The 72,089-nt window shown below is 30.1% G+C and overlaps 4 protein-coding genes and 1 pseudogene across 9 annotated transcripts in view; 2 read left to right on the top strand and 3 right to left on the bottom strand.

Annotated features, from left to right (window-relative positions):
* The window catches only part of LOC149496624 (disease resistance RPP13-like protein 4), a 4,025-nt gene extending 2,982 nt beyond the window's left edge, over nucleotides 1-1,043 (top strand). The window contains exon 3 of the mRNA XM_089720084.1: nucleotides 1-1,043. This exon is cut by the window's left edge and continues 1,717 nt beyond it. Within this exon, the coding sequence (XP_089576210.1) occupies nucleotides 1-828 (828 nt within the window). The 3' untranslated portion in view covers nucleotides 829-1,043.
* Nucleotides 1,044-10,682: 9,639 nt separating this feature from the next.
* On the top strand, nucleotides 10,683-20,112 carry LOC105647137 (putative LRR receptor-like serine/threonine-protein kinase At1g53420). Of its 5 annotated transcripts, none has more exons than XM_089720503.1 (28): nucleotides 10,685-10,856; nucleotides 11,049-11,114; nucleotides 11,278-11,443; nucleotides 11,576-11,647; nucleotides 11,753-11,824; nucleotides 12,812-12,883; nucleotides 12,992-13,060; nucleotides 13,478-13,549; nucleotides 13,638-13,706; nucleotides 13,786-13,857; nucleotides 14,185-14,256; nucleotides 14,698-14,769; nucleotides 14,896-14,967; nucleotides 15,046-15,117; nucleotides 15,242-15,313; nucleotides 15,834-15,896; nucleotides 15,987-16,079; nucleotides 16,373-16,459; nucleotides 16,583-16,594; nucleotides 16,695-16,735; nucleotides 17,466-17,833; nucleotides 17,920-18,115; nucleotides 18,205-18,324; nucleotides 18,452-18,567; nucleotides 18,694-18,901; nucleotides 18,984-19,215; nucleotides 19,291-19,444; nucleotides 19,640-20,112. In XM_089720503.1, the coding sequence occupies exons 1-28, from the start codon at nucleotides 10,733-10,735 to the stop codon at nucleotides 19,889-19,891; spliced, it is 3,156 nt and encodes a 1,051-aa protein (XP_089576629.1). In that variant the 5' UTR covers nucleotides 10,685-10,732; the 3' UTR covers nucleotides 19,892-20,112. The 5 variants fall into 5 exon arrangements, with proteins under 5 accessions (XP_089576633.1, XP_089576629.1, XP_089576631.1 ...); XM_089720505.1 differs by having other exon boundaries at nucleotides 10,688-10,841; XM_089720504.1 differs by having other exon boundaries at nucleotides 10,688-10,844.
* A 14,353-nt stretch (nucleotides 20,113-34,465) lies between these two features.
* Nucleotides 34,466-36,010, bottom strand: LOC149496623 (uncharacterized; annotated as a pseudogene).
* A 3,809-nt stretch (nucleotides 36,011-39,819) lies between these two features.
* Nucleotides 39,820-41,607, bottom strand: FD (Basic-leucine zipper (bZIP) transcription factor family protein). The gene is made up of 3 exons (XM_089720100.1): nucleotides 40,728-41,607; nucleotides 40,535-40,616; nucleotides 39,820-40,290 (listed from the first exon to the last, which is right to left on the bottom strand). Exons 1-3 carry the CDS (start codon nucleotides 41,339-41,341, stop codon nucleotides 40,219-40,221), a joined length of 768 nt encoding a protein of 255 aa, XP_089576226.1. The 5' UTR covers nucleotides 41,342-41,607; the 3' UTR covers nucleotides 39,820-40,218.
* Nucleotides 41,608-65,027: 23,420 nt separating this feature from the next.
* LOC105647095 (la-related protein 1C) lies at nucleotides 65,028-71,732 on the bottom strand. 2 transcript variants are annotated; one of them, XM_012233087.4, is made up of 6 exons: nucleotides 71,077-71,732; nucleotides 69,928-70,456; nucleotides 69,697-69,856; nucleotides 69,488-69,578; nucleotides 66,600-66,671; nucleotides 65,028-66,320 (listed from the first exon to the last, which is right to left on the bottom strand). In XM_012233087.4, exons 1-6 carry the CDS (start codon nucleotides 71,329-71,331, stop codon nucleotides 65,994-65,996), a joined length of 1,434 nt encoding a protein of 477 aa, XP_012088477.1. In that variant the 5' UTR covers nucleotides 71,332-71,732; the 3' UTR covers nucleotides 65,028-65,993. The 2 variants fall into 2 exon arrangements, with proteins under 2 accessions (XP_012088477.1, XP_012088476.1); XM_012233086.4 differs by having other exon boundaries at nucleotides 70,831-71,728.
* Between the last annotated feature and the right edge of the window lie 357 nt (nucleotides 71,733-72,089).

Raw genomic sequence — 72,089 nt, 5'->3', positions numbered from 1 at the left:
CTAGATGACAAATCTGTGGAGAATCTGTTCAAATGGATCATTTTACTCAAACGCTTGGCACATCTCAATCTAAGCGGGGCTCCTGGTCTCAAAAATGTTCCACGCATTCGAAAACTCCGAAACCTTCAGCTTTTGGTTTTGAGTGGATGCAGTAATTTAGTAAGTCTAAATGATTCATCCATCATTTATTTGAAGAAGCTCTTGATTTTGGACTTGGGATCCTGTGATAGTCTTATGTACTTACCGCAAGGAATCGGAAGGCTAACAAAACTTGAAGAATTGTCTGGATTCAAGTTGCATCAACGAGAAAATTCACAAAGTTGTGGCCTTCTTGAGCTTCAAAACCTAGTCCAACTAAGAGTACTGCGAATTAAGTTAAGTGATGAGAGCGAAATCTTGGACAATGAGTGGGAGGCTTTATCAAGACTTGAGAAACTCCAGGTTTTAGCCATTGATACTGAAAATACTAAAGAACCAACAAATCTGCAAAAGCTAGATCGGCTTAAACCTCCTCCAGGTCTTGAACAAGTTTATCTTAGGCACTATCGTCGTAACCATCTACCAGAATGGATTAACCCCAAAACACTTTCTAAGTTGCAGTATTTGTCCATTGAGTTTGGAGACATAAAACACATTTGCCCAAATCTTGAACTTCGTGAAGAGAAATGGAAACTCGTGGGTTTGTGCTTGAAGTTCCTGCCACTCTTCGAGGATGACTGGAAAAAATTAAAGCAGATTATGCCTTCTTTATGTGATGTTGAGGTTAGCAATTGTCCCAGTTTGAAAAATCCACCGTATGAGGACAAGAGCTGGACTTCGAGAAACTAAAGCATATGAGATGGGTTTCATGTAAGATTATTTAATCTTGTTAAATATTTCATGTGTGTATTAGTTTTTTTACTTGCTTTGTAAGAGGTGTTCTTTTTTTTATGTATAATACTACATTACTATATGTTTGTATTTTATTGACATGCTATATAATATGTATGTATTTTGTTGGCATAATTGTGTAATGTTATACATGTTTGGTGCATTTTGTAAAATTGATATGAAGATTTTGTATGTGACATTCATGATTATGCATACACGATAAATTTATTGAAATTTAGATTTCACTGCTCAATTTAATTAGAATGAAACTCTCATGACATACTATAAATCAGATTTTACATTCTGTTACTAATCTCTTTGTAATCAGTCCCCAAAATGTTACAAGGGGACTTTATCAACGGATCCAAATCAGTTGCTAAAGTTCGTTCTAATTGTTTGCTGTTCCTTTGTAAATTCACTCTCTTTTTTCCATGAAATTTAGCAACTGATTGTAATCTCGGTTGCGAAATTATGTTCAATCTGCTGCTAATTCATGATTTGAAATCTCGTTCTACGTTCTATTGCCAAACCATTGATATTCGTTGCTATTTTAGGCGCCACGATTTATCACATATATTAGCAATGAACTGTGTTTGTTACTAATATTCCAATACTATTCTGTTGTTAATTTATTTCTAAATTCCAAATTTGATTTCTACTTCTATAGTGTTGTTGATCCATTACCATTCAACTATTAATTTCCACTGTTTATTGCAATTTTTTTTATTTACAATTTCACAGACAAGTATTGAAATTCATCGTATGTAAAATCAAATAATTACTAATAAAAATTATTTTTTCAAATTAATATAAATTATATATATAACAAAATTATACCTTTAATAAGCATTTTATATTTTATCAACTACAACTACAGTTATCAAAATTTTACTAAATAGTTATATTCATCAACTAACAGTTTATCGGTTACCAGCCACTAGGTATCCGCTGTCAAATATCAAAGTGGCACAGGTTATTGTTTGATGAGGAAGAATTCACACCAATTGTTGGGTATAACCAGTAATGCACCATTATAATTACAACAAAAATGGAAATAATTTATGCACACTGAGTATAATATAGTGATAAGTGCATATATGACTTGATAATATGTCCGTGTTCAAATCGCGTTGCTAATACTAAAAAAAAAGAAATAATAAATATAAATAAATAAATAAAGATATAATATTTCAGCATCCATCAACGTTATCTTTTTGGCTTCTTGTCCAGCAGTAGTACTAGTTTCGGTTGTTAGGATGGATTAAATAATTCTAAAATGTGTCCTTTTTCCCAACCTAAGTCATAAAGTCACGTCCCATCCTCCACTGTTATGGGATTCTCCATCCTGTTCTGCTATAATAATACAATAGATATTTGTAAAGATTTTGGAGTTATATAAAAAGTGGTCATTGAATTGTAGTACAATTATTGAATAAATTCAGTTCAATTATTGAATTGTTTTTTAAGTTAAATAAATTCAGTTCACATACAATTTGAATTATTCTTTGACCAAAAGCTCATAACAAAAAAAAAAAATTAAATTAACAATATAACATATATGTAATATATAGTTATATTACATGTATATCTACAGGTAAGAAGACCTCTTGATCAAGATAATTCGAACTTGAAATTTTTTGCTCTCCGTACTCGCTCTTTATATTTTTTACAAGATATAAAAAGACCAATCAGATCAAACTTAAAAGTACTATGATTGAGATATGTAATTAAATAAAAAATTTTAAGGAAAATTCTATTAATTTGTGCTCTCGGAACATTTTTTTTCTCGTTTCATTAAATAAAAAGCTGAAAACAAGACGTGAAAAGTTACCTAATATTCAATCTCCACATTTATATATAAATAAATATCACAAAGAGTTAAAAAATTATTTTTTTCAAAAAAAAAAAAAGTAAAAAGAAGAGTAAAAAGAAAACGACTCTTTTTAGAGTTAGATGGCATGATTCATACGCACTTCAAAAGAAAAATAATATAAAACGAAGATTAGACCTTCAGTCTGCTGATTTGATTTATCAAACAATGCGATTGATAAATTTACTAATTTTATAAATTATAGTCTATTATTTTTCAACTAGATAAATAAACTTAGAAATTTATTAAATTCTTAAAATTCTATCAATATAAATAACCACTTATAATTGTTCGGAGCTCAAATAGGTGCTTTCCATAACTTTTTATTTATTTACAAATGTTGATAACTAAATTTTATAAATTTGGTTTTGTTATAAATTTAGAAAACTAATTACTTTCTTCATTCAAAGAGTAATTTGATCAAATTAACTCTCTGATTTTATTATAATTTAAGGAAATAATTGTGTTTTTAAATTTAACATAAAAATTTTAAACTACTTATATTTTGAGACTGATGGAATATAAAGCAAGACTCAAATTACAGTTTATAAAATAGTTCGCTATAAATTGATCAAAATTTTCATTTTCACCGAATACATCTAATCCAATTATCAGGACATGTTCGACAATAATATTTAAGATAGCTTTTAGCGGTTCGACTAGATCAAAACTCTATTTCTATTAGTTAAAGCTGGTGTTCCTCTGTTAAATTTAAAAGGATAAAAAAAAGTAAAGGAAATGTTTTATATCACAAATAAGGCTTGTTAATTTGTAAAAATAATGGAAATAAATATAAAAAGAATTTATCATTATGAAATGCTAAACATCAATGGGTTAACAATTTTTTAAACCTTCCCTAACCTCTAAAACTATTATATAAAAATTATTGTACTATTATAACCAATGAAAATAGTGTTTTAATCAAATAAAAACCCTAATAGCTGTTTTAAAAGTTGTTATCGAATAGGTGCTTAAGATAGAATTTTAGAATATCATCCACTTACGATTAAAGCTCTTGTCATGGATGACGAACATGAAAAAAATTAATTTAAAATTAAAAAAAAAAAAAAGGTAAAGGTCCTCTCTTTGTTTGTTAGCTAAAAATGGATAATATTTTAATATTTTAATTTTGCACGATTAAAGCTTTTTAATTTTTTTTTATAATTCTATATCAAAAAAGGGTAAAAGCTAAGGTATCCAAAGGTGACATATTATCGCCAAGGGCAGGGTATGATAATCGTTAAGGTCTTAAAAAAAAAAATTAATAAATAAGAAGATTCGAGCTCCGACAAGCTTTTTCACAAGCATACAAAATCATAATAATTAATAAAGAATGAATATAGTATTGTTTCCAAAATTATATATTGAGTATTAAAATTATATTAATTTATTATTATTTAAACGATAATAAAAAAAATAATTCTATAAATAAAAGAAATAAAATACAGCGATAAAAAAGAACTCAAGCAAGTAATTGTTGAGAAGAAATCAAGGATTAAAAATTATTAGGGATTATGACTTCATTTAATTTTATCCAATTTATTCTATTTGTTTGATAATCAATTTTAATTGTTCAAGTGGGAAAAATAACTCTAAAATCCGTAACAAGCTCTCTTGATGTATTGTTAACTATTTTAATCCAGTTTAATTATCTATCTTCAAATAGCGCAATCAAACATGAATTAAATCATTAAATTTTATGGTTTGTTTGTGAATTCATAATCTAAGGTCGTTAACTTATGAAAACCTCATGAGTCAAATCAAATAGCTTCCGCATCAAGTTATTGTTTTCATATAATTTATTACTTTCTTCACATCAAAAACCCTTCTCTTGATGGTAATTAATGAAATAAATCAATCTAAGGGAGAAACTTTGCTTGAAAGCATTAAGTTCAATAATAAATTATATCATGAACAAGGAAAAACAAATCTAATATTATAATTTTAAATCAAAATTAAGCTACATTAAATCCCTAATATATGAGAGTTTACTGTGTCCATTATTATGGTCCACAGTAAACTCAACTAATCTTCGTTCACCTTCGGAGGTAAAAGGGTTGGCAGGAGGAGTTTAGTCACAAAGAATTAAACTCATAACTTAAGTCGTGTAATCAACTACACAAGTGCTCTTCAGTACTGATTACTCTCATTCGGATTAAAAAATAAATGATAGTTTCTGATCTTGTAATATTATATTCCCTTTGTCTGATATTTTGTCTCATTTTTCTTTTCATCCATCCTAAATTGTCTTTGTATTTCTTTTTTTTTTAAATAATAATATTTGAAATTTACTATTTTAGTCTTATTTAATATATTTTTATCAACAAATAGAATAATCTAATTACTATATTATCATTTATTAGGGACTAATAAGTTACAAGAATTTCAAAAATTATCAAATAAACGGATATGATAGTTGTCGAAACTCGGTCAAGCTCAAGTCTTCTTACCTTTAATTATCAAAAATTATTAAATCATGCCCTACAACAGGACACTGTTACGTTTGGACATTGGATACCTTTCTATATATATATATATATATATATATATATATATATATATATATATATTAGCTTTAATCAAGATAAGTCTTCAAAATATTAATATATTAAAGAGAGAGTCTTTCCCTTTTTTTTTTGTCCTTTCGTTTAATTTTAAATTAATATTTCTCATGTGTCTCATTCTCGTCATGTGCATCATTCACGATGAGACCACTAGTCGTAAGCATGATGATACTTGGAATTTTAAAAAATGACCAAATACATGAATTTACATGTAAATTTTAATATTTTAATTTTGTAGCACTTTAAATATTATGAACGATCTATTGTATATTTGAATTTGTAAATTTTCAATTCATTCAGGATAAATGAATTATAGTTATAGAATTTATTTGAATTCCAGATAGAATTTATCTGCAAATAAATTTGTCACGTTTGGTATGTTACAATTTGAAATAAAGAATTCAAATAAATTCTATAAAATTATGTTTGGAATAAATTTTTACATGAAAATTCATTTGTCTTTATTTCTTATAACACCCTTGACATAATAATTTAATAAATTAACAACAAACACCAATTATATTTATTATGTACAATACAATAACTTGTCATTTTTATTAAAATATAAGTAATAAATTTCATACAAAAAAGTACACTAATATTCCACACTAATTGATTAATTATATAAGCAGTAATATTTATCATCATAAATATTTTTAATTGATGTAAAAAATTTTGTTGATTTTAAGTAATTAATTTGAAAATTAAAAAAAATATTAAGAATGTTACTATTGTTTTTAATTGCATTGAAAACAATTGTCGATGCTCAGTTTTTTATAATTTGCATAGTATAATAACTAATGTTATTACTAGACTTCAAAAAAAAAACGTCATTACTGATTAGGAATTTTTCAAAAAAAAAAAAATAAAAAGGAAAAAAATATAAAAATATAAATTAAAGTTATTATTGGATTAAAAAACAGACGTTGTTATAGTTTGGAATTTTCCAAAGAAAATAAATAAAAAGGAAAAAAAAAGTAAAAAATAATTGAGTTTATAGTAGAGGGTAATTTTGTCAATAAATATTTTAATGGTCAACTTTGTGGAATTTATTTAAAAATTTTATCAATTTTAGTAGAATTTGACTTAAGCATTCTCAGTTCCATAGAATTCAAATCTTTTTTTTTTTTTATTCCAAACATAATATTTTGGATTTCCAAAATCAATTTCACAAAATTTTGTGGAATTCATTTGTTCCAAACGGATTGCACACCTTTCCATAATAGCAATATTTTTTAGGATTTTTAGCTTTTAAATGCAAAACATGGATTTGATGTGTAGTTGATATAACTTTTGGAACAATAATTTTTACATGTTTAAATTATATAATAAATATTTAATTGATAAATTTGCAAATTAAAGTATTCAATAAACTAATTTTGTAAAGTTGAAATGTTTAATATACATAATTTTATAAATTAAATTGATTAATAAGTCAAAATAATAGTTGAGGGTGTCTGAATTTTAAAGTAATAAAGTTTATGAGTGAATTTTTATATTGTTTATTGATAATGTTATTTTTAATATAATTTTTGTTAAGATTTTTAGTATTTTTAATTACTTTAATAAGTTTTCATTTAGTTTTATTTATGTTTTTCAATAAAGCTTCATTAAATTATATTTCGCTTGATCTTAAAGAATTTTGTAGCATTTTTATAGAAAATCAGCAAAAAATACAGAAAATACTGTATCTATGCAAAAAGGCTGGCATGCCCTAGGCGTATTATCCAGCACCCCTATGCTGTGTTCAAGATAAATTCAACAGAGGTTCAGAATCTGGCACCCCCGAGCCGTGCCAGAGAGCACGCCTGTGCTACAAAAAGTTGTCGATCTCTAAAAGTGCTCATCCAAGCACGACTCATGCTGCAATCACCTTGAGGACTCAGAGCCTAGCACATCCAAGCCGTGCCAGAGAGCACACTCGTGCTGAAGACCAAATTTTGCATTAGGCTAAGAACGTCAGTTCTAGCCATACTGCTTGCATAAACCCGCATGAGATGCTTTTCTAATATGTCAATCAAGTTTAAATCATATTTACATGCTAGAAGAATCTTAATTGGGAAGAAATATAAAGTCTAAATAATTTTTCATCTCTAAAAGATTTCTTACTCAATAGAGGTTCATTTACCTAAACGAACACGATAATATTCTAAAAAATCTATATAAAGAGAGAGACTAGCCATGATCGAGGGAGGAATCCATTCATTATATATTCCATCTCTTGTTTTTATTATTTGCTACATAGTTTTTTTACTTTAAGACTTCAAGCAATCAAATTGGAGATCAAGATTCAAAGAAGTGGTACAAGTCAATTGTTGACTAGTTTTTATTTTTAAACTTTTATTCTTGTTTCTATTTTTCATTATTCATGTTGATTATGAGAATATTTTCAAGTTTAATTGACTTTAGCTAATTACTATGTTGAACTAAATTCATATACTAGGGATTTGATGTAGCTTAATTTCGATTCTAATTTATAATATTATATTTGTTTTTCTTTGTTGATGTTATATTTATTATTGAACTTAATGTTTCCAGGCAGAGGTTTCTCCCATAGATTGATTTATTTCATTAATCACTATCAGGAGAAGGGTTTTTGATATGAAAAAGGTAATAAAATTACATGCGAATAATAAGTGAAGTCATAATCCCTAGTAGTTTTTAATCTTTGATTTCTTCTCAACAATTTCTTGCTTGAGTTATTTTTCATCACTTTATTTATTTCTTTTATTTGTAGAATTATTTTCCTTATTGTCATTTAAATAATAGTAGATTAACACAATTTTGATACTTGGTATACAATACTCGTGGGAACGATACTTTACTCACTCTTTATTACTTGTTTGCGATTTCTTGCACTTGCGAAAAAGTCTGTCATTATTATTATTATTATTATTAGATCTAACAATTGAAATTATTATCTCAATCAACAAATTTCAATAACTACTCTGTTAGGTTAATTTTAACATTTCACTTTTTTTTATATTCCACTTAGATGACACTTTAGAAATTAATGTAGTATTAATTATTTTATTTCAATTTGCTCTTATCTAGATATCTCTATCAAATTTTGTCTCTTAATTACAAAGAACTAATAAAAGAGTAATTTAGTCAATTATTTTTATTTTTATAGAATTGAGGTGGTTCAATTATTTTTTTTTAATTTTTTGTGAAAAGTGAAAAAATGTCAAAAGAAATATATTATACCTATTTTCAATATTAATTAAATATAATTAATCATCCTAATTCTACGAATCATTTTTTTTTCTTTTTCAATAATTTGCAACATATGACGAATACATATGAGTTTCTGTTGCTATACATCAATAGCATCAATTGAGGAACATGCCGCATTACCAGGCTCTATTGATTAAAGATCCACACCTGTAAATCAAAATCTAAAGTCTCCAATCAAATAAATTCAAATATCATAGTTATTTAGTAATAAACCTCACAAAGAAGAGATAAAAAAAAATCTAAATATGGAGACAACTAACAATAATAATAAAAAAAAAAACAGATATGTTACAGAGAAAACATATATGATTTTATTAAAGCAGAGAAAATTAAATTCAAAGAAGATGAAGCGAAAGAGATAATAGAAAGTAGAAGGTAGGAAATTAAAACTAGTGTTAGAAAACTAGAGAAACAAGAGAGCTAGAGAGAACTAAATTTTTTCTCTTTTATTTTTTATTTGATTTGATTAAGATGGTTTTTAGCTTATGAAATGAGTTTAATAAGAGTTATTAAAATAAAAGAATGAATCTTTATTGTAATTGTACGTAGGTTCATAATTAGTTCGGCTTATCTTGTTTTTCTTTTTTTAATAGTGAAGGAATCAACTTTATTAAAGCCATAGAATAACTCATACATAACAGAATAACTCATTGATTAAAGTCATAGAGGCAGAGAAAAGAAAAGCTAACTGAGAGCAACTTGTCTTACCGATGATCTGTGCATTTTCCATGGTGGGGGCTTTGTACTGTAATGGGTTTGTTTTTTACTGTGTTTGTTGGATAAGGGAGGAAATTCCGGTCGTGTTTGGAAATAACGATTTAAATAAGTTTTAGCCTTTAATTAAATACTATTATTGATAGTGTTCAATAATATAATTTTAAATTAACTTTTAGAGAGTTAAAATAAGGTTTTATAAAAAATTAATCCATATAATATTTTTAGTTTTTAAAAATTTATCAAAAATTACTCAAATAGTTAACTACTACTTAAACAGCTAAATGTTACTAAAACGTTAAGAGTCCATGACATCTTTTTTCGGAAGGTGGGATTAGTGTTAGAAGTCCATGACATCTTTTCGGGATGTTTTCTAATAAAATGTTACAGCACAATTTTTTTTTTTTTCAGAGCTAAATAAATTGTTCCTACTTTTCATTTTTCTTGTAGTGAAATTCTTAGATGACATTTTCAGAAAATTTGTATAGTATTAATTATTTCAATTTTATTTTTGTCTAAATATCTCCACCAAATTTTGCTTCTCTTTATTACAAAAAGCTAATTAAAGATTAATTTAATCAGTTTCTATTACTCTCTTTATCTATAAATATAATTCGTTTTAGGGTAGTCTTTTGTTCACAAATATAAATCATTTCAAGAATATTAAAAAATAATTAATGAACTTTTTTTTTATTTTACCTTTATTTATATTAGATATAATAACGAGTTATTCTTGTTTTTCAAATACAAGATAGTTTAGTTAAATTATCATTAATTATTTCCTTGATCTCTATATAAAAACATTAAACCACTTATATTTTGGCAAGTAGAAAATATTAAACACATTAATTATTAATGATGTGAGATAATACGAAATTTAGTCAACTTAATGAATTTTTTATTATAATTTAGAAAAATTAATTATTTTTTAATCACTGTGCAAGAACTTATATTTATAGATGGATATAGTATTATAAAATCGAGCTGGTTTAATAAATTTTTAAATTTTTATAAAAAAGTTAAAAGTGTCAAAATTAACGAAGAGATAGTAATAAGAAATGATTTTAATTGACTAAATTAATTTTTTATCAATTCTTTAAATAATTATTACTCAATAGAGATACCACAAGATGGTAAAATTGAAAAAAGAAAAAAAAAAATGCTTGGTTTTATATTCTAAAGTGACAATTAAGTGGGGAAAAAAAAACCCTTAAAAGACGCTCATAAGAGAATAGAATACTGGTAAAAAAGAGAGAGACCATTCGATTTCTATTTGACAAAGGAGGGATTGAGTATTGATAATGCAAAATCTAAAGGGTTTTTAGTAATTTCCTTAATCTAATCTCTAAGAGTAGACTTGCCATTGACATTGCAAGCAACGCTGTATCAACTATTTAGAAGTTATATAAAGAGCCGACCAAAGAAATTGTGCATTCAGCTTTTTTGAACAGAACTAATAAGCAGCAAAAGTTCAATTATGGCTAAATTTATTCTTATCCTTGTTTTCTTTCTCCACTGGCAACGTGTTTATGGGGCCGTTAATCCTTATACTGGAAACACAAACGGCAGCTCTCCAAGTGCAAACTGTGGTTGTGACGAGTGTAAACTTCTATAAGCAAAATTTTTCAATTTCATTTAACTCTTTTTCTTTTCTTTCAAGAATCAAACCCAGCTTCCATTCTGTACATACTCAATAACCATTTCAGTTTTTTAGTTTGGATTAACTATGTTCCCATTAAAAGGTTTGAATTTCTATTAGAATTAATTAGTACTCTACGATGTGCAATCTACAGATTACATTTATGGAAGATCTGGAAATTCCTACTGCGGCGCAAATCAAACTCTGCCCTGTGACGAATGTAAACTTCTATAAGCGCCGTTTTCAATCCCATTCAGCTTTTTTCTTTTCTTTTCTTTCAAGAATCAATACCCATATATATCCTTACATATTTAAGAGTTTTGTTTGGTTTGATGAAATGCATGATTTTTCTTTTTTTTTTTGAAAAACGTTTGATTTGACAGTGGCTGCTCTTAGAACTGTCATAACCAGCTTTAGGTTGACTCCAACAATGCCCATCTCTGCTTCATACTGTCAAATCAGCAGCAACCTGCAATCTGATGCTGCAATAAGGTGTAATTGTAGTTTCAAGGACGACAAAGGCAACCTCATATGCCACATAATTGAAATGTATGTATGTCCATATTCCGATATATATTGTCAACTATATATATATATATATATATATATATATATATATATATATATATATATATATATATATATATGTTTCTTATTGATATTAAATTCATCCATTGGCAGAAATATGATGGGCAAAACACTAAGTGGTTCTGTCGATAACGCAATAAGTGGGCTTCAATACCTTCAAATGCTGTAAACTCCCATCTGATTCTATATCCGATTGATATGCATAGCTAAAAAATATGACACTGATTCTCTTATATATATATATATGTATTGTGTTTGTTTAAAATTTAGGCGTGTTTCCAGCAATCAATTGATTGGATCAATACCTGAAAGCCTGGGAAATTTAACCAATCTTGAGACGCTGTAAGTATAAATCACTAAAATAAAAATGCAGTTTTAAGTGATTTTCTTGCTCTGGCTAATGGAAGGTGTACAAAAAACAAATTGGGAAATTGTTAGCCACAGCAACAAGCTAAATTATTATTATTTAGTCTTTGAGTTTGGTGGCACTGGGACAATTTTTTATGGGAAACACAGAGGTAACCCGGTTCATTGAACCGTTGGTCTGGTTCCGGTGCAGTTCCAATGAACCGACGGTTTCGATTACGGTTTTTGACGATATATGTTTTTTTTTTTTTTTAAATCGGTTTTAACGCTACATCTTTCTTTTGAAAATATTAATATGAATTTAAAAAATATTGGTAAATTTTATTTTAAATAAATTTTAGAATGCTTATACTCATATAAGAATAAAATTAATTAATTTTATAAAATAATCAAATAAATTATCACTTTATTTTGTTTAAATGTTATTAATTAAATAAATTATAAGAAAATTTTGAAAAATGCTTCAAAAGAATGTAATTTTAAACTTAGTAAACAATCTAAAAGGTAAAAAAATAAAAATAAAAATAATATAAGTTTAGACTAAATTTTTATCTCTTTTTTTACCATTTTAGTTTTAGATTTTTAACTTTTAAAATAAAGTGTATTTTTAAAAGACAAAATCTTAAATAAAGTATATCATGTAGTAAAATATTATTGAGACTTTTAGAGATATATAAATTAGGCTAAGTGATTATTATTATTTTAAAAATAAAAATAGAAAATTTTCAGTTCGAACCAGACCGGAACCATCAATTAACCACCGGTTCAGATTCAAATTTTAATATTCACATGAACCATCAGTTTCGTGTGTGTATATGTATTCTTAAGTTTAACAAGGATAGATTTATACTATATAAAATAAGCTTAGTAATATTTATCGAAAAACTGATAATCAAAGTATTCATGACTATTAAAATAATTTATTAAACTAAATACGTTTTTCTGATTTTATCTAAATTACAGTTATCTAAACGACAACCAACTTGATGGTACTATTCCTAGCAGTTTCCAATATTTAAAGTCGCTCAAGTACTTGTAAGTTTCTCTATCTTAAGATCTCTAATTTTATTTGACTGTGTGATTATATATATATATATATATATTGAATTGAGTTTTGTTTTGTTTTGTTTTGTGCAAAATTAGGGATCTTTCAAACAATTACTTGAATGGTCCAATGACTAGCTTGGGCAATCTGCAAAATTTGGTTTTGCTGTAAGTACTCTCCGAAGTGCAAAATTTGAATAATTAGGAACAAAAAAAAAAAAATTTTACTAATTATGGAAGGCAAAACTAAAATATTCATTTTTTAAGTTTAATCGATTGTCATCTCATCTTACTTTCTAGACAAATTAGTATTCTTATTGTTTTTTTTCAACATTTAACACTTAGCTCTCAACTTTTCACTATATTTTCAATTTTGCCATTGAGCTCTGAAAAAAAAAAAAAAAAAAAAAAAAAAAAAAAAAAAGCAAAAAACCGAAGGGAAGAGAAACACTTACCTATACCCTGTGTCTGGGTCAATCAAAAACAAGAATTTTTCTATTAAATGACCTTTTAAAGTTTGGAGTGATTTTGGCTTGGGATATCTAATTTATTACCTTGTAAGTGCTGAAAATCTCTCTGCAACAGCAATTTGCGCTACAACTTTCTGAATGGGCAAATACCTCCTTCATTTGGTAACCTCTCATCGCTAACTACGTTGTAAGGCCCTTCAAAACGACTCACTAATTGATTTATTACCTGTTTTTGCAATATAATTTTGAATTTTATACACATTGTGGCTTTGCAGGAATCTTTACAGTAACATGTTATCAGGCTCAATTCCTGATCTTGGGAACCTCTCTCAACTTTCCTTTTTGTATGAGGCCATTTATTTAGTTATTTATTATCATCATCATCATGCATATGTTATCTTGACTCTATCCTAAAAATATCAGGGCCTTGGATGACAATGAACTCAATGGTTCACTTCCTCAAGGAATCGGAAAATTGAAAAATCTTAGAAGACTGTAAGTTTTATTTAAGTGTATTTATTTTTTAAATTTTATTGAGACAATTTTTGGATATATCATTCAAATATTATCTTCTGCGATTATAAAATGATACCATATATTGTGCTCCACTCACATGAAAGAACAGAATTGCATCCTTAAAATATTTTTACACATAATAATTTACTTAAAGAATATTTATTATTCAAAAGATAAATTATTTTTCAAAAAAACAAACACAATTCAAAATAGTCAAAGTAATTCCACCATGTAAAATTACCCAAATATATAATTTATAAATTATTTGTATTACTGGTAACTACTCTGAAACTTTTATGGTTACAGCTGGTTGACGTCCAACCATCTTACTGGGGGCATTCCGGAAAGTTATTCTCAACTTACTGCACTTGAAATCTTGTAAGTTTTTCTTTATTTTATTTATTTTTTACAGAAAGACTCACGTAAATAGTTTGTTTGTATTTGATTATTTTATTTATTATTTATTTAAAAATAAATATCAATCATTTAATTTTAAAGCCAAAGTTCAAAAAGAAAAAGACATTCTGCCACTAATTAAATCTCTTATTCTTAAAGTATTTCTCGGTGTCAATTGTAAACGTAGATTCTACTCAACCAAAATTAACTATTTTAATAGTTGTTAACTGTTTGAATAGTTTTTTTTATAAAATATTAAAAGTTAAACATCACGTAGGTTAATTTTGTATAAAACGCTATTTTAATCTCTGAATGCTACTTCAAATTTTATATTACCGAACACTATAAAAATAGCTACTTAAAAAGCTATTGCCGAACTCAACCATATTTTGAGTTCCAAAACCGTGGTTGAATGCAATGCAGTGCAGTAGCTGGAAACGATTTGTCTGGTTCTGTACACAAATACATTGCAGGCTGGAAGAACCTTACTTATCTGTAAGTATATTCAAGGCTATATATTTTTATTAGGATCTGTTTAAATATATGGATTTTTTACTGACTTTATAATTGAATTTAAAATCTGGAGATATAATCATTTGAACCATATTATTAATTTATCAGGATTCTTCTGGGAAATAATTTTGAAGGAAACATACCAGAGGAGATTTTTAACCTTCCGAGTCTTCAGACATTGTATGTGCAGTCAGACAATACCTACTAACTTCATTTTAAGCTATAAAAGCTTTTTAACATGTGCTTCTCTTGTTTCAGGTGGGTTAGTGGGCTAAGGAATCCTGGTTTTACTTTCCCTAAGAAAGCAAACTTGGTGAATATATATTCTTTGTAAGTATTTAATGCGATTCAATTTTAGCTCCACGGCAAAATTAGGGATGGCACGCTCCCTAATTTTAAAATTTTTCAAAAATTATCTATACAAGTTCCTCTATTTCTTCTACCATGTATGCAGGATACTGAGGAATTGCTCAATCAATGGATCAATACCTCCATATATTGCTAAATGGCCTGAATTGACGTCTCTGTGAGTATTATTGCAATGAATGAAAGCTCATTTTGAACCCATAATAAACATTTCTTAATGTGGTTTTTAGAAATAAAATAAGTTTAAAGTTTACAATTAAAAGTTTATGAAGAAGATTCTAATTATAAGAGAATTAAAGAAAAATATTTTAAAAATCTTTGTGAGTTGAATTGTAACAATTCAAATTACAAAAATCACATTTAGAAATTGTTTGGCAAAATTAACTGTTTTAGTATGTGTTAGTTGTTTGAGTAACTTATCTTAAAACACTAAAAATTAAATATATTATCTTAAATTCTAAAAATTAGTTTAAACGCTATGTTACCCAATACTATAAAAAAATAACATTTACTATTTAAAAAGTTATTATTAAACACGATCTTAGTTTACACGCAAGTAAATAATTTTTGAAAAACTTGATTTCTATCTCTTATATTCAAAAGAAAAGAGTCTATACCATTTTAAAAACTTAGATGACCGACGCTAATGTTATTTAACGTTTTATATTTCCTTCCTGCAGCGATTTGAGCTTCAACAACTTGATTGGTGAAATTCCTCGCTTTGGTCCAAATTTAAAAAAGATGTATGTGACGGCCTTTCTCTGGACCATATCTCAAAGTTAAAATGTGTTTGACGGATTCAACGGTTTTTTTCTTTTTTTTTTTTTTTGAAGATTTTTAGCAAGCAATAAGCTTAATGGGACGTTTCCTTCATGGATCACTCATGCGAAATCGGAACCCTCACAGCTTTATGACTCACTAAAAGTGTAAGTATATAAATAAAACAAAAATTTTGAATTTTTATTAAATTTGGCCTAATCATCGACCGCATGTTTTACATTTCTTATTACTTCAATTCTCATATTTATTATTAATTACTATTTAGTTATATTTGATAAAATTAGTTGTTTTAGTAGTATTTAGTTATTTTGATAGTTATTGATTGTTTGTTTTAAGTCCTATTGAGCAATACTTACTGTTCTAGTAGTCGTTAATTGTTAGTTGTTTTAAACCTCAGAATTCATATACGTACTAATATCTCCACGTTGTTGCCTTACAGCGATCTTTCACTCAACAATTTCACAAATGTGCCGGATGTGAACCGGGAAAACGGAACACTTTCACATTTGCCGAATACAATTATTATGTAAGTGGTTTTATTTAAAACATATTTTTATCACTATTTGTTGTTTTGAACACTATAAATTGTTCCAATTCTCACCTTGCTCTTTTTTTGCTTGCTGATCGCATATTGTTGGTGGACATTCAGTGAGCCGAGCAGGTATATTTTACATCTTTAATCTCACACACATACACACACACATACACACAAGTATCTTCAATTATATATATTACTAATTACAAATTTATCTGACTTGCAGTGACTACATATCTCGAAAAGGAAGAGAATGTCCCGCAAAGTGTATGTTTACTTTCCATAAGCTATGAAGTTTAGTTTTTTTTTATTAAGTTAGATTTGTCTAAACCGGATCTATGACATTATCTATAACATTTTTTATTAGTATCAAATCAATGAAAATAAGGATTTTTTTTTTAAATTATTTTTTCTTTCTTTTTTCCCAAGTCGATTGGTTAAGAAGAATACGATCATTTAAACAAAAAATTATTTTTCATTGGTTTGATACATGAGCAGATCCATAAGGTTTTGGCAACTCAATCCCCTTTTTCTTAGAATTAGCACTCACATACGCATATGTTTATAATAATAATAATAATAATAATAATAAAAATAAATTCTGTGACCCAAATAAAAAAAAAAAAAGCTCAATACAAAAATTCACGTCTCACAAAAAAAAAAAAACCTTGTGGTTATTTTTGATTCAATATATAAAATTACATCTATTGAACACTATAATTGACTATTGAATATTTCAATTTATAAAATTATATCAATTAAATATTAATTTGATAGTTGAAAAATATGAAAATTATTATTTTAAAAGTTGAACTAACTTTATATCAAATTAATATTTTATATATAAAAATTAAATATCTTAAAATTTGTTGTTGCTAGCGTGACAAAATGTGAGATTACTATAAAAAATAAAGTTTTGAGGTTGAAAGTACTATAATTTTTTTTTTTTCCGTGTTTTGGACTTAGAAAGACTCACTAATTAATAATGTTATTGCAGATCACTCCTTGTCAATAAACTGTGGTGGCGAGGAGGTGAAGTTTGACAAGCAAAAATATGAAAATGATACTGCATTATCATATTTTTACGAAAGTCCGCAAGCAAATTGGGCTTATAGCTTTTCTGGAGACTATATCTCACCAACCATCAATGCAAGTGGTTACATAAAGAACTTAACGTGTGGAGTTTCTGTTCCTGAGGCACAGTTATATGTCAATGCCCGAGTTGCTCCTGTCTCTCTCACCTATTTTGCCTTCTGCTTGCGCAAAGGAAAATACGAGGTCAAACTTTATTTTGCTGAAACTTTATTTTCTAAAAAGGAAGATCACAGTATTGTGGGGAAACGTCTTTTTGATGTACATATTCAGGTAGTTTTATAGCAAAAGATTAAGATTATTCATTTCCTTAAATGAACTATATCATGCAGTGATTAAAGTATTGATTTTGATTACAGGAAAAGCCTGTATTACAGGATTTCAACATAAAGAAAGAAGCAGAAGGTGCCAATAAAAATATTATGAAAAGTTTCATAGCTACTGTACTTGACCATAAACCGTTGCGAATAGACTTCTTTTGGGTTGGTAAGGGATCTCTATATAACCCGCCTGGTCAAAATGGACCTCTCATTTCAGCTATTTCCATAACTCGTGGTATAGTGTTGAACTTTTTTCCTGTTTATGTTTGACCTCACATATATTTTTTTCACTTCATAACTTCTAAAGCATTTTGGGTTTTGAAGCTCCAAGAAAATTATCAGCTTGGGAAATAGCTGCAATCACAGTAGCTTGTGTTCTTGCTCTTTTCATTTTATTAGCTTTCTTGTGGAGAATGGGATGGATAGGAGACAGAGAGTTGCATAGTAAGACCATATATTCCTCACTAAGATTCATGTTCCCGTGGTCCATGTATATTAATGGCTTTGCTTCTAAAGAATTGTTTTTAATTAATTTAACTTGTTTGATTTGATGTTTGCAATTGAAAAATAGAAACATGCATAAAGATTGGAACCCAGTCTTACACTGTTAAACAGATAATTCATGCAACTCAAAAGTTCAGCCCAAAAACGAAGATTGGAGATGGCCGTCTTGGGATCGTCTACAAGGTCTAGCTCTGTCTTTACACACACACACACACACACACACATATATATATATATATATATATATATATATTGGCATTAAGGAGTTGCTGATCATTTTCTTTTAATATTTTATTCCCTCCATTATAGGCTCAATTGCAGCCAGATTTGACTGTAGCAGTGAAGAAGCTTTTTCCTCAATCAAAGACAGCTTCAGAAACAAGAGCAGAGATCTTTGCATTGTCTGAGTTGGAAAATCAGAATCTTGTTAAACTGCTGGGTTGTTATTCAAATAGAGGCCTTCAGTTGCTAATATATGAGTACATGGATAATGGTTCCCTTGAGAAAGTCTTATTTGGTAATTTTCTTTTATTCCAGGAGCTCAATACTTTTACAAATTCAATTTTATTGTTCGAAAGTTTAATTAGATTTGCATGTAGATCCTGATCGTCCACTGCAACTTAGTTGGGAAACTAGATACAGTATCTGTGAACGAATAGCCCTGGGTTTGGAGTTTCTACATAAAAAAGAGCCACCTGTAATCCACAGAAATATCAAGGCTAGTAATATTCTGCTTAATGAAAATTGTGAGGCTAAAATCTCAGATTTTGGATTGGCAAAGCTTTATGAGGATGATGATCCATTTATATTAGCCAAAGCAGGCATCACACGGTAAGTAGTGAGCCATCAAAAATTTCTTTACTTTCATAAATTGATTAGAAGTAATTTTCTCATTGTTGCTTGCAGTAAATACATGGCACCTGAGTATGTATCTCAAGAAAATATAACAGTGAGAGCTGATGTTTATAGTTTTGGTATTCTGCTTCTTGAAATCGTTAGTGGGACAAGGATTGATAAAAATCTCGGAAACGATGAGGATACTATTTATCTCTTAGAAAAGGTTAATGCATGCATGCTTCTTCTTTTTATTAATCATCAATCTATTTCTAATTTTTTTGGGTAATGTTTTGTTTTTATGCTCCAAAACATCAAGTCTTTTATACCTAATTGTGAGATAAACTGAAAAACAACAGTAAGACTACCACTTTTAACTAAATTTATGTTTGAATCCCTAACTGAGATAACGCATCTGCAGGCTGAGAAATGTCGGAAGCATCAAAATTATGAAGAACTAATCGATAAAACACTGAAAGAACATCCATCAGGCAAAGTATCGTCAGAAACACTTCACCAAGCCATCACCATCATTGACTTGGCAATATTATGTACAGAGCATTGGCCTTCTAATAGGCCTCAAATATCAGATGTGGTAAGTGTTCTTCAGGGTAAAAAAACCGTTGAGGATATTAGGACATTACTTGAAACTAAGGCTTACCAAGTCAGTTAAAACAGAGATGGATCCCTCCCGAGTGTAAGTTAACATTTGTGATTTACTTTAGAGTTTTCTTATATAAACACTGTTTTGTACACTATTATGGTGTTGTTTATTTATTTTCCAGTGTTCCTTTTCTGTTTTGTATTTTGTATTGTGAAGTGTAATGCTTTGTTTTGTCGAAGGGATTGGCCTTTATGTTTTTGCTAATTGCAATGAAGGATTGCTTACTTTTACGAGGCTTCTCCTTGCAGCAAACACCAAAAAAAAAAAAAAAAAAAAAAGCGTTTTAGCGACTGATGACTCGGTTCTTGATTCTTTTTTTTTCTATCACTAAAACGGATACAACGACTGAACAGCAACCAACCAAATCAGTAATAAAAATTCTTATTGCTAACACAATAACGACCAACTGTGACGTCTATTGCTAATTAGCGACCGAGTCATGTCAACTCGGTCGCTGAATCACTTTCTGCCATCAAAGAAATGATCATCACTATTCTGTCACTAAATCTCGGCGTCGCCATCCCGTTGCTAAATCGTGTTGCTAAGCTATCGTTCATCTGTTGCTGTATTTCATTTATAATGTCCTACTTTCCATCACTAATCAGTCACTAAGCAATCGCTTAGGCTGTCGCAAATCGGTCGCTATTTTGTCTCCAATCACATTGCAAATGGTTGTGATCTGTTGCTATTCTGTCACTAATCGATCGTTATTTATTTTTGGAAATAAAAAAATAAAATTTAAATTTTGTACACCAAAAATTTTTCTCCTATAAAAAAGGGCAATATATACCATTTGACACAAACAAAGGCAGCAATGAAAGAAATACTAAATTATGAAAAATAAATTATTATTAATATACGAAGAAAACCATACAAATTGTACTGTAATATATACAAAATAATTATGATAATGAAAAGGAAGCCTAAGTGGTCAGATCTGCAAGATCTCTAATGAGACTCTAAGAAGCAGGCAGAATGGAAGAAGCGAGGGGATCAGAGTGACCTATCGGTGCAGAGGGAGCTGGCAATGCAGTAGGTCGGTCCCGGACATACATATCCATCAGCTTTTGCTGCTGCAATATTAGCTAGGTTTTTTTTGCTGCGCCCAAATCTGAGCCCATAAATCCTGAATCTCCTTGCTACATGCCTCCGGCTCAGCTGGTGTGGCTCTACTCGCTGAAGCCCCATGCGTGAGACAATAAAAAATATCAGAATACGAACAAATATCGTACACTTTTCTCTTTTTCTTGCCTCCTACATCCTCGAGATAAAGCTGCAACTCATTGATCGTAAGCTGCTCACCAATCTGAGCTTGAGATGTAGTGGCTCACTCCTTCCCAGTAGTATAATTATTCGTACAAATATAGAATACAATAGGATAAGAACAATACAAAAATATTCAAATTTAGATAGAAAAGCAAAAAAGTAACGAAAATTTTGTTTGTCAATTACCGTCTTTTCACAATCTTCAACTTCGATCTAGCATCTCCCTCAACTACAGAAAATGAGCATTAATAGAAAATATCAATGTTAATATACTAATATATAAAAATACAAAATAACAATAATCGTGAATTGTATATTATCGGGTGGAGGGGTTGCTGATGATGATGGCGTTGCAGTGGCTAGTGCAAATGGTGCTGCAACATCAGAAGTATGTGCCTGAGTAAAAGGAAAGGTAAGAGGTAGTGGAGACAAGGGGGGTTGTGTGACGGAATGAGTGTCACGTGCTCTAGCACGACCACCTCGTCCTCGAATACCTCGACCTCATCCCCCTTGTGTAGAGTCCTTGACCCCCCTGCTTGTATCCATCTGAAAGCTTGGTATTAGCATTTGCATAAAAACATGACAGTCATGGCTTTTCATCCCAAATAATCTATATTTCTGCATGTCAACACATCGACCCATTTTGATGCATATCCATCTGAAAACCGCAACCCACGGACCCATTCACACAATATTTGCTTTTGCTTATTGTCTAGAGTGAAATAAGCATTTGAAAAAAGTCTCGTCTCTGCTATCAGTTCAGTCTCAGGATGACACCAAATTTCTTTTATATCTGCTCTAGCGTTTGGCATTATCCTTTGTTTTCCCATCAATATTCATCACGGTGTTAAAGATATTTCAAATACATTATTTTCTATGTGTATGACATCAAGGTTACGTTGGATAAGTAATGTACTCTAGTACGGTAAATTCCAAAATATACTTCATTTTTTCCATCCATTCCTGCGACCAATTCTATTGTTTATCTCTTTATGTCTCAAATCAGTCACTTTCATAAGCCCCAACTCTTCAATTTCTAACATTGTGCCTAACTTTATAGGTGGAGGGGGTCGTAAACAACCTTATTCTTTCGAAAATACTGTCGATTTCGTCTCCATGCATGGTCAAATTGAGAGAAATTTTCAGTGATTATCAAACCAACATTGCTTCCACCATTTTTCAAAGTAAAAGCATCTGTATTTTCCATGCAATATGGACAAGCAATTCAAACTGTAGTGCTCCACCCAGATAACATTGAAAGTGCGGGAAAGTCATTAATCGTTCATAGCAAAACAAATTAGAGCATAAAATTTTGAGAATTTGAAATGTCATAAATTTCAGCACCTAATTCCCATAATTGATTCAATTCCGCAATTAAAGGCTGTAAGAAAACATCGATCTTATAAATCGGGTTCGTTGGTCCTGACACAATAATACAAAAGAACATATACTCTTCTTTCATACACATGGATGGGGGCCAATTATATGGTGTCACAATTACAGGCCATGAAGAATATGATTGGCTTGACTGTCCAAATGGTTGAAAACCATCCGTGCATAGTCTTAGTCTGCCATTCTTAATCTCAGAAGCAAATGATGGATGCTAATCGTAGTGTTTCCACGCTTCCGAATCTGACGGATGATGCATAACATCAACTTCACGTTCATATTCAGCATGCCATCGCATCTGTTCAGTTGTAGTATGAGATATATATAGCCTTTGAAATCGTGGAGTCAACGGAAAGTAATATATTTTCTTGAATGCTTTCTCTTTCTGTTGTCTCCCAGTTCCTTGACATCGCCTTCTATATTTAAAAAGGTTGCAAAACGTGCACATCCTTGATTCACTGTCATTACCCTAAAATATCATACAGTTATTATGGCAACAATATATCTTCTCAACCGGCAAGCCTAAGCCCTAAACCAGTTTCTTCATTTAGTAAAAGTTATCAACCATGGAATCATCACCGGGCATCACTTCTTTCATTCATTGCATAAAATCGTCATAACACCTTTCAAAAATGTGGTGCTCTGATTTAATGTGCAACATTCGCGATACTACAGAAAGCAAAGAATGTCTCTGATAATATTACTAAACTTTATGATTGGAGGCACTTAGCGTATCATACAACTTTTGTACAGATGTGTTTGGTGACTCTTCCATATTCTCCCCATAAAAATCATGACTAGCCACATCTCTAACCATATCTTACGATCGCAATATTGGATCTGAATGCAAATCTACGCCCTGACTCTGTGATGCACTGAACTGTCGACTCAAATTATTGTCAATCCAAGTTTCACCATTGTATACTCACTGATATTAGTTTTCTACAAACTCATTTTTGCATAAATGGAGCTTCACTATTTCAACATCATAAAAAGCCTTATTTTTTCACTTTTTAAGATTGCGTGGATACCTTATTTTACCTCCATCCATACAACATGGATTACTAATTGCAAACTGAATAAAGGACTTCAGACACTCCACGAAATCTCCCTTTAATAAACCATTCAACTCGTACCTTTGGTACATCCACATACGATCAGCAGGCATTTTGTCCTGTTTAGTTATCAGAAGCTAATTTGTTATTTTATTACGATGACAGAAGTGTATTATGAGTCATAAATATATGGATGGGAACTTAGCACATTCAAAAATGCAATATAAGTACATAGTACAGATACATACAATAGCTTTCATAAGCATCTAATGAAATTTCAATAGCATCTTCCCCAGTTTTCCAGGTCCACAAAGTGAAATATAACCATTTCACTGTGAATGTGGAGAACATAAAAATGAGAGATACTACTGAAATCCAATAGATGATTAAATATCTATTATGTGTTCGTACATTTTGTATTAAAAGACATTTCTAAACTGTCCAACTTGGATAATTCAATGTCTTCTCTTCCATCCAGATTGAGAAAGACATCAAATGTGCAACTAAGATACTTGTTTTTATGTTAATTAGGTTGATTATGGATAATTCTATGTGTTCGTACATTTTAAGGAAAAATTCGGCAGCATTTCCCTTTAAAATCTAATAAATCAAAATTTCCAAACGCAAAAAAATATTTCTATAAATCAATATCCACATCATTGGCCACTACTAGGCCTCCAATCATCACATTCCATACACAAATAAAATGAAACACTTTATAAATCAACATCCACATCAATTGCCACTACTAGGCCTCCACTTAACATAAGTCGTCGATAAATCCATAAAATCCAATAAATTGCAATCAAATGCATAATAAAAAAATACAAAAAAATATGCTAACTAGGCTTTCAACTCATATGAATATTCAAGTTTATGCTTTTAATTCATATAAATGTTTAAGTTTTATTCTTTCAATTCATATGAATTATGCTTTTAATTCATATGAGTGTTTAAGTTTATGCTTTTAAGAAAGATGTTTTTATGATTATGCTAAGTTTTATGTTTTTCTAATTAAAAGGCTAGAATTAGTATACTACTTACATTATAATAACAATATAGCGTATGATAAAATTCTTTTTTATCACTTTCCTAATTAAATTTATGTTATCATTAAGTTTAATTCTTTAGATTTGCATTATTAAGTTTATGCTTTTCTAATTTATTTCTTATTACTTTCCTAATTAAAACACTTAGTATAAAACTTAGCCTCCTACATAAAGAAGGAAAGAGAAAGAAAATGAGTACCGAAATTGCACTTTTTTAACAAGTGAGATGCTTGAATCTGCAAAAAATTTACAAGAAAAAAGTTTTTTCTTTTAGCTCTAACCAATAATATAAATAACAAAATTGACAAACCAATTAATTAATCACTAACCTAATTAAAAACTAACCTAATTAACAAACTAAACTAATTAACAAATTAACTAATTAAGAAACTAACTATCCTAAAAAGTATTTTTATTAACTAAATAAATTAACAAATTATAACAACAATATTTTTTCTTTTAACTCTAACCAATAATATAAGTAAAATTGACAAACCAATCAATTAAAAACTAATTAACCTAATTAAAAAAACTAACCTAATTAACAAACTAAACTAATTAACAAACTAACTATCCTAAAAACAATTTTCATTAACAAAATCATTTTATTAACAAACTAATATCTAAAAAATAACAAAAAACAAAAACAAAAAAGTAATCCATTATTAGTTCAAAGTCAGAATTTTTACATACAAAAAATAAACAACAAAACAAAAAAAAAAACAATATAAACAAACCATCTTATTAACAAACTAACATCTTGTTGTGGCAGTGCCCACTCAAGTGGGACCCACATATTTGTTATTGGTGTTTTGTTATTGGTGTGGTGTACCCACTCAGTGGAACCCACACACATTTGAAAAAAAAAAAAAAGAAGGGAAACACGTTTTTTTTAATAAAGAAAAGTCAGCAAAGGGAGGAGGAAAGAAAGAAGTCTGGCGACAGCCGTGAAACGTGCAAATTGGAAGTGGTAGCCAATTTGCATTGGTATTATATAGCTCATTCAATACGCGTTTCCTTCTCCTATAAATAGGAGAAGCTTGCAGCTCAAACACACACACAGCAGACAGAAGAAAAAAAATATATAGAGAGAGAGTTATCTAACTAGGGGAGAAAAAAATAGTAAGGAAATTATTATGGATGTTTTTGGAAAACACTTTGAGTGCCACTATTTTTATATTACTCTACTATTTTTTAATAGTGGAAGAATTATTCGGAGTTTGTCCCGTGGACGTAACCCTAAACAGTTGAGGGTGAACTACGTAAATTTCTGTGTGTCCCATTTCTACTTTTCCGCTGCGTCAATTTTCTCTTAATTGGTTGAAAGGGCCCAACAAGTGGTATCAGAGCTGATGTCCAAAAATTGGTATCAGAGCTAATTCCTAACACATCTAACAAACAAGTATCTAAAAAATAATAAAAAAAACAAAAAACTAATACATTATTAGTTCAAAGTCAGAATATTTACAACAAAAAAAAACAACAAAACATAAAAAACAATATAAACAACTAACCAAAATAAACAAACAACAAACAAATTTTTGCAGTGAAATGAATAATTTTATATTTTCCTTTTCCTGTCCATCGTTTTGAATGAGAAGAAACTTTTCCCTCTTAAACCCAGACAATAAAGAAACATTTCTCTATCATTTAGAAACTTTTCTCTCGTTTGCAAAATATTGAGAACTTTGATCTCTGGGAAAGACAAGCATGAACGTGATGATTTCTTTTGTGCCAATTTTACTTAGGGAGAAAGTCCAATTTTCTCCCAAAATTTTTTATTACAGTTTACCTAAAAACTATTTTTTTGTACAATTGTTCTATTAACTTTTGATAAGGATCACATATATTTTTGAATATTTTGTAATTTCCAAGCTGTAAATATCTGTTGTAACTAATTGTACTCCTATATATATATTTAGCAGTATACTAATCATAAGTGAATAGGAATTCCAATTACTCTAAACCTCTTTATGGTATCAGAGCCTTAGGGCACTTCTTTTCTTCATTTCTCACCTGTTTTACGTTTTCTTGTTTTCGTTCCGTTTGACGTTATGGCAACTGAATCGAGTCTTGTTTCAGCATCATCTTCAACCTCTCCTATCTCAAATTCCTCTTTCCAAATACCAAATGTTACTTAGTTTCTTTCTATTAAACTTACTCCATCCAACTATTTATTGTGGGAGGCACAAATAATGCCACTGTTGCATGGTTACAGATTGGCATCGCATATTGACGGGTCTGGTTCAGCTCCACCACGTGTGTTGAGCAGTGGTGATCCAAATCCTGCTTTTGCTGATTAGTTTTCTCAGGATCAGATCGTGAAAAGCTGGATTAACTGCTCAGGTACAGAATCAATTATGCATCAAATTATTAGATGTCAAACAGCCAAAGAAGCTTGGGATAAGCTGGCTACAATCTATTCCACTGGAGCAAAGACGCAGGTTCAGCACTGCGGAAACAACTAAAACATTTGTCTCGAGGTACAGATTCCATTGATGTTTATATGAAGAAAGCTCGGTATATCTCAGATCAATTGAATGCTCTTCAAAGTCCAATTTCTGATGAAACACTTGTGTGTGATGTTTTGGAGGGTTTGGGGGCTGACTATCGCCCTTTTACCCGTGCGATTGAGGCACGAAATATGCCTGTGAGTTTTGATGAATTATATGCCTTGCTATTAAGTGAAGAACAACAGCTTCGTTTAGATAATCTTGCTATTGGAGTTGCACCACCTACTGCCCAGTATGTTAATGTTGGACGTGGTAGCAGTAGTGGACGTTCACGTGGCTGTAGCAACCGAGGGTGTAATGGTGTGGCTGGTCGTGGTTATTTTGCTGGGTCTTTCACTAGTTCATCTTCTGCCATAATTTGTTATAATTGTAATGGCAGTGGACATGTTAGTCGCCAATGTCCTTCACCTAAGCCTATTCCTCAAGCTAATGCCATTCATGCTTGAACTGAACCTGATTTTCACCAATACTGCACAGTTGATTTGGGGGGCTAACTATCATCTTGTTGCTAATCAGGAGACCATTGCTCGTCCTGCTCCTGTGCCTGACAATACAGCCTTCACTATAGCCGATGGTAATACTCTTCCAATTTTGTCTTGTGGTTCTTCTGTTGCTTCGGCTAATGGTCATTCTTTTGTTCTTAATAATGTTCTTTATTCACCTGCTATCAAGAATAATCTATTATCTGTTTCGACTTTTACTTCACAAAATAATGCTTCTATTGAATTTTTCCCTAACAATTATTTTGTGAAGGATATCCCCACGAGGCAGGTACTCTACTAAGGCCAGTGTAAGGATGGACTATATCTCTTTCCGATGCAATCCGTTCGTTCGTTTTCACCTAAAGCATTTCCCGCAACGATCTCACTTTGGCATGAACGTCTTGGCCATGCTAATCTGCATGTTGTTAAGAGTGTTCTTAGGAATAATAACATTTCTTTTACTTCGAATAAAGACTTTGAATTTTGTCATGGTTGTAGTGTGAGCAAATCTCACAAATTACCTTTTTCTGATTCTTTGTTTCGTGCTACTCAACCATTAGAGTTGGTTTGTTCTGATGTATGGGGGCCTTCTCCTATAACTTCTGAGGATGGTTTTCGATATTATGTTCTTTTTTATGATCATTTTAGCAAGTATAGTTGGTTATATTTTCTTAAGCAAAAATCTGATGTGTTTTCTGTGTTCATTCAATTTTGATTATTGGTTGAAAAAGTTTTCAATTCTTTGGAGTACCAATTAAAAGTTTTCAATCAGATTGGGGTGGTGAGTTTCGGTCTTTGACTTCATATCTTCATGCTAATGGTATTGTTCAACGTGTATCCTGTCCTCATACTCCTGAACAAAATGGTTGTGCTGAATGAAAACATAGGCACATTTTTGAATTGGGTCGAGCATTGTTACATAATGCCTCTGTTCCTTATAAATATTGGACTTATGCTTTTGATACTGCGGTTTATACAATTAATCGATTGTCGTCCTCTAATAATCATGTTCAATCTCCTTTTGAGCTCTTATTTCATGCCAAACCTAATTTTGATGAATTAAGAGTTTTTGGTTCCTTATGTTATCCATGGCTCAAACCGTATGCTTCCCATAAATTAGCTCCCAGATCTTCAAAATGTGCTTTTCTTGGTTATAGCAAATTTCATAAAGGTTATGTGTGTCTTGCGCTTTCTTCTTGTCGAAAAATAATCTCACGTCATGTCTTATTTTATGAGCAGGTGTTCCCTTTTCGGAAGCTTGATGATAGTGGCACCCGAACACCTGAGCCGCCGACTTCAGTTCCCTTGCCATCGGTACCAATTTTTCAACATAATTATTCTGGTATCCTTGGACCCATACCACAATGCTCAACACCTGCCTCTTGCCCTGCACATCACGACAGCAACATTTCCCATTCCGTGAACGACAGCCCAAGCCCACAGTTTCCTACTCCAATCCGCACCGTTCCATTAAATGCCAACTCCACTTCCTCTGATTCACCCGACGTGATCAGACCTGCATCTCCAACTTCGCCTGAATCACACCGGTCAGACCAACTTCCTTTTTCATTACAATCAAGACACATCGGGTCAGACTCAAACACATCTCTTTCAGCTTCTTCTTCAACAGATACTACTACTTTACAAACAGAGAGTACCTCCTTACCTCTTGTTCCTGCTGAGATTCCACCGTCCAAAGTACACCATATGGTCACTAGACAACAAACTGGAAGTCTTAGGCCGAAGCTTCCTTGGTCCCCTCACTCAAATACAGCCATTATCCAATCCTTCACACCCACTTGTTACACTCAAGCCATTAAAATTCCTCATTGGCGAGAGGCTATGGTGGATGAGTTGAATGCTTTGATCCAAACTCGCACTTGGGAATTAGTTCCGCGAGACCAGGCTCAAAATGTTGTTGAATGTAAATGGGTTTTCCGAATCAAACATAAGGCGGATGGTAGTGTTGATCGTTATAAAGCAAGGCTTGTGGCCAAGGGGTTTCATCAACGTCCTGGAATCGATTATGTTGAAACCTTCTCTCCAGTGGTTAAACCCACCACTATTCGCATAGTTTTATCTCTGGCAATCTCTAAACAATGGTGTATAAAGCAGCTTGATGTCTCCAATCCCTTCTTACATGGGGACTTAGAAGATAAGGTGTTTATGGAGCAACCACTTGGTTTTCAAGACAAGTCTAAACCGAACTTTGTGTGTCGTTTGCATAGGTCTCTTTATGGTCTTCGTCAAGCACCACGACAGTGGTATAAACGGTTGCTCACTGCTTTATTGAACCATGGTTTTCATACTTCACCTGCTGATTCGTCTCTATTTCTCTATGTACGTAATAATGTTGTCATTTTTCTCTTGGTTTATGTTGATGACATCATTGTCACTGGGTCTGATATTAAAGTTGTGGAGACTATAATCACATCCTTGAAGTCTGAGTTTATGTTGAAAGACTTGGGACGGCTTGATTATTTCTTAGGAATGGAGGCACACTGGATAAATGATGGACTTTTGCTTTCACAGCAAAAGTATATTCTTGATTTGCTTTCCAAAGCGCGTATGGTGGATTGCAAAGGAATTTCAACTCCAGCGAGTTCCAAAGAAAAGATGACAGCCGTATCAGGTTCTTTGTTTTCTGATCCTACTCTATATAGAAGCATTGTGGGTGGTTGTAGTATTTGAGTCTTACTCGTCCTGAGGTCTGTTACTTTATTCATAAAGTTTCTCAATTTATGCATGCTCCAACAATTGAGAATTGGATGTATGTAAAACGGATATTGCGATATTTGAAAGCCACTGCAAACTATGGTCTTTTTATCTCTGCATCATCAAACACTAATTTGAATGTATACTCTGACGCCGATTGGGCAAGTGATATTGATGATCGGAAATCAACAACCGGGTTTGCTATTTTTATGGGTAAAAATCTGATCTCTTGGAACTCCAAGAAGCAGCAAACGGTTGCAAAATCTTCAACTGAGGCAGAATATAGGGCTATTGGGTTGGCAGTCGCTGAACTTACTTGGATACAGTCACTTTTACGTGACATTGAGTTTGTCTCCAACCAAATCCCTAACTTGTGGTGTGATAATGTTGGAGCCACCTACTTATTTGTTAATCCAATTTTTCATGCTCGGTCCAAGCATCTAGAAGTTGATTATCATTTTGTTCGTGATAAGGTTCAAAAGAAGGAGGTGCAAGTTCGTTTTATTTGTTCCAAAGATCAAATTGCAGACATTTTGACTAAGCCACTTTCCAAGTCAAGATATCGAACACTTATGCATCACTTATCAATTCGAGCTTCATCTACGGATGCTCGAATTGAGGGGGCCTAATAAGGATCACATATATTTTTGAATATTTTGTAATTTCCAAGCTGTAAATATCTGTTGTAACTAATTGTACTCCTATATATATATTTAGCAGTATACTAATCATAAGTGAATAGGAATTCCAATTACTCTAAACCTCTTTAACTTTGAACTAAACATTAACTTTATCATAGATATGTGTTAGATGAATGATTCGATACTCTTTCCTCATAAGTGAGGCCGAGAGTTGGATACGGATGGAGCAAATTATTCGCTCGAAGCATTTTTGCCGTAGTATCATTTATTAAAACCAGATAATGGTATTATTAAAATTATAAGCTAACTATTTTGCTCTTTAATTCTAACACTGGTGTCTTTCCTCTTGTCTTAGCATTTTGTGTAAAACACATATATAATTATTTTTATTTAAGCCATCATGTGTTTAAGATGCAACCCATCAAAGAACACACTTGCAAGTTCCATGGCCAAACTTTGCATAAATAACTACCACCCAAGACTCCAAAATCTATATTCTAACTCTACGTATCAATCAAAGTATTATTCACAATTAACAAACAAATTAAAATGAAACTCACCAATTAAAACTCACCCGTGGAGGCAAAGGGGTTGGCCCAAGAGGATTTTGTGTTGCTGAGGATTAAACCCATGACCCAAACCACAGTGATCAACTCCATAAGTGTTCTTTACCACTGAGCTACCCCCATTCAAGTTAAAATTATACACACTTTAATTATAGGTTCTAGAGGATTAAAAAAACTAGCATAATAAGATCATAATTGAATAAGGAGCTGAATGACAAACTCCTTCTCATCATCTTTGTTTGCTGCGGATGGTTTACATATATACAGGATAAAAATAGTTATAACAGACCTATTCTAAAGGAGTCCTATTCTAAGGGTTTGTTACAGTTTGTTACAAGATATATATCCTTTAAACCCCCCCCCCCCTCAAGCTGGTGTTGGGAAGAAACCAACCAACCCAAGCTTGGATACAAATGTGAGATAAGAATGAGAAGGCAAAGGCTTAGTAAACATGTCGGCGAGCTGCATAGAGGATGATAGATATGGAGTGCTAATAAGACCAGCCTGCAATTGATTTCGAACCACATGACAATCAATGTCAATGTGCTTAGTGCACTCGTGAAAAATAGGATTAGCCACAATATGTATGGCAGCCTTATTATCATAATGGAGGGGAATAGGTCGATCAATATGAATGTGAAAATCCAAGAAAAGAGAAGTTAACCACTGAAGTTCACACACAGTGGAAGCCATTGCTCAACATTCAGACTCTGTTGAGGATCGACTAACTGTCGGTTGTTTCTTAGTCTTCCATGAAACCAATGAAGTTCCCAAAAAAAATACAAAAACCAGTAATGGACCGTCGAGAATCAACACAGGACGCCCGATCAGCGTCAGAGAAAGCCCATAGCTTTAAATCATTTGAGGCTGGTAAAAACAAGCATGTGAAACTGGTACCCTTCAAGTATTTTACAATGGTAAGAGCGGCCTTAAGGTGGGAATGATGCGGAACCGGCATAAATTGACTGAGTTGTTGAACAGTATAATTAATATCAAGTCGAGTCATGGACAAATAAAGTAAGCGACCAATGAGGCGTCTGTAACTTCCAGCATCCTGTAACGGTTGCCCCATATCTGTGCCTAGCTTCATGCCTTGAATATAAGGACTGTCTGCATTCTTTGCATCTTGTAAACCAGTGTCTTGAATAATATCAGTGATAAACTTATGTTGGGTCAATAACATTCCAGTATCAGTACGCGCCACTTCAATCCCCAAAAAATATTTCACGTCCCCAAGGTCTTTGATGGTAAACTTCTTGTCTAAATAAGTCTTCAAATCGGAAATTAATGCTGCAGATGGACTAGTGATCAAACAATCATCAACATAAACCAAGAGAGCAATAAAAGAGCCATCATGGCCTTTAGTGAACAAGCAATGATCAAAGGAAGACTGTTTGAACCCCTGGCTCAATAAAGAAGCGGTCAATTCCTTATTCCACAGTCTACCGGCTTGCTTTAACCCATAAAGTGATCTCTGCAACTTGCAAACCTGTCCTTTTTCGACTTTGTCATAACCACGAGGAACCTGCATGTAAATATCTTCATCAATGGCACCATGTAAATAAGCGTTATTGATGTCTAGTTGCTGAACATTCCAAGAATAGATGGCTGCTATAGTCAAGAAAACACGAACAGTAACCAATTTTGCAACAGGTGAAAAGGTGTGATGATAATCCAAGCCAAGCAACTGGTTGTAACCCTTGGCGACAAGCCGCGCCTTATAGCAATCGATGCTACCATCGGCATTGTATTTAATCCTGTACACCCACTTACAACCAACCGGTTTAGTATTAGGAGCCAAATCAGTCAATATCCATGTATTATTTTGTTCTAAAGAAGTCAATTCTTTATGCATGGCATTCACCCAATTCATATTTTGTTTAGCATCATTATAATTGCAAGGTTCTTTAATCTTAGATAATTGCGCAATAAATGACATGTGAGAAGATGTAAAATATGTTTGTGAAGTGAATGAGGCAATGGTGTCATTGTCATTAAACCAAGCAGGAGTACGTCTAGTCCTTGTGCTACGGCGAACCTCTGGTGAAGGCACTGGAACTATCGATGTCACTGCTTCATCTACCCCAAGTACACCAGCATCAACACTAGAAGGGGAAACAGGTAAATTATGAGAAGATGGTGGAAGGTCAACTTCGGGTAGAGGAGATTCGGTGGAAGAATCTGGTTCGGGAATGATTGAAAGTTGTGAATCTGGAGATGTATAGTTAGTGTCAACGGCACAAGTTGGTAAAACAAATGTAGTCACATCGGTCGGGTGTGTGTGATGAAAGGGAAAAACATTCTCCATAAAAACAACATCTCGTGAATGAAGGATGGTCTTCGTAGTTAAACAATAAAGTTTATAAGCCTTTTGATTTTGAGCATATCCCAATAAAACACAAGGAAAAGCCCGTGGATCAAATTTCTGTTTATGCGGTTTAGTGTTAGTAGCATAACAAAGACATCCAATGGTTCGAAAATAAGTATAATTTACCTGTTTCCCATACAGCCTTTCATAAGGAGTTTTCTAATGCAAATTTTCAGAAGGTAAACGGTTTGTGATATGAGTGGCGGCCAACAATAATTCGGACCAAAAATTAGGAGGAAGTTTGGATTGGAAAAGCAGGGTACGTGCTATGTTCAAAAGTGTTCAATGCTTCCGTTCGACGACTCCGTTCTATTGAGGAGTATAAACATAGGTTCATTGATGTAGAGTTCCATGTTGCTGTAAAAAAGAGCTACATGCAGAATTGAAAAATTATGTCCCACTATCTGTTCGAATAACCTTGATTCGTTTGTCAAAATGTGTAAGCACATAATTGAAAAAGGATTTTAAAGCAAGCAACACCTGTTCTTTGGTTTTCAACATATAAGTCCAACAAAATCGACTGTAATCATCAACAATTGTTAAATATAAACGGCATTGGTAATTGACTTCAACTTATATGGTCCCCACAAATCAACATGAACCAAATCAAACACATGCTCAGAAGAAATTGTACTAGTAGGAAAAGACAATATTGTTTGCTTTGCAACAGGACAAATAGGACACATTAATTCAGTGTAATCACATTTGGCAACTCTATCCACATGTCTCAAACGCTTAAAGGAAACGTGTCCTAGTCTAGCATGCCAAAGCATGGCCAAGTGTTTATTATGTTCAGAACAGCGAGAAACAGAATTACAACTGTTTTGCTTATGGAAAGAATCTTTTGTCAAATAATAAAAATATCCGAACATTGTCCCCTTTGCCAAAACTTCGTTAGTCAGTAAATCCTGGAATGAAGAATATTCAGGAAATGAGTGCACAGATAATCCACAGGTCCTTGTAAGCAGACTGACTGATAACAGATTACAATTGAACGACGGAACATACAGAACATTGTATAACACAATTCTGGCATTCAACTTGATATTACCAATATGAGTGACCAATCTGGTTGAATTGTCAGGTAGTCTGATAGTCTTGGGTGGATTTAGTTTAACAACATGATCATAAAAATTGAGATGAGGTGTGATATGATCAGTGGCGCCAGTGTCAATTATCTAATTATCCTTGCAATTAAAATTAATGCTAGTAAAAACAGAATTGAGTAAAGTACCTGCGAAGTTCACATTTCTGACATCTCCATCATTGTGTTCATTACTACTGCTTCTGGCTTTGAGGAACTTCTAAAATTCTTGTTGCAAGTAATCTGTCATTCCCGTATTCAGTGAATCAACTCCCTTCTGCTGTGGCATTACTGATTTCAATGGTGTTTCGTCTGTTGCAACGCGAACAACATTGTTTACGCTGTAATATTTGCAGACGTCCACTCCTTTCTTTCGTTGCAGTTCAATAAACCAGTCCGGATAACCGTGGATAATAAAACAATCATCAATGGTGTGTCCGGCAGTTTTACACTTAGAGCAATACTGCTTCCGTCGATCTTCCTTTCATGATGAAGAAGAGTTTTTGGTATGCCCATTCCCAACACTGCTTCGATTACCCGGAGATCCCCTTTGAGCAAGCATGACGGCGGTGGTTTCAGAAGGAGCAGTACTATCAGTTTGCAGCTCTCGCTGTTTCTCAATGCTCATGATCATAGAGTAAGCCTTATTGATTGAAGGTAACGGATCTTGAAGGAGAATCTGATTCTTTACGTTATCGTATTCATCACCTAACCCCATCAAAAATTGCATTAACCGCCGATTATTGTCATAATCTGTAATTGCAGTACCAGAATCGCAATAAACAGGTAACGGAGCTAAGCAAATTAATTCATCCCATTTTCATTTCAAATTCGTGTAATATTCTGTGACAGAACTGCTACCTTGCTTGTATCCCGCAATGTCCCATTCAATTTGATAGATCATCGGCCCATTACTCTCTCTGTAACGCTGCTTTAATTCGTCCCAAAGGGCTTTTGCATTCTTACAGAATACAAACGCATCAAAGATGTCTTTAGACATGGCATTTAACAACCAAGAAACCACCATGCTATCTGCCGTCAGCCACTTGTCATAATCATCAGAATCTGGCGCTGGCGCTTTAATTTTCCCATTAATAAACCCTAATTTTTTCTTAGCTCGAAGAGCTATTTGAACAGATCGAGTCCAAAAGAGGTAGTTTGGTCCCTTCAAGGAGGTGTTAACAAGACTAAATCCAGGAGCATCAGAATTACTAATATGATACGGATCATCCGCATTATTCCTTGTGTTGATAACAGTGAGAATCTTCGCTAAATCATCCGGAGACATCATTCTAAGAAACTGAACTGGAGTCAATATCTAGAAATTGCAGAGAAAAAAAACTCTATTTTGGCTCTGATACCATCTAGAGGATTAAGGAAACCAACATAATAAGATCATAATTGAATAAGGAGCTAAATGACAAACTCCTTCTCATCATCTTTGTTTGCTGCGGATGGTTTACATATATACAGGATAAAAATAGTTATAACAGACCTATTCTAAAGGAGTCCTATTCTAAGGGTTTGTTATAGTTTGTTACAACATATATATCCTTTACATAGGTAATTAATTTAATTAATTAAAAGAGAGACATCATAATATAATTTTTTAATTAAATAAAGGGAAAAATAGTCCGTTTAGAATTTTAATATTCCTATTGCCCCGGTTTTAATAAATAATACTTAGATTGTTCATACAATAAAAGTTCAGTCCCAAACCTTGGTACCACGTTAAATTTGGACCCTAAATTAATCAAATTCATTAACAATCTATTTGTTATTTGGGCTTACAACGAGTTAAGCTTACATTTAATACAAAATGACTACCTATTTCATTTTGATTAGTTAAACTTTCTTGTCATATACCATTTGATCTTCTACATATTTCCAATGTGGAATTAACCCACACTCTTCTACATTCCCCCCTCAAATAAACTTGACAAGTATACAATGGCTAAACAGGAATCCATCATGGTACAACTCATTCCGAAACTTCCTCATGCGATACAAGTTCAGATCTCAGGCTCTTACCGTTTTAAATCTAGGCCCTAATAGCAACTAATCAAATTCGTTGACAATTTATTTATTAATTTAACTAACGATGTGTTGATCTTAACTTTAACACAAAATGACCTAAATCATTTTATGTAGGTTTGGACATATTTGATTCAACTATTCATATTAGTTGATAACTGATAGTAGTTGCTGATAGTTGATGACAGTTAGTTGATGAACGTCTTGCTAGCAATTACTATTAAAATATAAAATGACTATTAAAAGTATAATTATTTTTATGTATTATGATATTTAGAGTATATATTTTTTATTGTTATAGGAAATATATTATTTTTATTTTAATGTATTATATTAATTCAAAAATTAAATAATTATAGATAAAATGATAAAAAAATTAATTTTATTAGTAATTTTTTTATAAGATTAATAAAATCTAAATATAATTGAAAACCAATTAACAACCTAACGGTTGAATACAAATTAACTATCAGTTACGTCAATCAACTTAACCAAACACCACATTAACTTTCTTATATATTTCCAATGTTGGATTAACTCACACACTTCTATAGATATGCTTGAAAATAGCCAAGTGAATACAACTTTTCTTTTTTGTGCACCCGGCCCTTCTGTCCTTGACGCAGAACGAAAATGTAAACGGGTAAACGATTATACTCCGTCAGATGTTTTGATGAATATCGTTTGATCTGACGGCGAATGGATAGACGATTATACTCCGTCAAGAGTTTCGATCAATATCGTTTGGTCCGACGAATAGAAAAAACTAAACTTTCAAAGAAGTTTATTGAATATGAATAATGATCAAAAAGTAATATCTGCTCATAATAACAAAGAAACTTATTTATAGGTTTAGGCTAAAACAGAAAACCCTAAAATAAAACACAAAAATCATAATTGGGCATGTCAAAGACAACGTTGATAAGGGCGGCAGCACGGGCATGCTGGCATGGACACAGACGTGTCCTGGACTTTCAGAGACAAGCACGGGAATGCTAGCATGGACACGGGCGTGCCCCTGCTTCTTAGTCTTGAGTGTGACTTGTGTCCGAGACTTCCAAAGCCGAACACGGGCGTGCTGTTAGTGGCATAGGCATGTCTCTTCTTTTTAGGCTTACAGCGGTCCAAATCTCCGTATACTGAATTGCAAGTCGCTCCGCATCCATCCTTGTCTAGCTTTCAATTGATAATTGTATGAACTAGCGAGGAACTTGTACATGTAAGTAGCACTTCATTGCAAACAACTGCCACTTATACATGTAATGGCGGAATAAGGGGTGGTCAGCAGGGGCTATGGCCCCTCACTCTAAGAATTTATGTGATATAAATGTTTGAGAAAATGTTCAATATGTAATGCAGCTTGGTGGAAAATCTCTTTATTGTAGTACCTTATAACCAAGGCTTAAATCTTAGTTACAAGCATAATTAATATTTTTATTTGCTTTTTAATACCTTTTATTTTTAAAAAATTTAATTGTACGGAACTTTTCATTACTCATCGATAATATTTAACTCAGTTTGTTCGAAACTTTTCATTACTCATAGATAATATTTAGAATTTGAAATCAAATTAAAAGTCTCATTTAATTCAATGATTTGACATTTTTACTAAAAATATTTATTAGAGTTGATTTGACCTTGAACTATAGTATAAACCAACTTATAAAACATTTACGGGAGTTGTTTTTTTTCATTAAACAATTAATAAGTTCCGTAAACAATTCATTCAGAAAATTTTAACTTCAATTTCCTTAAAAATGCATTTAACAATAAGTATCGATTAAATGATTAAGGTATACATATTATTTATTTCCTCCCATTCTTCATCTCTTCATTTTCAGCCACATTGCATGCAGTTTTTAGGTTTTATGCCTCCTTTATTGCTGCATCAATTGCGTTTAAATATTTTATTTTAAATGTGACGCATTTTCGTTATTCGGGTACATATTCCTCATATCATATTATCATATTTCAACAAGATAAAAAGAAATGCATGTCTATTGTAATATACATTCCATTAATTAAGAATAGAAAAGTTATTATGCTTCCAATCTGACATTGTATGAGCATATTTTATCACAAATTACTTGTGTTTAAAAAAATGAGCATGTCTTGTATAGGTCGGGCATTAAAAATTTTGCTGCAAAAAATTGCAAAATACTTTCTTTATGAAATGGGCACATTTTTAATTGAATGATAATTGTTCATTTGATTGTTGAGTGCAATTTTATTGTAATCCGTCCTTTAATTATGGATGTAAGTCATTAATGCATTTATCAAAATAAGCTGGCATGAGATGCTTAAATTTCTCTACGGACACTCAATTAACGCAATGTTAGTTGTATGAAGTTAGTTAGAGTTTTTTAATTTCTGTGTAAAATTAGTTGTATCCATACAAAGAATCCAAGGGATTATTTTTTCAATATTTATAATTTCATATTTCACTTGTATATACTTTCGTTCTTTTAAGCTTAAATCTTGGGTTCTGTACACATGATACAAAATAGCTAATATATGTCGTATATTGGAAAGTTTTATTGGACAAGTTGAAAATCCCTGTCCCTTGTATTCTCGTTGAAATGAGTCTCAAATATTTACGAACAGATATAAAACTTGTTTCCACATGTTAAATATACTGTTCCATTCTTACTTACTAGGCGCTATTGTAATAAAGAGATAAGAGGAAAGGTGTTATGCATCATTCCAGCTATTCTAGCTACTTAGGATTTAGGAATAGAGACCTTTGATAACCAAAAAAAAAAAAAAGATAAGAGATAAGGAAATTGTTGGACAGTGATGTCCAGATTTACAAGAACAAAATGTCCCATCTTTCCTTTTCACTGTGCAACTTCTTGGAATTACCCTTTCTTTCTTTTTCACCCAATTTTGCCCTTCCCCATCAAAGAAAAAGATTACATAAAAAAAAAAAAAAAAAAAAAAAACCAAAGCCAACCAAAATGTTCCTTGTTAGTACCTACAATACACACGTCCTCGCAAGAAACAATTACAATAACATGACCCAAAAAATATAAGAACATGACCCAATAAATACAATCCTTTCTTTTTGTTTTTTTTACTCTCTTTCAACCTCTAAATGGAAGACCTGTTCTTATGGTAAAAGAAAGAAAGAGAAGGATTTGGGTAAATTGAAAGGTAAACAGTCATGTACACTACTTAAAATGGAGCCGTTGACGTTCGATGAAGCATGTGCTTTTTGGGAAGTTGAGCAGCTGCAGCTAAATATAACTGCACAAAAACAAAAGAAACACAACATCAACATCTAACTGGGGGTATATATATATATATATATATATATCTTCAAACTAACATATTAGCTGCAAACTGGGTATTCTGATATTGTTAAATATAAGAAAACTAATTTTGCTGAATTAGAAAAATGCAAAATCTCAAAAGCAAACAAATGTTTTTGTGGGTTCATTTCATTTTCTTTATTTATTAATTTGCCTAACTTTCTTTATTAATTCAGTACCTCCTCCAGTTGACTTCTAAGTCTTGCATTTTCTTGCTCTAATTCTTTAACTGTATTCTCTAACTGCTGAGTATAAGCCTGCAAATAACAATAAAATAAAAGAATAATCATAAATAGCTTCAACAAAATGAAACTAACAACAACATGAAAAGAAAATCAGGAAATTTTTCAGAAAAGTCAGATAATTTCCTGTTTTCTTGCTCTAGAACGAGCAGCAGACTCTCTGTTCTTAATCATTCGTTTATGGCGACGATCACAAGAACTGCTATCAGATTCTTGAACCCTTTTTTTCCCAAAACAAGGCAAACCAGAAGAGGAATCGAAACACCCAAAAAGATCACTATTATTATTGTTATTGTTATTAAAAGAAGAAACAATAGTTGAAAACTGAAGACGATGATGATGTGGCAGGCGCGAACTAACAGGTCTAATAATAAGTGGATCAGAATTTTCAAGGAAATCAAAACCTACTGGAATAGAGTTTAAACTCAAAACAGTAGCAGGAGCTGCGGCTGTTACTGCAGCATTTTTAGTAGTAGTAGAAACTAGTCTTTTCGGTGGATCTTTGTTAAAAGGTCTAGCAAAGAAATCTTGAAGAATAAAATTAGGGTTAGGATCAGAAGAATGATTATCATGAAGAGAAGCAAGATTAATATCTTTCCATACTTCTTCCATGGTTTTTGCTTTCTGGGTATTATGACAAAATGGAGATGGAGAAGATGAAGAAGAAGTAGAAGACGAAGAAGATGAAGACAGTCTGTTTAGACGATTGCGAGTACTCTCTCGATCAGCAGTAGATGACAACATTTAGGAAAATAAAATAGTTTACCTTAAAATAAGAGAAGGAGAACAAGAAGAAAGAAGCTTATAGCTCTATTTTGAGCTCCTTTTTGTCCATTGAGAGCGACTGTTGAGCATTATAGAGAGAGAGAGAGAGAGAGAGAGAGAGAGAGACTTGGTGGTATTGGATTTGACGTTAATATATCATTTGAGTAAGAATGAATTGGAAATATACACTGGGAGTGGAATTGAATGCTTAATATTATTATCTGTCTAATGTTCTATCTATCTATCTATCTATCGATGTATCGTTTCCAAAATGTAAGGGTTGGAAAAACAAATGATACAAAAGAAAAATCCAAAGTCGACTATAAGCAATTCCTGCTTAACTTGACTCGAATTCGTACTAAGCTTTAAAGATGCATAATTTGGGAAGTTCATTTATTTTTAATACTTTTGGAAGGGTATTTTTAATATCATTCTCAGTGTTATTTCTCAACTTAAGTAATGCTAGTGTTTCAGAATTAATTTTGTTTTACACGTAGTTGATTAACTTTGATTTATATGTAGCTTTAGTTGGATATATATTTAGGTCAATTTACAGACTATTTTGTACTATTCATGTTCCATAATACTCGTTACATCTAAAAAAATCATGAAATTATCTAAGTTATAATAAATTATTAAATAAATTGATTATATTACCATAATTTAATATATCCAAACACCAAATTAAATTTTAGATTCTTTAATTCTCACGTTTTGCCCAACCATAGTGGTAGAGAGATTTTGGGAACACAAGAAAGTAGCAGTAAATAAAAAAAGAGAAATTTTTTGAAGAATTGAAGCAATAATTATTGATCATATACAAAAGGTAAACATGAAAAAAAAAATTTATTACTCCTTCAAACCACAAATGTGACAAGTATTTTGTAACAATTATTTTTTTTTAAATGTGACAAGTCTTATAGAATGGAGTTAATATTTCTTTTCACTAAGATAATTTGAACGGATTTTTTATATAATATATCCATATTAGATTTGGGTGTAAAAAGGTGTCTATGGCTTGAGTTAGTACTTTGATACATTAAGTTTTTCCTGAATAGTATACGAATAAAACAAAATTATCTTTGTTTAAAAAAAAGTATTATCAGATAATTGTTGGCCGAATATATGAATTTATCCTCTGAACTTTATAATTTTAACAATATGACATTCTGAAATTTGTAGATGATCTATCGTGCACTTGAACTTGTAAATTTTGATAATATTACGCACATTTCAATACAAATATCAATAATTTTAGGTTTTCAGTTTTTATCTATAAAAAATTGGTATGATGTGTAGTTAGCATGATTTTTAAAGCAGTAATATTTCAACATTTTAATGTGTGTTTAATTTATTTAGTTTTGTAAGTTGAAGTGTGCAATAAAATAATTTTGAAAATTTGAAGTGTTTAATGTGTAGTTCAATAAGTTGAAGTGTTTGATGAATCAAAGTAAAAATTGAGAATACTACAAAGTTAAATAACAAGGTTTAGAGGTGAATTTATATATTCAGTACAAAATTAATTTATGCATATTGAAATTAAATTTTGATCTTAAGAAATGTATTTGGAGAATATATTGTTTTTGAATTGTGTTGATATTATCAATTTCTAATTGATAAGCACAAAAAGTTAATCATTATTAACTTCACTTATACTATTTGATATAGTTTTTTTGTTTTTTTTTTTTTTTACTACTGGAGCCGGATGAATTAGAATGCATTTATGGTCCCGTTGGACAACAGCTTTTAAGGTGAATTTTAGAGTTTTTATTTGAATCAAAACACAATTTTTATTAATTATAGTATTTGATAAGGTAATTAAACATAATATTCCATCCGTCCTAAAAAATATAGTTTATCTTTCTTTTCTGATTTGTCCCAAAATATAGTTCACTTCTTTTCTTCATTATAGTTCATCCTTAAATTGTCTAATATATCTTTCTTAAATTTATCTTATTTTCAATAACCGTTATCAATTATTATTTATTATTTCAATATAATAATTGCTCATATATTATTTAAAATGAACATAACAGAAAAGTTTTATGAATAAAATTGTCTTTAATCATAATAATTTTTTTTTCTTAATCTGTGTAAAAATAAAAAGTGGACTATCTTTTTGAGATGGAGGGGGTAACTTTTAAAGGTTAAGTGAGCATTTAATGAAATATTATCTTACTTAACATTAATGAATAATTTTTTTGACATTTTATACCCATTACTTTTTTACAAATTAACAGGAAATATAAAATTGTTCCCTCTATTTTTTTTATCATTTTAAATTTAACAGTTAATCAAATAGTTATTTTTATCGAACATTTTCACTTTTAAATCATTAATTAAACAACTAACAGTTAATACTTACCCGCCAACAACTAGTATAACAGCTAGCATTGTCGAACAGATTCTATATCTAAATTATTTTGTGCAATCAAAATTAATTGGCTAAGCAGTGTTTCGTTACTTTTGTAATTTACTTCAACTTGTTCATTAATAAATTAATCCGCTAATTAAGTAAGTATAGAGAAATTCCTTGTGTAATGCAATCTCGGCAAAAACACTTCTATATCCTTTATGCTGAGATTAAAGATGACATATGGCAAAGATAAAAAAACTTCGATTTTAAGGGTCTACACCTAAATACTACTCCCTCTATTTTATTTAAATAGAGAAAATTAACTTTTCATACATATCAAGAAGTTAATTTAACTGTAATTTTTATCCATTTTTTTCCTTATTTGTCCTCAAATCAGTATTAACTCCCTCTCAACTTTCTATGCATGGTCACACATGCAGAGATTAAATATTAGTGTTTTGACAGTAATTAAGCAAAAAACATTCCCACATTGGAAATTTAGGAAATTTAGGAAATAGTGAGTCCTTTGCCTATAAAAGGAGCTTACCTCCTTAAGTTTTAATCATCTCAACTTGTCTTCCAATATCTTGTGGGTTAGACAAGTTTCTCTCCTCTCTCAATTTGTATATTTCTTTAGTGAAATATAAATTTGGTAGTGTCTGAGGACGTAGGCAAAATTAGCCGAACCTCGTTAAAATTCTGGTGTTCTCTCTTATTTATTGCTTTTGTCTTTATTTATTTAATAGCTATTGTCGGGCAAAATATTTTTGGTGGTTATTATTTGATTAATTGCATGTCTAGGTAAATTCTGTCTAGGCAAGTGGATTTTAAGTAAGACCGTTTGTGACTCCTCCACTTATCTGGGAATTTACCTGGTATAGTTACTCAGTACAGTAATTCACAAATTGTTTTTAATTTGGTGGAAAAAGCCCAATTTCCACAACAAATGTGTCCATATTCAGAAACTTATCCATAGATCTGTCCATATAAAGTGCACATGAATTGCAAAATATATTGTCGTATGAAAATCTTATCCCACTTAAATCAGTCTGCGTCTTAAAAAGTTATATACGTTTTAATAATATGATAGAATTTGCATTCAATACAGGTTATTTTCAATACTTTAAATGTATTAAATAAGTATATAATTTATTGTATGCCACTACCTAGAAATTCTCCCACATTTAGATCCAAATAAAAACAATACAAGGATAACCTGGATTATTCATTTTGGTTAGTTTCTCAAAGTTATCAAATGAGGTAGAATTCTATATCTAAATGATAAAAAAAAAGGTCAAAAAATGAAACTTTCTCGATCTAACTAGAATTGATGGAATAATATAATTACATTTATTTTCTCAACTTAATAGCATTTTAGGGGTGCTTAATGATCATAAATGTTATACTATTGTTTCTTTTAGCTGACTTAAGAAATATTCCTTTTTTTATTCACTCAAGCTGCGGTAACCTTCAAGATTCAAGCACGAGACCTTTACTTTTTATACTAGTGAGAAATCAACCAGACTATATTTAGTTAGCGAAATATTCTGGTCTTATATTTGCTTGATGTGGTTTTAAATTATTTATTATATTCATTCTCAAATATAAGTCATTTTAGAATGATTGTTTTATCACAAATATATATATATATATATATATATATATATATATATATATATATATATATACCGTTTTGAGTATTTTAAGTAGTAATAAATAACATTTTTCTAATGTACATTTATTTATATTAGATACAATAATTATTTTCACAAGTTATCCTTGGTTTTGAGATAAAGGGTAAATTACCCTTGATTTTATTATAATTTTAAAAAATTAATTGTTTCTTTAATCTCGTACAAAAGCCTTCAACCACTTATATTTTGGAAATATTAACAAGTTAATGGTTGAGGCTTTAATGAGATCTGAATTGCTTTAAGCGGATCAGTTTAAATCAAGTTACAAACTTGCAATAAAAAAGCATATAACTATTTAAATGTATTTTGTGCTAAATTTGTAAAAAACTTTTGTGGCATCTTAAATTCGACGGGAATCCATTTTGCTATCAAAGTTATAAATCTTGATAATATTTCACATCTTTCTACGTACAACAATAGTTTATAGCAATTTTGGCTTTTATATGTAAAATACTAATTTTATATGCGATTAACATAAGTTTTAAAATAATAATTTTTTATTTTTTAATTATCTATTATATATTTAATTGGTTTAATTTTATAAGTTATAATATTTGAAAAAATAATTTTTATAAATCAAAATATTCGGTACGTGCAATTTTATAAATTCAAATGTTTAATAAATTAAATTAAAAAATTAATTGTAATATGAGATCTTTCGTGAAAAATACAAAAGTATATATACATTATATATATAGCCATAAAATAGCTAATAAGTCTTTCCTACGTCTCTGTCAAAGGACATGTAAATAGAGTTTGGATTTTTTTTTTCAAAAGAAAATTACTTAAATAGATTGAATTTTTAAAATATTATTTTTCATGAATTGGATGCATAAGACAATTGTTTATATTTAATGTAGGCAATAAATTGATAATTATCACATCATAGATTAGGGTTTCACTCAAATATAAACTCGGTAAAGTATTTAGTTCAGTTATTCATATAGTTGATAATTGATTCATATTCAATAGCGAGGTTTTTTTCTATCAGCAACAAAAAAATATATATATATATATTATTAGAATTAGAAATGCCAAGAAAAGTTTAGCATTTTTAAAAGCATATCTCGAGCCAATAGGCTTTCCTAATACACCCACAACTAGCCTAAATATGTTAAACAAAAAACCTGACAAAAACAATAAAGATGGATCACGAAAACCTCTCATTCTCTTGGGCTAAGAAAAAGAGACGCAAAATATTCCAAAAAAACTCACTACAATCAAGCAACATTAAAAATAATTATAACCAGGCTAAAAAGTCCACTACAGGGTTGAAAGAAATATGTGTACAGAACAAGGCTGTCGGTGTTTTTGAATATTCGAATCCAACAAAGGGTGTTGATTAATTGATAACTGATAAAAGTATAAAAAAGTTTTTGATTCCATCGACTACATTTTGAAACTTTTTCATGTCAGGTGCTAACTATTTTTTAATATTATTTTATTTGAACTCTACCAACCTTCGAAAAATAACTACTAATAAAATTTTAAAATTTAATATTTTTATGATTATTTTATTTATATTTATTTAAAATAGTACAAATTTTAATATATATATATATATATATATATACACACACTAGTGTTAGAACCCGTGCGATACGCGGAGTAATAATTAAGAATGAAAAAATTTTTTATAATTTCGACACAAACACAACACGAAAATTAAACGGTTGACACGAGTACGACACATTTAACCCACTTAATATCATAAACAGGTTAAGTAGGTCATGTTGACCCATATACAACTAGTATAACCAGCTTAATATCATAAACAGATTAAGTGACTTATATACTCCTAGGATGTATTGACTTATGTACGACCTACTTAATCTGATTATAGTATTTTTAACTTTTAATCTATTTAACTTTAATCATATTTAAAAATAACTTTTCACACGTAAAATACATAAATTCTTGTAAATTTATAATTAAAATAAAGTAATACAATAATAAAATTTGAATAGGTTTTAATTGGAGTATTATATCTAATATTAAAATTACCTCTTTACTCTTAAATAAACGGATCACTCACCTAATCTGCGTGTCAATCCACGACACAATAGGTTTATATTCGTGTCATTATAAATGGATGACTCATTTATAACATGAATTCATTTAACCTCAACCCTAACCATTATTTTGCGTGTTAGGCGAATCGTGACCCATTTTGACACCTCTGACCTGCATCAAAAAATGCACACACACTGTTAATATACTTTTCAATAGTGATAATAATTTGGAGAATTTAACTAACTATATTGAAATAAAAAAATTAAGTATTTTTTATTTTATGTTTATGATTTATTATAAATGATTATTTATTTATTTGAAATATTAATGTATTATAGTTATTTAGAGTAATGTGTTCTAAGCGTGTGTATCTCCTACTTTTTAAAAAATTATCGTATTGCGTACATTCTCGTATTGCGTGATGAAACTTTTTTTATTTATTTTTATATTTTTTTATTAATGAATAATAAAAAAAGAAGGGGCTAAATCTTTTTCAGAAAAACGTTTGTTACTCATTTTTTGGATATAAAAGAAAAATAAAATTAATTTTTCTCTAAAAATTAATTTTTATAGTTTTTTATTTTTCTTCTAATTTGAAGAGAAAATTATTGGAATAATTTCCCTTATATTCCTTTATTATTTCCAAATAAAATAGTTTTTGTGCATTAATATTAATTTAGTTTTTTTTCCTCTTATGTGATATTATCTAAAAATATAATTATTTTTTCTTATAATTCGATGCACATGGTAATATTAAATGATGAAATAGTATATTATAACATCATTCAAAAATAGTAAAATTAAATAATAAAATGATAAATTGTATCTTATTAAGATATGCTGAAAAGTTGCGATGCTAAGATATGTTTTTTTAAGTATCATGCAAAACTTTTTCATAAGATATCCAATAGCAAAAGTCACTACATAAAAAAATGCATAGACACTATTAATATATTTTTCAATAGTAATAATAAGTTTGAGAATTCAACTATTGTAATAAGAATTTAAGTATATTTTATTTTATATTTATGATTTATTATAAATGATTACTTATTTATTTAAAATATTAATGTATTACTTATTTAGTGTAGTGTGTCATAAGCATATGAATGTCCTACTTTTTAAAATTTTTCGTATCCATACGTTCTCATATCTCGTGTCTTATCTCCGTGCAACCTAACTTCTAGTATATGAGACTACTCCTTACACCAAGCTAATCAACCAAGATTTTTTTTTTTTTATTACCCATAAAAAATGAAGTTTTTTTAATTTGTTTTTGTGTCATTGAAATAAAAAATTAAAATTTTTATTTTGCATTTATAATTTATTATAAATAATTGTTTATTTATTTAAAATGTTAATGTATTACTTATTTAGTGTAGTATATTTTAAGCGAGTGAATGTCCTACCTTTTTTAAAAATTATCGTATAATATACGTTCATGTATATAATATCTTGTATCTGCGCAACCTAACTTCTGGTATATAAGACTACCCCATACATAAAGGTAATCATTAAAATAAGAAATTAAATATTTTTTATTTTATAGTTTGGGTTATATATATTTTGATTTAATTTTAATGTAAACTAATCATATTAAAATAAAAAATTAATCATTTTTATTTTTTATTTTTATTTATTATAAATGATTGTTTATTTATTATCATATATCTTGTATGTTCCATATCTCGTGTCTTGTTTCAGTGCAACCTAGCTTCTAGTATAAATTAAGTAGATTCTTATTTTATGACTTGGGTTATTTGTATTTTAATTAAATTTTAATTTAATTTAATGCATTATCCTAATTGGACATAACTAATACATATTATCATAATAAAGACATTATCTAAAAATATAAAACAACTTATATTCTTATAATTACTGTCATTACACCTTATTTTTTTATAATCATGCTAAATAATTATTGTCTTCCTTGGTAATTTCAGAGGTTTACACTTAACTTATATATAACCCAAACTACTCTACTTTTATATATATAAGGATTAGAATAAAAAATAATATATTCACTTAGAAAATAAATAGAATATATTATATTATATATCATAATATATAAAAAAAATTATATCATTAACGATTATTTTATATTTTAACGGCTATCAAAATTTTACCAAATACCAACAGCTAACCAGTGTCATGGTTGTTGTATGGTGTTATTGGGGTTTTTCACTCTAGATTATGCATGTCATTCTTCAGCTTTTGCTCTCCATTTTTACAAAAAAAAAAAAAAAAAAAAAAAAAATTACAATCCAAATATAACAATATTAACAAGGATTGGCTTGATTGCTAAACTAAAAGCCCTAATATTGATAGTTTGGCAAAAGACGGCTTAAAGATAGTACAAGGTTTAAGAAATTGGGTAAATTAATATCTAGTCCTTACTATTTGATGAAATTGACTATTCAATGCATATTTTTTGAAAATACATTATTTAATCCACATGGTTTGCGATTATTAGACTAAGAAGTATTTCGGTCTAAACTTTATTTTTTTCCCTTAAATGGCAAGTGAAAAGATAAAAGTACTTTTATTTCTAAATCAAACTTTTGTTATACATTTTGTTTAATGATAAAGTTTTTTTTTTGGTTTATGATTTTTTTTTTTTTTTTTTTTGGAAGATATGGTTTGTGAGTTTTTTGAATATAGGTTTGTTGTAGTATTTTGAGATTAATTTTTCTAATTTTCATATGAGGGAGAGGATAAAGAAATACACGTTATAAATAAAATGAGTTATACATAAATTTAACTCTGAATATTAGTCGATTATCATTGTGGTCCCTGAATTTTGCGGGAATTCAATCATGACTTTGGACTTTTACATTTCAAGAACTATACTCTGCCAAAATGAAATAAGTTTGCATTGGTATAATCATGACCTTACACTTTCACATTTCATTTTTTTCGAATGATATAATTATTATTGAAATATGAAAGTGTATGAGCATTATTGAACCCTACAAACTTCAAGGGGCCTTAAGGAGAATTGATCGAAATTAAATCAAATTTATGTATGGGCCAAATAAAATGTGTATTTATCTTTCCATAGGCATTAAATGGAAAAACATTAGTATTCCCTTTGTTTTTTTATATAGAGAATTTTGTCTAATTTGGTAACTTTGATATTCATATCAATATGAAAAGTCTATCTTACACTTGTCTTAATATTTTTAGTGTGGGAAATTCTCTAGGTAGTGGCAAACAAAAATATGTACGGACATTTAATGTGAAAAAATTTTGGAAAAAACGTATAGTTTTTACATAAATTTCCATAAAAAAAAAAAAATACTTGTGTGGGTGATATAAGCACAGTTTGAATAAGAAAATGTTACAAAAGGTCCACTACGTTAAGTGGAATCATAACGGACTTTGCTTGCATATTTAAAATATTTTTTCAATAATCAAACACGGATGAAGGTTAAATCAACACAAGATTTCATATTTTACACAACTTTTTCGAGCAAGGACAAAAAGATTCTTCCAAAGATAAAAGCATAATGTTCATTTTTTTATATCTATTTATATTCCCTTTATACCAACAAAGCATTTAAAGTCATATTTAAGATTAAAACATAATTTAAGACAAACATGAATATTAGAGGAGGAATTAAAGAGATATTATGGGTAGATTAGAAAAGAAAAAATAAAAAAAAATTGGTTAAACCACTTTCTAAAGCTTGGTAAAACTTTGGTTGTTTCTATATATATATATATATATATAAACAGAGGGAGTATACTTTTTAGACCAATGGAGTCATTAGTTTAACAATTAAAATCACAAAGGCTAAATACTTCCTTTGTTCTCTTGCGTAAAAGAAATTAAAAAAAGCTATGGGATTAAGAAAGTATTTACACAGAAAATTTTGCCCATTTTTTGCCTATAATATTAGCCAAAAAATTTGAGAATTGCAAGAGTCTATTCAATTTTAAATTGGAATATTTGCGTAGATTTATATCGATTTCAAAAATAAGACACTTTGTTTTCAAAAGTAGAGCATTAGTAATAAGAAAACTGGCCTCAGACATCACTGGATATGTGAACATAAAATCAAAATTTATGCACATATTAATAAGAGTTAATATTCCTATAAAAGCAATTTTTTAAAAGTAGGGTATAAAAATATAAATGTGTGACTATTTTGTGGTCACCTCCCAAAAAAAAAAAAAAAAAAAAAACTTGTACTCAGTTATATTTGTGCTTCATGCGTAAATTAGCGCACACTTCTTGGAAACTAAGTACGAACTTAGTTAACAATGTGTTACAATTAAGTTTGTTGGAAAAAAATTTAAATTTGTGCCCAAATTAGAAAAAATTTAAATTTGTGCCCAAATTAAAAGTACAATATGAACATGAAGGTTTTTTTATAAGTAGAGTATAAAAGTTAAAATGTGTGACTATATTATGAAATCTGACTAGTGTATTTACTCTTATTTGTGCACATTTCTACTAAACCGCTTATAAATGTAGTACATCTTATGATCTTATTCATGAGATCATTAATTGTTCAATTGACTTTTGTCTGCCACTGTGCTTGTTAATTGAGCTAAAAAAAAGTTAGTAACAGAGATTACTTAAAGACATTTTAGACTTTTTTTTTTTGACATTCTTCTTAAAATACCTATTTAAAGTAAAATTCTTTACATAAAACAAATATCCTAAATGGAAATTTTCTCTAAAGTAAGAGAATAGAGGAATAATTTATTTTTTACAAAACAGGACTTAGGTGGTAAATTTACCAAATTATAGAGACTAAATAGTCATTTTCCCTAGGAAATTTTCCAGCAATTGAGTATTGACACTTGATGGATGGCCACTTGCTCTTAATTAACTTCTCTTTCCTTCTCAGGGTGTTACATAAATATTTCTTTACAAAAAGATTTACTTACAATAATTCATTTTACTAATAAATTTAATAAGTAATTTTGAGATAAAAAAATGTTACACTTTTTCACCAAAAAATATAATATTCCCTCTCTTTCACTTTAAGAGATACTTAATAATTTAAGGGTATATTAATAATTTTTTTTCATATTTCATAGGTATATTAGTTGAGAGTTTTTAATTTTAAAAAGGAGGAATTTAGTCATTTTAACCTGTATTTTATAAAATCAAAAATTTTAATATTTTTTTAATTCTAGTGCAAAACTTAGATATAACTCTTAAAATGTAAGGGAATGAGTAATAATAATAATAACTATGCTTTTTCTTATTTTAGTGAAACCAACTATTGACTGAGCATATGATGAATAAATATACATTTAGTATATACAAATTTTTTTTAATTTTTCTTCACATATATATTTTTCAATTTAAAATAATTTTTTTCTTTTGAATTTTTCCCCCCATCATCAACTAGAGAGAATTTGATGTAGAATTCAATTAAGTTTCAAATTAAATTTTTTTATTAAAATCTTGCATTTTTTTAATTATCATAATAGTTATTATTTTCTCTTATTTTTCAATAGAAGCACTAACATATCTCTTCTTTCAATTTCTTATACAAAATATGAGATTAGTTACAAAATTTTGAGGATAAACCTCTTATGTTTTCATGAGATGTATTAATTTATTATAATTACATAACAGGACAATTGTTTTATTTAATTTGTGTTTAATTTTTAAAAGCAATCAAATTACAAATTTTGTCAAGAGGAAATCAAATATGGAATACAAATCAATAAGTTCTTACATTTTTATATAAGAAGTCCACTAATAATCTATTTATATAAATAATAAAAAAAAGACAATCTCTATTGAAATATCCGATTGAGTTGATCGAGTATAATCCATGTGTTATAGGTTATTCACAGTCATTGTACAACTATATGGTTTGTCTATAAATCTGATTTAATCACCTTCAAATTTATTCTTTTTATCGTATAAAAAAACTGCACTTCTTTTTACATAATTATCTAAATAACAAACTACCATCAATAAGATCACCATTAACTACGATAAACAAATCAAAAAACTGTCAATTAAACTATTAGAATAGAGAGCAAAATTTCAAAATATGAGTAGTAATAACACATATATCTGTGTCAGAAAGATGCAAATCTAAAAATTATTCTAAAGAAACCCAAAAATTATTCTAAAATTATTCCACAAATTTCTATCATATATAATAATGCTTTATATATTTTATTGGTTTCTTCAGAACACTCTAGCCATACTCATTGTCTCATTCCCAAACTACAATTTCTCTATTTCATACTTGTAACTGTCAATTTTCATGATGCCTATCTCTCTTTCACAATAAATTTCATAATATTTTAATAAATATTTGTCCTTATAAAATAAATTACAAATAAAACATGAAACTCTAACCATCTACCATACTATTTTGTATATAAATTTCAAATAAAGGAAACATTCTTACATTTTCTTTTCATATTATCTATGTTAATCATAATATAATATGAATAATTTCAAGAAGTTATATATTTGGTCTATATATTATATACGAGGTCACTAGTTTTTAGGAGTTCAAATTTTTTTTTTTTTAATAAATTTCTATAGTAATTGTAGACCAAAAGGAAAAAAAAGAACTCTACAATGCAAAATGAAAGTATGGATTTATTTGTTGAATAATATTTTTTTTCCTCATAAAAGCAATGTCTTAAAACAATGTACCACAGTACCACTATTATATACCAGTGATTTGTGTACTTGATCATAGACAGGCATCATGAGGCATTGCCATTATCAAGAGCAGAACCAACCCTACGACCAATGTCCTTCTAATACCTCTATAATTGGGGCTACGAGAGAATGTCGTATGCCTTTTATATATTCAAGGTTCGTATTTAAATACTTTTGGACCTAATTTCATTATTTTCATTAGATTATTCTTATTTTGGAGAGTGATCCAACCATTGAATTTTAGATTCAAATAATAAAGTGCAAGATATATAAATTTATCTATATATTTTTCTTAAAATTGTGATATTTTTCAATTTCGGCTCCAATTCACTCAATATTTCAATTTATAAATTTACATTTATTAAATATTTCAATTTATAAAATCATTTTGTTATGAATTCTACGATTTATAATTTTAGATCAATTAAATACTTTTTAATAGTTGAAAATATAAAAAATATTATTCCAAAAGTTGTACTAATCATGCATTAAATTAATATATTATATATAAAAAGCCCAAAATCTTGAAAACTATTATTATTAATGTAAAAAAATGTGCAATTATATAAAATTTATAATTTTAAATACATAATGAACTCCTTCCAAAATTTGGAGTTCCACAAAATTTTTTTATAAAAAATTAAAGGAACTTGAAATTCTAAATCTGATTACAGCAAATTTAATGATTTTCTCAAAAAACGTAAAATTTTAAACATGACAAGTATTATGGAACAGAAATAGTAGAAAATATTCGGGATTTATACTTTATATCAACTCTAAGAAAAGAATTTGTCTTATAAGGTCTTAACAACTTTTCCCATTAAATTTCATTATATTATCTCCGAGTGGTGAGATAGAATGATAGCGGTCCTTTCTATCTTAATTAGAGATATCGAATTCAAACTTTGGATACGAAGTCCCTTTAAACATTCGAGAATGAGCGATTTGCTCCTCTTCGTGAGCCTTATTAACGCAAATGATAGAAAAAAAAAATTCTAAAACATACTATAACAATTATTAGTTGCATGAATCAACTAAACTAAACGCTCTCTTAACTACAAACCTTCAATCCTCTTATAATTGAGGTGATGAAAGAACGCAGTACATCCTTTTAATATTCAAAACTCATATTTGAAAACCTTCAACTCTAATTTCACTGTTTCCTATAAGTAATTTATTTTGGTAAAAGGATAGACACATAATGAAATAAAAGTCCATATTATTTCTTTAAAACTTTGGTCAAAACTAGAGAAATTGACCCCCACGAGTCTCTTGAACAAGGAGTACTACACATGAGCATGCAAATGTCCTATAAGCAGGTACTATCAAAAAAAAAAACAAAAAGAAAATGTCCTACAAGCAGGGTTTATGTTCGTTCGATTTTTGACCTTTCCCAGACCTTGGGAGAGTGTGAGATAAATGAACTTTCGGACAAAGATATAAAAAGTGGGCATTGGTCCACCTGTTTCAATGTTCGATAGCCACACTGAATAATAATATTTCAATTCTTACAGATTATAATTTATGTGGTAGAATGAAACGTTGAATCCTTGAGTCATATTCAGAGTTTGAATCCTATTATTTCATAATTTGTGTCCTGATTTAATTTGTAATGGATTAAGATAATTTAGTTAATATAATTAAATTATAATTTTACTTATTTTTTTAATACACCCTTATATTAATATCTATAAAAATTAAATTATTTATATTAAATTGTTCATGAAATTAATCAAACATTTGATTGAATAGAGTTTTACTGGAAGATTAAATGTTAATATAATAATTTTATTTATATTAAAATTAATTATAATATTGCAGTTTGATTAATAATAATATTGTAGTTTGATTATTATTTTTGTTGACAAATAAATATATTAAATAATGATAAAATAGTAAATTTCAAATATTATTCACTCCTAAAAATAAAACAAGTAACAATTTGGGACGGATGGAAAATGAAAGTAAAACAAAAATTATGGGTTAAAGAGAATATCTTATTAGTCATTAAATTTAAAATTATAAGAAATAATTACAGTATTAATTATATATTTATATTGAAATAGCCATAATTTTTAACCTAATAGTTATAAGTTGATCTTATATGGTAAGCCAATCTTGCAAAAAATGTTAAGGAATTAATTAGCGGTGTTTGAACTTTTGTTTGAACGAGACGCTAGAATTAATAATTTTAGTAATTAGTGCATTTAGCTTAAAATCCTTATCAAAAGATCAAAATGAACTACTTTACTCAATTGTTTTGCTTTATTTATTTCTCTAGATTATTATTTTTGTTTGTTTCTCTTTTTTTTATCTTATTTTAAAATTGAAAGAAATTCTGTAAAAATATTTTAAGAGAAAAGAGATACATAAAAATTTTTTAAAAAATGAAGAAAGATAAATAATATATCATATCATCTATTAAGTAAAATGGTCCAATTTTAATTTTTCTACGAAATATTTGATTATAATTTTTTTAATAATTGAAACATTCAATTATAGATTTTTTTATTGAGACATTAAAATATAAAAAATTAAAATATTTAAACACTAAATATAATTCAATCTAATGGTATTTAAACATGCATTTATGTATATATATATAGAGAGAGAGAGAGAGAGAGAGAGAGAGAGAGAGAGAGAGAGTGCATTGCCGGCACAAAAGAAAACATCAATGGTCGGTTTCTGATAGATTCTGTAAAGTTAGTGTGCGATTTGAACACCTGATATTATTCATAGGATACAATGCTAAAACGGGTCCTCTCTCTCTCTCTCTCTCTCTCTCTCTCCACTAACTTACTTTTCTTGGAGAAAACCATCACCTTCTGTTGTTTCTACAATCATTTTCTTGCAACGTGGCGTCTTCCTGTCTAACTCCCACCATTTCAATAATGTCCATTTCTATCTTCATGCATGTACTTCATCTTTGAACTTCTAATTACATGTTCGTTCAACTTTCAAAACAAATAAACTCCAATTTGCTTACTCTTTTCACGCATATTTTACAGAAGCAGCACAGAGTCGGACAACTCGACTTAGACTATTTTCTACTGTAAAAATTATTATTAATTTGATTAATGTTATTTATAAAAGAAAGTTATTTTTATTATATAATTTATATATTTTCTTGGTCCATTAAATCTCCTAAAAATTTACTTTCATACTTATTATTTTAAAAAAAAGTTACAGTTGACTTTCTTTTTAATTTACCTGATAAACTTGTAATTGATGACGTCTAATTATCCCAAAAATCTCTAAATGTTCTCATGTGATTTAATTAAGTTCTCATAAAATTTTATATATTTTAGAATAAATTACACTTGAATTATAAATTCGGGATGTAATTTAAATTAAAAAGTCAATTTTATAAAATTTTTTTTCCTGAATAATAAGCTCAGGCCTAGGGGAAATCAGATTTGATTTCATTTTCAATTACATAATACTTTTCTCTATTATATTTTAAGGATTTTTAGTCAGTATTTTCTGTATAGTGTCTAATAATTCAGAGAACATTGCTGAATAGATCATACACCAATAAATACTTTATTTTTTATGCTTTTTTTAATAAAATAAAAATAAAACTCGAGGGTAGTACAACCTAGGTAACTAGATGCAGCAACAGCACCACACTTCCATTTTCAACTGCTATTTAAACAGTAAAAATTAAAATTTAACGGTTATTAAAACAGTTAAATTTACCAAACAACTACATTGATATTTCTATTTTTATTCACTATTTAAATAGCTAAAAATTAACCGTTAAAAACTTATTAGTAGCTATTAAATCAGTTAAATTTAAATGTAAAGGCCCAAAAGAGTCTTCCCTGTAAACATTATTTTCTCTTTTGTTTCTAACTTTTTTATGTTAATAAGAGTGTCAAGTCCCATCTGCGGCCATATTTTGAGTCTTGTCTGGAGAACATAAGTAGTGAGTTGGTGACTTTCTCCTGTCCACCCACATGTCTGTTTGACTCTTTCACCCTTCCCCTAATCCCCAAATCTATAATTATATGGATTTTTTGTTATTATTATTATTATTTTTGACTTATTTCTAATTCCAGATTTCTATTAGTATATTTTAATAAAATACATTATGTTCTAATATTGCTGAACAAATTGGAAGGTTTTATATAATAAATAAATCTCTTATTGACATCAAAATTTTACAATAAAATTCTTTTTCTTTTTTTATTTTAATTCAAAATTTTTATTTTTAGGTCAATTCAAAGGTAATCCAAAATTTAAAATGTCATTAATCAAATAACTATTTGTTAAGCTAAAATTGTCTGCCAGATTTCAAAATCAAATTAATTATTATTTCACATTTTTCCTCTCCTTAAATTATTATCTTCTATGTGACTCTTGGAATCTGCCTTCACTAATTGCCACTTCCTACCACTATTGCAATTGCGCTATCATGTCAACCATTAATATAAACCATGTCCTCATTTACACTGAGAAGAAAAAACAAATATAAAGACTACTGCTATAAGTGATCGGATGGCTAGAAATGAATCGTATTCTAAATTTTATTTATAAAGTCAAGCATTTAAAATTTGATATCGTCTTTCTAAAAAGGGATTTATCTAGATATTGTTTTTGGTACCAGCGTAAAAACATGTATGCTGCAAAAAAAAATATCAAGAGGACTATTTAATTTCATTTCAATTTCAAATATTATACACTAATAATGCGTTTGGATAATAATTTAGAAAGGAAAGAAAATATGGAAGGAAAATAAAGAGGGAAAATATAAAAGAAATTTCCTCTTAATGTTTGGAGATTTGAGAAGAAAATAAAAAGGCAAAATAATTTTATGAACAGTAGAATTGTGAATTTAACCTTCAATTTTTTTTCCGATAAAGTACAATAAATAGTGATAAAATTATAATTTTAATCATTTTCTTTTAACTTTCCTCTCAAATTGGAGAGAAAATGAAATATAGGTTCCATGATTTATTTTTCCTCTATATTTTCTTTCCTCCCTTATTTTCTTCATTCCCAAACAAGTGAAGGAAAGAAAATTGGTACTATTTTCTTTTTTAAATTTCTTCTCCTATTTTCCACTAATCCAAACATAGTGTAAATAATACGGAACCAATGGATGTAAAGAGATCTCCAATTATTTCCTTCTATGTTTTAAAGTGAACCCAGAACCATGGCAAAACACAGAACTATCAAATCACAGCAGAAGGGCAGAGTCCTCTCAACCACTAATCTCTTTCTTTTCTTTTCTTTTCTTTTCTTTTTTGTTCTTGGAGAGAAATTGTTGAGTAATTTTTCAGGTAGACAGCTGTCAACTCTGCAGAACTCTATCTTTCTTTCACTATTAAACCCTAATTTATACACCTTTCTTTTTTCTTGACAGAGACCCCCACTACCAAAACTGTGAAGACATCATCCATAAGTACGTGAAAACAACCCTCTACTGACACCTATCCCTCTTTTAATGACTAATCGAAGAAAGAAAATCAAAACCCTGCCTTTGAAGTTACAGCACATGCACCTCCTTTATATACACCATGTACTGCCTTTGCTGGTACCTTTTCTGTGTCTTTTTAAGGGTTTTTCTTTCCTTTTAATTCATTTGATTTCAAGAACTAACCCATTATTTGCAATGCAAGATCAAGAACTACAAAATAGGATAACTTTTTTGTACTGTGAGATAATGTTATGTTAAATTTACATTAGTAAAATAATTATTATTAGTGAAAAGAAATCAAAGATGGCACTTCCTATGACACTGCTGGAGAGGGAGAATTCCGAATAAAAGATTCAGATTCTTTCTTTAGACTGAGCTTTTTGGTGACTTTCTCTGTTTGTGCCCTTTCCAAGACGAAGAAGCCATTGGATAATATAGTGTTACAAGTAGTAATGGCCATTGGATATTTAAAATGGAACTCAGCTACACAAAATCCAAGAAAAATCAATGGTAGCTGTAGAGCTGGTGTAAATCAATAATTATGAAATAGTACTGGAGAGGACAGTAAAGAAGAAGAGAAAAGATTGAAGAAATGAAACCAATGGCTATTTGCTTTTCTTGGTATAGTTTTAAAGTTTTTCAGTTCAAATTCTACTAATCCAATTCCATGCTAACCGTTTAAATTCATTCTTCTGTGTGTTTGTGCATAGCACAAACTGGGAAAGAAATAGCCTGAAGATGTGAACTTTTAGAAGGTTTATGACAGGAGTTTAAAATCTCTCCTTATTTAGAAATTGGTAGCATTGTAGGGTAGATATGTATATTAAGGAATTTAAGATATATGGTATATTGTACAAAATTAGCTTAGCTTTGCTTGCTACTATATTTGCATGGATTCGCTGGAGATATAAATAGGAATTTAGTACTCAAATCTCACCTTATATAAATACGGTTTTCAAAGAATTTTCTCAATTGCCAAATTGCCAACTAGATGTAGTCTGATCAGTCTTCTCATTTATACGAGGATGAAAGGTTTTAATTTCGAATTCTCTCCATCCTAAGAGTTCTTATCAATTTGGTGAGTTGATAAAATGAATATTCATGTTCTGTATATACTTCAGCCCATTGTGCCTCCCAATACATCAAAAAGAACTTTCTCATATATTTTTAAAGAAATCTTTTTTTTTTTTTTTTGATTCATTAGAGTAATTCAAATTTTAGTTTTGCTATTAATTCTAATCAATCTTTAAATCAGCAACTTAATTTTGTCATCTCTTATAATTGGCTAGCAAATTTTTATTTACAAATTGATAATTTTTTATTTTAAAAAATGACTAAAATTGAAAATGAGAGTAAAAAAGTATTACATTTTTTCCCTCATAGTTTAGGATTTCAGTAAATGTTTAAACCGCTAAATTATGCCTAAAAAATTAAAATTAATTTAGTCTCTCTAATTTGATGAAATTAACAGCGTATTCCCTATCTTTTTAAAAAATAAATTAATGCATCTCTGTAGTTTGCTTTCATTGGATTAATAAGTTCTTACATCTAAAATTTTTAATTTTCGCAGTTCATTTTGAATTAAAAGACCAAAACTACTCTTTATTCTATTTATGTTGTACTTCTTTATGAAAAAAATTTTTATAATATGAAAAATTCATATTATCAAAACAATATGCTAAAAGAAAAAATACATGAATTATACCATTAAAATTAATTTTTTCTTTTAACACAAAAGTATCATAAAAATAGTATAAAGGGTACTTAGTCTTCTGTACGTACTTAACATTTTATATTTATGGTACAATAAAACCATTAATTTTGACGAAAAGACTAATTCGTCCAACGGTTGCAAACTATAGGAACTGAATAATATTTTTTTGAAAAAGATTAAATGTTTAATTTCACCAAATTACAAGAATTAAATAGTAATTATCTCTTAAAATTATAAAATTCAATACTAATTGATAGATTTCTTTATTTCTTATAAGAATATAAAAACAAGAGGTATCAAATTGAATTTTTATGGACCATTAGGATTATATTTTTAATAATTTAAAAGAATTATTAAGTATGAGGACTTTTTATTCTCTATTTAACCCTAATTTTTGTTTATGGTCGTCTCTGTTAATCAACTATATGCCCCTACTTTTCTTTTTTTTTTTTTTTCCTCACTCCTAATCTTTTATTCATTTTTAATAAATTCAGATCTATTTTCTTCTAATAGATATGTTTTTTCTTTGTTTTTTGTTATTATTGTTATTATTGCTTTGTCTTCGTATTTGGAGTTTTTTTCTCCCTTCTTTTGTGAGGATTTAATTTCTTCTTTTGTGAAGGTTTGTTATTACAATGTATGATATTTGATTTTATTTAGTTGGAGAATTTAGATTTTGTTTCACTGATGTATATCTTTGATCAATGGAGCCTTGTAGTGCGACTTGTTCTCCATTAATTTCTGCTATTAGTGCATAATAATATGAACTCATCCATGTACGTCATATGTAATAAGTTTTTGGAAAAATCAATCCAAGTATAGAAGATCTGAATAAGTTATTTTGTCATCCAAATCAATTAAAGGATTAGCTGCTACTTTGAAGATTTATATCAGTCAAGATTTGTCGGGATTGTAAATGATCCCGAGTGGAGCCCGCGGAAAAATGCCGGTCGTAGAAGTACAATAAAATTACCGATGATAAAAGTTAATAGCGCTGATAAAGATTTAAATTACTATTACCACATTTACCTCTAATAATTATGTATTGGATATTGAGGATCGAATTCACCAGAAATAATAATCACGGTAAAAATTAAATAATTACCGTAAATGCTAGATGAAAAATAGGGACATCGAGATTTACGTAGTTCACCCTTCAACTGTTATGGGCTACGTCCACGGGACAAACTCCCGAATAATTCTTCCACTATAAAATAATAGGTACAAAAGAGATTACAAAAATAGTGGCACTCCAAGTGTTTCCCAAAAACACCCCAAAAATTATAATCCTCACTATTTTCTTTCTTTCCCAATTTTAGAAACCCTTTCCTAATATTCTCTACACTTAGCTGTGTAGAATTCTTCTTTTGTTTGTGCATATTGTTGAGGAAAAAACTTCTCCTGTTTATAGGAGAAGAGGATGCGTAATTGTGCGTTGATCGACTGACGCGCAATTAACACATCCATTTTTAATTTGTTGGCGTAGCCATTTTTGAATTTTCTTTGAAAAAAAAAAAAACATGTTTTCCCTTTTTTTTCTTTTCAAAAATGTGTGGGTCTCACATATCGAAGTGTAGAATTCTTCTTTTGTTTGTGCATATTGTTGAGGAAAAAACTTCTCCTGTTTATAGGAGAAGAGGATGCGTAATTGTGCGTTGATCGACTGACGCGCAATTAACACATCCATTTTTAATTTGTTGGCGTAGCCATTTTTGAATTTTCTTTGAAAAAAAAAAAAAACATGTTTTCCCTTTTTTTTTCTTTTCAAAAGTGTGTGGGTCTCACATATCGAAGTGACTCCACAACAAAATTATCTTCAAACAGAAAAATCCAACAAGATCATCATCAAAACGTGTTCCTTCTTTACTATGCATTATTATATTAACATATTAACATATTAATATTAATCATATTAATCATACCATGCATTATTATCATGAGGCCCTCTATTGCTATGTAAATTTTGGCATATTTTATTTTCTCTAATATCTTGATATCTTTTTCTATACCGAATATTTATAAATATCGACACTTATGCAAGAAGTCTGAACCATTTCTAATAATGGTTATTGTGTGCTGAAAAAGATCAAATGAGTATATTGGCATCTATACATGTGTATGAAACATTTATTACATGAAGCATTTATCTATTAAAATCATCAGAAGATTTGTATGTTTTAGTGAAAAAATCATTTGATTATTTTAAATATTTTTATATTGAAATATTCTCAGCAAAATACTAATATTTTGCGTAATTTTCATTGACTAGTGATCAAATTTCATATTTGTATCAAAACAACTAAATAAATTATATGTTTCAATGGAAAAACCATTTCATTATTTAGATATTTTTTTTATTGAAAACATTATTTCATTATTGGATTATTCATAAAATAAAAATTATTGTTTATTTTTAAAAAATTTTGAACAGTAGGGGCACCCGATTTTTTTTGCACTAAAATCACTAATTGATAAATCAAGCTGAGTTATGGGTGTTGTGGTATTCCATTCCTGATTGAGTTATTGGGTGTTGTCTCCTGCCAAACAAATTGAGTTGGTTTCATGCATGAGTTCGGCTCATCTTTATTGCATTGAAAGGCCTCTCTCACTGGCTCCCACTCAAAAATGATGGATCCAGTGATATTGAATAATAATAATAATAATTTTAATTTTTCATTGTTCAATCATTTTTAAAAAATCATTTTTCAATCAATGATGTTTGTTATTAGACCACATTAATGAAAATTTTCAGGTTCTAAAAATTGAAATAGCTCCAATTAAAATATAAAGATTTAATTGAATTTTTTCATTAGAATTTCTGAGATAATTTAGGAATCGTCTGTTTCTTTTTTGTCATTCGATTTTTTTATTAAAGATGAATAAACCCGCATTTATTTAAAATTATTTACTTTTTTTTTTCTAATTTTTTGAAGAAGCATTTAAAATAAAATAAAAAAAAAAATACATTTCTTATTATGTTTTTTAAATCTTATTTTATGTTTGCATTTCATATTCCATATTCCTTTCTTTTAAGATATATCTCATTTTCTTTCAGGAATTATTTTACCTTGCTATTAGATTTATCATGCTAACTCTGTCTTGTTTTTTTATTATCTTTTCACTATCTATAAAAATATAGTATAATTTATTTATTTAAATTACAACAATATTAATCTCATCTCCATTAAAAATTCTCTACTCGTTTTTATTTTTATTCTTTTATATTATTTATAATGATTATTTATTCAAATCACTCACACATAAAGTGGATATTACATAAATTTATAAATTTTAAAAAAGCAAGTAAAAAAACTATTAATATTTAGTTTTAGAATAACAAGTGTGTGAAAAGAAAAACTCTAATTTTACAATCAAGCAAAGAATAACAAACCACAACAAAAGAATAGTTGGATGTTACTATCTTAAGCAAATACCAAATATTTATATACCAGAAATTTTACACCAAAAGTTCATTAACTTTTCAATTAACCAGATTTCGACTATTGAATTTATATATATATAATTCTATGAATTCAAATGTTTTAATGAAACTTGCATATTTTTATGAATTAAATTAAAAAATTCCCATATTTTTAAAAAAGATTTTTATCAAAAAAGGTTTGAGAAATTCCATATTTACACACACATATGAGAGTAATACGTAACAGGTTATAACAAAAAGACTCAAAAATAAAAAATAATAAAAAATAATTTGAATATAATTTCAATTCCATCTAAGTCAAAGAACACCATGACCTGAAATAATAAATAAAAATAAAATAAAAGCATAAAGAGCGCAAAAAAAATCTAGAGCCTGATTAGCATCCAACACTTTATTGATCAGTCACCAAACTAATAAATAATATAATCAAATAATTTGGTCAAAAAGGCCAAATTGCACAATCTCCAAGTCTTAAAATTAACATAATAATTATAAATATAAATGGCAACCACATCTCAGTACTAAAACTGGATGTTCCAATGGTTTCTCTGTATGAGGACCATTTTTATGTAGTGAAATCTTCAAAAGGTTTGAAGAAGGTATACATATAAATGCAATTCTAGATATAATAATGTGATAAAGAGAAACCCTAAACAGAGCCAGTGATTATGTGACCAAAAATAGAGCAGTAGAGAATGTAGCATGAGCAGCAGCATCCCATGAGACACCCACCTCTCTTTCCCTCATTATATGGCAGTTTCGACACCAGTTAACCGTAAGCTTTGTACCATCTCAGAGAAAACATAATAATTCTGACCCCAAAGATTTTTAAAAACCAGCTGAGGGGCAGTGAGGGGAAAGTAAAACCAAAATTCCCCTATTAATAAACTCCAAACCAGCCACCACAAATATTTATGGGATGAAAGTGCAACCCCGCCCCCCCCCCCCCCCCCCCCAACCCAAAAAAAAAAAAAAAAAAAAAGACCATACATACAACCCAATAAACTCATGCTACTAGCTCTAGTCATAATCTTTTCTTTTTTTTTCATTTCTTTTCTTTTCTCTTCCTTTTTTTTTTTTTTTTTTTTTTTTTTTTTTGATCTTTTCCGTTTTAGTTTTTTTTTTTTTTGTTTTTTTCTGTCTTTAAAAGTTGTTTTCTTTTGTTTTCCTTCTAATTGTCTTCCTAATTGCCCCACACGAGAAACATGTTTCATCGTGCCAAGGCAAGACCATATCATCAAGAAAATGTGAGACATCCACCAGTGTAATCAAAAAGCTCTCACCCCCCACTTTCCACCAAAAGTTCCAGTAAAATGTGCATTAGCACACATTTTACTTACTCGAAGTTCTTGCTAGTGTAGATGCACCCGAACCTCCTTGTACACTGACCCAGCCAGATCCTTCAGCACTGGATATATGCAACTGGCTATTCACATCGGATAATGATCTACCAAGAAATGCCTCATTATGAAAATCTGCTTGACTCCTTCCACTGCTGTGGCTAGAGGCAGTCTCCTCCAATGAAATACTATGGACATGAGCTGCCAGCATGTCATGACTGGACCTCCCAGGTGAAGCAGGAACTGAGACATTTGGAAACTGGACAGAAGGGGGCATAATCCATCTCATCCAATCATTTCGCCTCCTTACTTTATCTCCCTAAAATACAATAAAAGAAATTTAAATAGAGAAGACACAGACAACAAATAAATATGGCATGTAGAGAAAATTATCTATCGAGAACATTTAAAAGGTGGGAAGGGAGAGGAGAGGAGGTGGGTAGGACAGCGATGGCACACAATAACCATACCTAAATTGGGACTCATACCTAAATTTTTAACCCTCATCTCATTTGTATAACTCAAGGATTCCAATGGAAAACATAATTTCCCAAATAATGACCAATAATGGACCTTAAGAAGGTACAGAAAAAGATACCTGGACTTCCACAACAGTTGAATTTCTTATAGCATCCAATATAAGCTGGACATTGTCAGTCAAGTGTGAAACCTGAAACATAAACCAAAGGAAGATACGCATTAATTGCTTGAAAAAATTACACTTGCAGAGGCTGAATGCCAGGACTTAAGGCAGCCACCGCATTTTGATTAGCTAGAATTGGAGTGTAGAGCCTTAAAACCGACATAAGTTGATCAGGAGAAATTGTAGAACTCGACTCCAGGTTTCTTGAGAATTTAATAGAACTGCTCCTGTGCAAGTTCTGCTAGCAATTAAATAAACCCAGCTTGCAGACACATGGTGCATATCAACAAAAGGAACATAAACCCCTATAATGTGTTGCTTAAAGCACCCAAACCAATCTTCTTCTGGCCATTCAATTAATCATAAGTAAATGGACACTGATTGCAGACAAAATATTCAGATTCTGACCTCAATCATGGTCTCACCCTAACTTTTTTTAGAATAAAGCTCCAAATATCGTATAAATAGTTTATAAATTCACAAAGAATAATTTGTTAATAAAATTATTAGATTGGCCCACATACTGCAAATACATAGAGAAATCAACAATGTATACATTAAGTTTGAAATGAACAAAAAAAACTTATCCAGCAATATAAGGAACACTTTATGCAAAGAACAAACATAACATTAAGGGGAAGAAAAAGAAAATGGAATTGACGCAAACCCAATAACCAACTCAATTGCTCACAACCATTTAAACAAACAACAAGTATATGACTCAGCCTCAAAGTATACTGCCATCCACACTATCCTTCCAATAACATGGAAAGTACAATTATTATATTATTTTTAAAAAATCATCTATATGAATCTTTTGGCTAACAAATCACTATTCTTGAAAACAAATAACTGATAAAAATAGAATAGACATTAAATAGACAAAGGATTCATATACCCGACACCAAATAGTTTGTAACTAAGTGGTGGTTCTTATTTGCTGTTGTAGACATTAAAAAGGGCAATATTTTAGTATCATTTCTGCACAATTGGAAAATATTCTTCTTTCTTTGTATATATGGATATATAATTGTATAACCATGTGACTACTGCAAGGATGATGCAATAAAAGCAAATATATATATTGTGCTTAGTCACCATACTTCAAAGTCAAGCAATACTGAGGGCTTGAGAATAAATCATGCAGGTAAGTCATGCACCATACACATTTGATGCGTCTCACAACCTCAGTAGGACAAGTTACTCCAGCACTGACCATTACTCTGACAAACACTAATACATTCAGGAGAACCCAATCAACTGCCTCAAACGAACCACATAGCATAGTTCAGATGCAACTAACGCCATAGTTGTTTAGTAGATAAGATATTGCAGTTTATGGTTTCATAGTATTAGATATGCAAGCATGCATCTGAAGATGCAAAAACAGTAATCAACACGCAGCACATGCGAAAAAGAAGAGCATTAGGGCAACAAGCTTAGCAGAATTTTACATTTAAAGATGTACATAACCACAAATGAACAAGTGACAACCAAAAGTGCACAACAATATCTACTAGTGTTGACCCAAATCTCTTCAAGCTTCAAAAGTTTCAGGGGCTCCCTAAATGTCGATGATATTCAAGTATAATTCACTCCATAGTGGTTGATAGCTGTTTATCTATTTAGGTGTCCTTATGTATGTCCAAACCAGGCAACTAATCAGGAGAATAATCTCTCATTTAGTAAGCATTACAAATTAGCATTTTCTATAACACAAATACAGAATATCAGATTAAGCACAATGTTGAAACCTGTCAGTTGTTTTCATCAGGCACCAACTCAACACAGAACCTAAGCTGAGCAACAAACAATTACTTAACCAGAAATAAACCACATTAAAATTCAATAACCGCAAATGCAGATTTAAAAGACATGAAAACAAGAGGTATATAACCAAAATGTTTAAAAAGGTTCTCTTATTTGGAAGTGTTCGTGTCTCATGGAAGATTGGTAAAATGCAATTTTTTGCACTATCATTGTACATAATGCAGAATAATGTACATCCATGCATTGATCATATCACAAATAAGAGATCAAATTAATACCTCAGCAAGCAACAAATCAGTAACATAATTATAGAAATTCCACTTTCAAGGTCTTTACAATTGTCCATGCAATTTGTTGTCACCCCCTACATAATCTTCAAGGCATGCAAAGACAAACAAGCAAGTGTGCACATGTACAAACACACAGTATGTACATATATATATATATATATATATATATATATATGTACATATGTATATATATATATGATTAAATGAAAAATTAACCAAATGCCCTAAAATGTGAATAAATAACAGACCTGAAGTTTATATTAACAAAAAACTAATGGAGCTTTCATTGGAGGTGCATTTCCATTTCTCCATGAAATGATTCCAACTGTGTCAACTATCATATATGTGCATATATCTGGTTATGAAACATTTTATCAAAGGTAATGTACAAATGAAGGCATTTTATAAACACACACAAATAACAAACTTCAATAGTAAAATGTCTGGCAGGAAACTGAAACATAAATGATAACCAAAACAATAAATGAAGGAGCAGCTAATTCAGTTACATCCTATCCTTTTACATGCAGAAAAAAAAAATTATGAAGAAAAGGATAATAAACAGTCTAAACTACATTAATACATGAAAGTATATTATTCAGTTTAAAAACAGCTAAAACGAAAACAAATAAACAGTTTAATTTGGATATAGCTATGTGATTTAAGCTAGGTATGTATCTATATTTCAAACAATCAAGACGCACTGAGCACGAGTAAGTCATGTAGAGATAGAAATATGAAAACATCAAATAAAAAAAGTCAAGTACCCCCAAAAAAACTCACTTTGTTGAAGCCCGCTATTAATTTAATAGGTACCCAGCCCTGGTCATCCATGTTCTGCCGCAAGAATGTATCTTTAATTAAATTTTCATTACTGCAATAAAGACATTTGAGATGCAACAGATGTTAACTTCCCAATAAGCTTGAAATAAAATGCATTCGTAGCAGATAGATATTGGAACAACAAACAAAAATACGAGTAAAAAGAATACCTGAAATAATAATCAATCTGATTCACTATCTTAGAATGCAACTGAAGGTCTGGAGCAGGGAAATACATTGCATGAGGAGGTAATGGGGCCGCAACAAAAGGGACACCTCTTAGAGGGTCTGGAGGTGGACCAGCAACATAGTACACAGGAGATCCCAATTCTACAAATGATGCGGAAATCAGAGCAGTTTCACTTATAAGCAACAACAGAACTAACACAAATGTAACTTACCATGGAACCCAATGGGACTCCCAAAGCCCCGCACTGGTGGGGGTCCAATAAAAGGGGCTGTAGTAGGTGGCGGCGGTGGAGGTGGTGGATGCCTCATAAACCTTGGCACAACTCTCTGTTGCTGCATATGAGGATCTCTACCATTGAAATTTCTATGACTGCTCCAATCCTGATTTGAGCGATCTTGATCGCGCCTACCCCCATAATTGTGATGGTGAGAACCATCTCCACGAGAATGTGGCCCACCATTGCGCCTGAAAGAATTGCGCTGCTGCTGTGGGTGATCATTAGCACTACGGGACTGTGAATTCCTTTGTGAATGATCTCTAGGAGAGGGGTTATTTGAATGAACTTCTCCTATCAGAGGCTGTGATCCTGGTGGCTGGGAAGTGCCACCATTAGAAGACGTGTTAGCACTATTACGCTTCATTGACCTTTGCCGCGCTGGCACTGTGTGGTTTGGAGTTGAATTAGGATTTGCATTATTGCTAACTTGTTTCTGTGAAGATGAGGATGGACTAGCAGGTCCCTGTATTACATAAATACCAAAAAATTAATAGCACAATATTGAGGAGAAACAAAATTTAAGAAAGTACGGGCAAAAGAAATTAATTCTCTAGATATCCATGATCATAATTAGAAAGCCAATAAGCGGGCGACGGGTGTCTTTGCTTGCTTTGAAAAATACAAATACCCTGCTAAACTTAGGCAGCTAAAGTTTGAGTTCATGCTAGCCAGTTCAATGTTTCCATCAGCAGATGAAGGTGAATAATATCAAATTACAGAGAATACACCTAATTAGAATGAACAAACCAAATTCCGGAGAATAACATAAATACTTATATACTAACTAAATCTCCCTAGTAAAGGCAAATAAACCCAATTAGATTCAAGTTATCAAACCTGAATAACCGGGACAGACGATGATCCATCAGCTAAACCTTTAGGTGAATCTTGGGAGGGTTTCCCTGAAGCCCTAGCTGACTCAGACAAAGCAGGCCACGACACAGCACCCATGACAGGCCCAACCTCAACAGCCCCATTAGACGGCTTGCTCCAGGCAGGCCTCTTACCGGCATTGCCGTTAGAGTCATCTAGACCCTCACCTTCCGGAAGCAAATAAGAAGTTGTTAGGGAAGAAGAACTAACCATCACCCCTGGTTGTTCGGTTAAAGCCACAGCCATTATGGAATCCCTTGCCGACGGAGAAGAAGGCATAACTGCGATTGAATCAGATTCGCCACGAAAGATTTGAGTCCAAGGAGATGACGTGGAAGGGGAAGGGACAACCCTTGAACCGCCACGGCGTGATGTATTATGATTTTCTGAAAGGGAATGACGAGGGGAGTGATCATTAATGGTGGGGGTCGACGATGATATCGAAGCGTTAACTGTGCTTGCCATGAAGAGAACAAAAAGAACTAGGGTTTCTTGCGCGATCTGACAAAGGATGCCGATGATGATCAGAGAGAAAAAAAGCAAGAAGGGCAAAACCGGAATAAAATAATAAAAAATTTGTTGAGGAGAGAATTTATAGAAGCAACAAACACAAACAAAACCAAATTAGGGTTTTCTGTTTTCGATTTCGATAATGTGAGAAGATATAATAGTTTCCAAAAAATAAGAGTCGATGATGCGATTGCTCTGTGGAGAGATCCAGCAATGGCGCCTCTCTGCTTCTCTCCTCTCTTCTTCTTCTTCTCTTTTGTTTGTTCTTTTTATTTTTTATTTAAGTTTCTCTCTCTAACACTCGTTGGTTTGGTTGCTTAGCTCTTCAAAATTCTAAGGATGCTCTGCCTCTCTTCATTTACGAAAATACCCTCCCTCTTTTGGTTTTTTGCCCTTTGTATGACCAGAAAAAGCAAGCAATTGTCTGAGATCTGATTGGATGGTAGTTTTTACTGATTTTAGGGTTAGCACTTATCTCGCCCAAAACTCCTTTAACCGTACAACTTACTTGTGAAGCATCTGATTAGTTCTCTGCTGTGGTGGGTTTATATATAAGATTGGTTTCTTTACTAGTTAATAACGGACAAGGATTACCCACTTTGTTTTAGAAAATAAAAATTAAAAAAAAATAATAATAAATTCAAAATTAACACATAAAAATCTTTATTCTGTTAACACATTAAATCTTATATTTAAAATAGTTAACACGCTAA

This window comes from Jatropha curcas, chromosome 4 (genome assembly GCF_041381405.1).
Source record: "Jatropha curcas cultivar XTBG-Jc1 chromosome 4, XTBG_Jcur_1.0, whole genome shotgun sequence".
In the NCBI taxonomy this organism is placed as follows: domain Eukaryota; kingdom Viridiplantae; phylum Streptophyta; class Magnoliopsida; order Malpighiales; family Euphorbiaceae; genus Jatropha; species Jatropha curcas.
This window is presented reverse-complemented; position numbering and strand designations above follow the sequence as displayed.

Excerpts from the sequence above, each read along its gene's own strand:
- LOC105647137 (XM_089720503.1), top strand. The coding sequence starts at position 10,733 with ATGGCTAAATTTATTCTTATCCTTGTTTTCTTTCTCCACTGGCAACGT. Across the intron at positions 11,115-11,277 it reads AACTCTGCCCTGTGACGAAT|TGGCTGCTCTTAGAACTGTC; the intron begins GTAAACTTCTAT and ends TTGATTTGACAG. Across the intron at positions 18,325-18,451 it reads AGGAGACAGAGAGTTGCATA|AAACATGCATAAAGATTGGA; the intron begins GTAAGACCATAT and ends ATTGAAAAATAG.
- LOC105647095 (XM_012233086.4), bottom strand. The coding sequence starts at position 71,331 with ATGGCAAGCACAGTTAACGCTTCGATATCATCGTCGACCCCCACCATT. Across the intron at positions 69,857-69,927 it reads GAGTCCCATTGGGTTCCATG|AATTGGGATCTCCTGTGTAC; the intron begins GTAAGTTACATT and ends CATCATTTGTAG. Across the intron at positions 66,672-69,487 it reads TAATAGCGGGCTTCAACAAA|GTTTCACACTTGACTGACAA; the intron begins GTGAGTTTTTTT and ends TTTATGTTTCAG.
- FD (XM_089720100.1), bottom strand. The coding sequence starts at position 41,341 with ATGTTGTCATCTACTGCTGATCGAGAGAGTACTCGCAATCGTCTAAAC. Across the intron at positions 40,617-40,727 it reads GCTCGTTCTAGAGCAAGAAA|GCAGGCTTATACTCAGCAGT; the intron begins ACAGGAAATTAT and ends TTATTGTTATTT. Across the intron at positions 40,291-40,534 it reads TTAGAAGTCAACTGGAGGAG|TTATATTTAGCTGCAGCTGC; the intron begins GTACTGAATTAA and ends GTTTTTGTGCAG.